At 35.7% G+C, this 60948-nt stretch overlaps 6 protein-coding genes and 1 non-coding gene across 12 annotated transcripts; 2 read left to right on the top strand and 5 right to left on the bottom strand.

Moving 5' to 3' along the window:
- Positions 1 to 716: 716 nt before the first annotated feature.
- LOC109002893 (mitotic checkpoint protein BUB3.3) lies at positions 717 to 7897 on the bottom strand. Of its 4 annotated transcripts, none has more exons than XM_018980814.2 (10): positions 7600 to 7897; positions 7387 to 7517; positions 6978 to 7060; positions 4260 to 4511; positions 3948 to 4020; positions 2964 to 3044; positions 2814 to 2895; positions 2365 to 2465; positions 1530 to 1634; positions 722 to 1153 (listed from the first exon to the last, which is right to left on the bottom strand). In XM_018980814.2, exons 1-9 carry the CDS (start codon positions 7702 to 7704, stop codon positions 1550 to 1552), a joined length of 993 nt encoding a protein of 330 aa, XP_018836359.1. In that variant the 5' UTR covers positions 7705 to 7897; the 3' UTR covers positions 722 to 1153; positions 1530 to 1549. The 4 variants fall into 4 exon arrangements, 2 of the variants coding, with proteins under 2 accessions (XP_018836359.1, XP_018836360.1); XM_018980815.2 differs by having other exon boundaries at positions 1541 to 1634; XR_004797993.1 differs by lacking the exon at positions 2365 to 2465 and having other exon boundaries at positions 717 to 1153; positions 1541 to 1634.
- A 120-nt stretch (positions 7898 to 8017) lies between these two features.
- TRNAW-CCA lies at positions 8018 to 8089 on the top strand. Its single transcript has one exon. It is a non-coding gene; the product is annotated as a tRNA-Trp (tRNA).
- A 959-nt stretch (positions 8090 to 9048) lies between these two features.
- On the bottom strand, positions 9049 to 11121 carry LOC109002892 (cell division topological specificity factor homolog, chloroplastic-like). Of its 2 annotated transcripts, XM_018980813.2 has the most exons (3): positions 10910 to 11121; positions 10472 to 10540; positions 9049 to 9903 (listed from the first exon to the last, which is right to left on the bottom strand). In XM_018980813.2, exon 3 carries the CDS (start codon positions 9865 to 9867, stop codon positions 9310 to 9312), a length of 558 nt encoding a protein of 185 aa, XP_018836358.2. In that variant the 5' UTR covers positions 9868 to 9903; positions 10472 to 10540; positions 10910 to 11121; the 3' UTR covers positions 9049 to 9309. The 2 variants fall into 2 exon arrangements, with proteins under 2 accessions (XP_018836358.2, XP_018836357.2); XM_018980812.2 differs by lacking the exon at positions 10472 to 10540.
- An 11078-nt stretch (positions 11122 to 22199) lies between these two features.
- On the top strand, positions 22200 to 26545 carry LOC109002888. Of its 2 annotated transcripts, XR_004797992.1 has the most exons (8): positions 22215 to 23047; positions 23425 to 23536; positions 24107 to 24266; positions 24565 to 24713; positions 25002 to 25153; positions 25569 to 25680; positions 25886 to 26000; positions 26291 to 26545. XR_004797992.1 is itself a non-coding variant. In XM_018980808.2 (7 exons), the coding sequence occupies exons 1-7, from the start codon at positions 22755 to 22757 to the stop codon at positions 26429 to 26431; spliced, it is 1122 nt and encodes a 373-aa protein (XP_018836353.1). In that variant the 5' UTR covers positions 22200 to 22754; the 3' UTR covers positions 26432 to 26545. The 2 variants fall into 2 exon arrangements, 1 of the variants encoding a protein (XP_018836353.1); XM_018980808.2 differs by lacking the exon at positions 25569 to 25680 and having other exon boundaries at positions 22200 to 23047.
- A 751-nt stretch (positions 26546 to 27296) lies between these two features.
- Positions 27297 to 30132, bottom strand: LOC109002889 (uncharacterized protein At5g01610-like). The gene is made up of 3 exons (XM_018980809.2): positions 29925 to 30132; positions 28881 to 28935; positions 27297 to 28047 (listed from the first exon to the last, which is right to left on the bottom strand). Exons 1-3 carry the CDS (start codon positions 30030 to 30032, stop codon positions 27668 to 27670), a joined length of 543 nt encoding a protein of 180 aa, XP_018836354.1. The 5' UTR covers positions 30033 to 30132; the 3' UTR covers positions 27297 to 27667.
- A 1669-nt stretch (positions 30133 to 31801) lies between these two features.
- Positions 31802 to 35802, bottom strand: LOC109002890 (chorismate mutase 3, chloroplastic). Its single transcript, XM_018980810.2, has 6 exons — positions 35485 to 35802; positions 34247 to 34469; positions 34069 to 34155; positions 33277 to 33420; positions 32297 to 32389; positions 31802 to 32170 (listed from the first exon to the last, which is right to left on the bottom strand). Exons 1-6 carry the CDS (start codon positions 35661 to 35663, stop codon positions 31934 to 31936), a joined length of 963 nt encoding a protein of 320 aa, XP_018836355.1. The 5' UTR covers positions 35664 to 35802; the 3' UTR covers positions 31802 to 31933.
- Positions 35803 to 40431: 4629 nt separating this feature from the next.
- On the bottom strand, positions 40432 to 43012 carry LOC109002887 (alpha-1,3-arabinosyltransferase XAT3). Its single transcript, XM_018980807.2, has 3 exons — positions 42799 to 43012; positions 42409 to 42664; positions 40432 to 41756 (listed from the first exon to the last, which is right to left on the bottom strand). The coding sequence occupies exons 2-3, from the start codon at positions 42551 to 42553 to the stop codon at positions 40510 to 40512; spliced, it is 1392 nt and encodes a 463-aa protein (XP_018836352.2). The 5' UTR covers positions 42554 to 42664; positions 42799 to 43012; the 3' UTR covers positions 40432 to 40509.
- Between the last annotated feature and the right edge of the window lie 17936 nt (positions 43013 to 60948).

The raw sequence follows: 60948 nt of genomic DNA, 5'->3' as shown, positions 1-60948 counted from the left end.
TAATTTTTTATGAGCTTTCAAATTAGAAGTTTTTTTTTTTTTTTTTTTTTTAAATTATTCAAAATATATTTACGAGAAATTTCTTATCAAGAAATTTTTTAAGAGTGCCACCCCACCGTTACAGAAAATCAGCCTCTCCGCTCTCAAACAGCAATTAAATTGGTGGCCACAAAAAGATTCTCTGTCAAACTGTCGCGACTCGCATTTTCCAGATCCAAACTAAACCAAAAAATGACAAATTATTCAACAAAAATCAAATCAAACGAAAACAACAGATAAATAAACCAACCAAAATTGAAGGAAAACGAAAAATTGAGTTGGTACCAGAGAACGTCGTGCAACCGTTGGTTTCTAGTACGCAGCTAGAGAAAATGTCGTCGTGTGGTCATGGATCTTTGGTTCGTAATCAAACAACGAAGCTGTCAGACTTATCGAAGACGAAGAAGACAAAGAAGAAAGAATTTGAAGAACAAGGCAAAGAAGAAGAAAAAACAAAAGGGGATAAACACAAGATAAGAGCACTGTAAATATAATTTTTCTTTATAAAATTAGCAATTTTAAACCATCTTGCTACAATAGTTGGATTTTGTTGGGCCCTTCATCCAATATACCTTTTAAGCCCAATTTGCAACTGGGTTGATCATAATTAACTCTTTTGTTTTAGTTTTTAATCAATATCTAAGCCACGGAGTTTATAATATTCAGTTTACTGGGATTGATAAAGTTCCCAAAAAAAGACCCTGCGTTATTGTAGAAATCTCAGGATCCTCTTTCTCGATCATACGATTTGATTATCACAAAGGTGTATGCTCTTGTACAGATGCTATCTAAGTAGTTGAGGCTATGAATTAGAGCTAAATGGGAAATCCAACAAATTGATATCTTCGACAGGAATGTTACACAACTAATTAAATATTCTAGTATTCTACAACATATGCAATTCCTACTTTTACAGCTACCTGCCTTTCTTTCTTCAGCTCTGGATTAGCATCTCGAAAACGATCCCACCAAGGTCAGTGGCAGGTGTAACATTTCTAAGCCCCCCAACATTGTTCACTTGGTCGTGCAAATTATGCTGATTGCCTCTCCAAGGGTTACAACTCCAGGGTCCAATACATATGAATTCAGTCTGACACAGACCAACGTGGCTCATCTGAAATACCAAGTAAATATAAGGGAGAATCCGATAATGTGAATCAACTTTAGCCAACGTAGCAAAGGGGTTCCAAGGCCTCTGTTTTTCCCCCTTTTTTTTTTTTTTTTTTTCCTTCATTTTTTTCTTTAGGTGGATAGGTTTTGAAAATTGAAAAACTGAAAACTCTCGTATGGTTTTTTTTAAAATGAAAAAACTATCAATCACTGCATCCTACATGAGTCTGAACAGATTCAGAACATCGGTTGCAGGATCATGATGCAGGGACCATGAGACGATTAGGTATGGTGACAAGCAAGTAATGGAGCATCTTTAACATACTAACATGCAAAGTAGTTATAAAGTCAATCAAATCTGTATGGATATTGGTCATCACCTGCATAATACCTTGTACAGTCAGTTCCTACTTGAACTTCCGGCAGACACTGATCTAATGTAGCTGTCATCAATTCCATGTATGAATATTTGAGGAAGCTCTTCTCTGTTACAACCAAAGTGCACATGAAAAGTATTAAGCCCTTAATGCTGCAACACAACCACAATGTTTGCATGTTGATATAAATGTTACTCTAAATACATTTGGCAATTAAATCACGTGGCCATACTATAGGCCGTTATAAAGAGTAAAGCTCCATGGATCAGGTGGGTGGACACCCAGGAGATGATCTGAAATAATAGTAGTGATGGAATTATGATAAATAAATAAATAAATAAAAACATACCAAACATAGAATATAAAGAAACACAATTTGAGAAAGTTTTTGATGTTCAAAGAAACTATATGACATCAGCAAAAGAGATGTATATTAAAAGAGGCAGAGAAAGATTATATGGCTAATGCCAATTACACACTTCGGAATGTGCAGCCTCGGCATGCAAGTAACAGAAATATTTGCACACTGAATCAGATATACCCCCACACGATATTTACCAAACCCTTTTCTGCATATTCAGTTTTTCCCCACAATTTTCACTCTTCACCCACTTCTTCACAGCTCGTCATTGAAGACTTGACTTTTAATCTGTAAATACTTCATGACTTGTCGAGAAAAGTAAGACACCAACACAATCATGCAGGTGTTTCAAGCAACAGATTTAATACCCACCTCATAAATGACAAAAAATAAAGTGTATGTTGCTATGTTCTCAGTTTTCAGAAAGATAAAATTGAACAACATTAAGCAGCATATGTTCACAGAAGAAAAACCAACATTTCTTTAGCTTCTTGGTATGTGTAGCTTGATGCAACAGCCAAAAGTTGTCCCTCATGGTTGTACGACAAGGATGCCACACTATTTTGGTACCTAGGCAACTAAAAGTAAAACAGGTTTAGAGTGATATAAAAATATTTATTGACTCAGGACAAACTATCAGGATCAAAGCAGGTATATCTATATTGAGAAGAAACCCACATCTTTCATGCATGCAAGTAGGAAGAGACGCAGAGTTCTCCCCTTCAAAAAAGAGAAAAGATATCCACTTGCTTATTTGCAACTTGAAGGCATGATGCCATAAAACTTGTACAAAGTTTATAATTGAAACTTATCATATAGAGTGGGTTTCCTGACATGATCCATCTCGCCGTCTCATTACCATGGATTCATTATGCATTGCCCATCAAAGTATATGGAAGAAAGTCCTATTTGAGTTGAAGTAATACCTCAAAGATTCTTCTCCTGCTTCGAACATCCCATGCAGTAACATAACCCTCATTATCACCTGTAACAAAAGCACCACAGATGCTACAAGGAAAATATAAAATTAGTATTTTACACACTAGATAGTAAGCTAGAGATAGGAATATACCTACAGTGGATTGAAAACAATGTCATTCACCGATGCAAGATGATATCTTCCATCCTTTGACTTTGGATGACAACGGAACATGTATCTGTAGGAAGATTTAATTCAGCATTTTGTCAGAAAAGTATGAGCCTATATATATGAACAAGGTCCAAAAGTTTTTTTATTCAAGAAAGAAAATAATTGATTTGATCAAGAGCTTTAAGACAAGTGCTGAGATCTTTTTTTTCTTTGACAAGTGAGATAAACTTTATTAATAGGTAAAGATGGTGTTACCCCAGAAACAGGAACTACACAAGAGAACCATCTAACTAGCAAAAGGAAAAGCACTAACTGTTGAGATCTGAAAGCAAACCCATGCCATAACAATCAAATCTTAAGCCCAGGGTATATAGAGCATAGATAGAGTTCTGGGGTTCAATAAGTTAATGAGATTATGGTCCATTATAATGCCAATAGTACATTAGAAATAACAACATGGAAATTGTAAGTTGTTTATCATACTGGGCCTTGAGTAAGTCAGACAGTAATAATATTTTGCATTCCTCTTTTTGCTGCAACTTTTAAGTACCCAAACTGAATACTAGGAAGTTCAGTTCAATTTCCTTCAGAATATGGCATTAAAGTCTGGTGCATTTGACCATTATTCTTGTCAAGTTTTGCATGTACAACTCAGATTGACATCCAATGATCAATTTACTCCCTCACATTTTGAGGAAGTGAGACCAATACTCATGATAAGATCTCACATTTTGAAGAAAGAGAATTTTATTTACTTCAGGCAGAGTTAGAATAAAAAATTGTATCCTAAAGGGAACTGCATTAACTTTCTGAATTTTAAAAGCAAGCTAAGCAAGTTCATCATCTGCTCTGAGGAATAAATAACAAATAAATAAAGTAAATATAAAGTCCTTTAATCAAGATATTAAAAATAAAAAAAGCACAGGATCCACAGAACTGAAGCGTTATAATCTAAAAGACTAAAACTGACCTAATGTCATTTGGATTGGATGGATGGCACATCTCCACTGCTACTCGTCCATCCACTGATCCAACTGCATATCCTGCAAGAAACAAATCCTACTTTAGACTACGTAAATCCATAAAACTTGGTATCCTTAGAACATGTAAATCCCTGAAATTTGATTATAAATAAGGATATAAGGTGGAAATATTCAATTAGTACAGATAATTAAGCAATCTTTAGTATTTTGGATACTGATATTGCTTACCACTGAAGCAGTCTCAGGCCACTGTAACAACTACATGGTTTACAACGCAAAGCTAATTTCTGTAACGATACCTTTAGAATAAGGACTTGAGCTGACACATCTAATTTGAATGCCCACGTGTGAATCTTCTGACTGAACCGGTTTGTCTAAATTACGCAAGTCATACATATATATGGATGCTCCAATGGCTACCATCAGATTAGACCCAGAGAGTGACATCGATTCCACCTCCGCACCAAGATTTCTCAGGTAGGCAACAGCCTCTGCCGTGCGAGTGTCCCAGAATACTATCTCCTTATCCAAACCAGCAGAGATTACTTGACCTATAACAAAGAAGGAATCACTTTTGTTCAGAAATTCCATGGGAGTGACAGATCTAATTGCTACAGCATTTTTCATGTCCCACAACCAAACCACCCATTACCCTACATCGTTGCCTTTATATTCCAAAAAATAGAATTAAGCATGGACTGAAAGCTACTACTTTACAGTAACAAGTAAAGTATTCTTAAGTTATTAATTAATGCTTTGGAAGGTTTCATCAGATAATATCCCAGTCAAGTCAACATGTACACCACGAACATTAAAATTCCCGCTTATCCCAAAAGTTTAAATTAATGAAAAAAGGTAAATTTTATTATTTAATTTATATCTTAACACTCCCCTCACATGTGGGCTAAACTCTCTCTCAATGAGTAAGCCCAATACGTGTAATATTTAATTAATATGATAGAGTGTAGAGTCAGGATTCGAACTCAAACCTCTGCTCTGATATTATGTAAAATTAACACTTGTCTCAAAGGTTTAAGATGTTGAGAAGAGGTAGATTTTATTATTTAATTTATATTTTCAACAATAACATTACAGCTGTTGTACTCAATAGGAAGAGCTTCATGATCATCAATTGCTGATCAGGAATGCTAACTTGATAAATAGTTCCCCCATTTATTCCCTCTATAGCAGCTAGGCACTTACTATAATTTGCTAATGGCGAAAGGTTACAGTGTCTACTCCATTGAGCAGAGGGTTATTATATTACAATAAAAGTTTGGGAAGCAGAGGTAGGCCATAACCATGAACTATGAGATAGGAAATCAGATTTGCTTGATAAGAAAAAGATATATTGTTAAAAGCCTAACCCTAACAACTTTGATCAGTTAAGCAAATGTGTATACACCATTCCAAATATTAAACAGTCATTGTCAACTTCTCTCTGCACTTATTTGAAAAGCTTCCACCATTTAGTTAATAAAGGCTACGAAGAAGTTGGAAAAAGGCACTTGAAAACAACCGCCATAGTATGTTAAATTTCCTGATCACCAGGGAATGAAAACATCTACAGTCTGCATTATATACATACATGTAAGCTACTAATGTATTACATAACAAAGAAAGATTATGTAAATGTTGTCTTTTACTGCAATATTAGTTATGCCTTAAGAATTTCAATCCAGATATAAAAAACTAATCCCATTAACCTAGCAGAAGAATTTGATTATGACTAAAATATATATATATATATATATATATATATATACATACATATTGGCATAGTCTGTGCATATCTGGTGAAAAGGAATAACGCTTAATAAAAGTAACCATCCTTTCCTCACCAGAACTGCACAGATTTACACCAAGATGGAATAATCACTAAACAATTGAGGCGTTAATATGCTGCCGAATGAATGAGAAAAGCAAAAAAGAGGGAAAAACAAGAACCTTTAACAGCAGTTTAGACAGGATTGCAACTTCTTTATTTGCAAGCTTTGGTAAATGCTAGTGCCAAAAATTTCAAGTTTGTAAATAGATGAGTTGCCTTTCAAGTTGGATTTTGATAAGCTTCTACCTCAAAACAGGTTTATTGCGGCAAATGTACCAGAATACATAACCAAAACATTGTAATTGCTGAGAGAAAAAAAAAATGTACATAGAAGAGTTGAAATCGATTTTCCCTTTGCTGATGGAAGAAGACAAAGCGAACTTCATCTTGAGTATAATAGCATCATAGCATAGTGCTAACTTGCAGCCCATAGGTGATAAAAGAACCCAAGAGAAATACGTTTTTTTCCTCAAAAAACACACATTAGAATGACTGTGGTCCAGCACCTCACATGCCTTTCAAATTATGGCCCACTGAACATCTTGTATACAGAAAAAGGAGGGAAGATGATAACCAAGAGCACCACCAGAAGAAGAAATTACCTTTTTATTGTAGATGATAAATGATGCAAGTACAAAGCCTTATACAGAAAAAAGAAAAGAAAAGCTGTGCGTCTTCACTAGAAGGATAACAAACATAATTCCATAAGAATATAGTTCCACCATGACTAGCTTACCACTTTTGGTCTCAGAGACTATCCAGTGATGGAGTTTCTACTCAGTGGTAGAAATTTACTTATCCTTGTGTGGTCGCTCGTATTTGTGATACTGATCTTCAAAATCAGAATTTTCTTCTTCTTTTTCCTTCTAATGCTTAGGTGTATCTATTGTATGCTCTCTATGCACTTGGATTTCACCACTTTTCCAGAGTGATTAAAATTCTATATTCTAATCAAAAGAACTAAGGCCATAGGTCATACATAACTACCACGAAATCATGTCAACAGATAGGTCTTCCAGATACCACTAAAGAAACTTTATTTACCAATGACTAAATAGCCTCCTCACAAAATGGTATGTTTTTCCAAGACTTCTGGCAACCTAAAACGGTAGCTGAAAAATAATGTAAGGTCATAATTCAATTCCAATTTAATTAAAACTTAATAACTGAGGTGCTAATAATTGCTTACTCGTTTCATCAGAATATCCAATGCTCGTTGCTATATCATTATGATTTCCAATTGTAGCGGTAGTTCCCAAATGCAAGTCATACCTAAGGTCGAAGTTTCCCATAATGAGTCAGCATAACATTCCTAATAATTATTACAAAAAAAAAAAAAATCCATCAAATGCTAAGGGATATTTTTTTTTTTTTTGAAAAAAAACGTAATATAAATAAACTGAAAAACATTCATAATGCCTATCTCTACAAAAGCGATCGTTAATCAATCCAATGCGTTACGGAATTGTATATAACATATACCCCGCAATAAACCATTAGAAAGAAGTTAATTAATTCGTATTTTGTTATACCGGAAAGGATACGACATAAATTCGAAACTAAGGAAAGCCTCAAATTGAGGGTAGAGTTCTATTAACCTTCTAACGAATCCATCAGAGCCAGCGCTGAAAGCAACAGATTCATTTTGGAAACAACAATCAAGAGGCGCGGCTTCGGACTGAGCTTCTAGTCTGAGCACAGACCCATCCACATCGTACAATCTCAGACTCTGCGTAAGAAATTCCCAGTTACTTCAGTCAACAGCATTACACACAAAACCTAAAAAAAGAACTAAAAATTAAAACACTCACGGAGTCCCAAGAAGAAATAAGGAGATTGTTAGAGTAGGGAGCGAAACGAATTCTGGAAATAGCGTCTCGAATAGGTTTTTCGAACTCCAAACAAGTTCCGTTCATTTCGGAACAACTCGGTGCATTTGCAGCAAGCGAGGCAAAGAGATATGGAATCGCAGCAATGGATCAGATCAGGAAGAGTAAAAATCTTGAGCTCTTCGTGGAAGCTACAAGCTAGACCGAAAAAAACCCTAACGCGCCCTAGAGAAGGATTGGAAGGAGCTGGGGAGGGGACTGACGCACGAGGGTGAAGTGAAGACCACGAAAAGTTCCCGCCCAGCGGGGAATACAAGAAAAATCGAATGGATGGGTCCGCGCACTGGATTTAGATAGCCGTATTAAATATCATCATTAATTGAAAGAACCGATTACAGGTGGATCCGTGGCGCAATGGTAGCGCGTCTGACTCCAGATCAGAAGGTTGCGTGTTCGATTCACGTCGGGTTCAATCTCCCATAATCTTTTTGTTTTTTTTTCCCACGTTTGGCAAATTTTATTATATTTTATTTAAAAGTTTAAAAAAATTATAATGAATTGTGATGAATTTTTTAAATCCAAATAAGACCTAAACTGTTTGATAAATGAATAATGATATCTACACAATATATTTTTATAATACATATTTTTAAATAGAAGTATACTCTTTTTATAAAGTGATTTTACTTTTATAAGATAAAAAAATATTTTATTTTAAAATATAGTTGTGAAAAGTAAAGTATTTATCACTTTTCTTGATAAATTCCTCTAAGCATTTGTTAAAGTTTTTGTATTTTAAAATCATAAAAATCAAAACAAATTTCACAAAAAGAACATATTTCTCTTCTCAAAATTGTTGTCAAAATAAATTTTCAATTTAATTTACGAACTTTCACAAATGGAAGTATAAAGCATATCTCCAATTTTTTTTAAAAGAAATTATAAAGTTTTTCACTTCCCTAAAACCGAACCAACGGGTAGCAAGTTCCACCCCTGAGAGTTGACCAAAAAATGGCCAAAAGGGTAAAAAAAAAAATCCAAGAAGTTGTCAAAGATACCAAGTACTCTCGAGGAATTTTATTGCCTTACGAAAACACCGGAGATTATCTCCATAGAACTCAATAGTATCTTCTAAGATATAAAATAAATAATAAAATTTATCTCTTTTTATCAGTTTAAATTTTTAAAACAAATAATAATTTTATATAGTATAAGAGCAGAAGTCCTGATTTTAAACCATGACTCTATACTCTATTTCATTTAATTAAATATTTCAAGTGTTAGACCACCCATTGAAAGAAAGTCTAACCCACACGTAAAGAAGAATGTTAAGATATAAAATAAATCTTTTTATCAGCTTAAACTTTTAAGACAAGTAATGATTTTACAATATCATAGTCGGAAAACACGCATAAAGATCTACCTTCATAGATCTCAACGGTTTTATAGTTGATCTAACGTAATTGTGACAAGCAAATACATGCATGCACACACCCCTGACAAAGAACCAACGCGAACTTACGATGAACAGAGAGATATCTGTACGCAATAGAGTCCTCAAGCCAAAACATCAAATTAACTACAAGTACAAATTGAAAAGCAGCAAAACTCAATCTCTTAAGGTACATCGGATATATTTACAAAAGTTAAAGTTGGCTCGCTGGCCGGTGGCTACGCATCCAAATAGGACCTTTAATCTGGAATGAAGAAATCAAATCTAACATCAACAGAACCTGAACTCTCTCCAGTATCCTTGTACTCGATATTTGTTATTGCTCCAGCCTCATCCAGATCTTGATACTCGGGTTTCACCCGCCGTACAGGCACGGTGACGGAATAAATGGTTCCAAGGTCTGAATCGGCAGAGACACTCAGATTAACTTTATCCTGCGATTCTATCTCCACGAAATCTGATAAAGCCCGCACAATATTGTTGACAATCTTCCTTTTTGCCTCATCACTCACTTCACATCGGTCAGAGAAGAGAATCATCTTCAAGCGCTGCTTGGCAATCCTAGCATTAGAGCTGTTTCTAGATGCTGGTGATGGGAACATTATCTTCCAAGCCAAGTTTAAACGTTCGAAAAAGCTCAGGTTAATGGCATCAAGGAGGAAGCTCTCAGATTCTTGACTGATGGATTTCAGAGACAGCTTATTATCTCCAGTGACACCAGAAATGTGCTTGGGACGACCACGCATATTGCAGTTATCAAGTGACATGCTAGGCCATTTGGGTATGACTTCAGCCATGCTTGATCCTCCATTCAGGAAACCAGAGAACTCTACCTATAATACAGCACAAAGTTTAATGACTTTATAAACCCTCTTGCAACAAGAATAATATTGTCAAATGCCTATGTTGCAACAAAGAATTTCTCGAATATCTTTCTGCAGACCCCCATTATTATTATTATTATTTTCCATTGGAACGACTACTGTTCAAGTAAAACCATGGTCACAACCCTTAGTGGATAAAGAGAAAAAAAAAACAATTTATTACTCCAAATTGTTCCCCCATTAAAACACTGAATAACGCAAACAAGCTGAACCTAATCATTCTGATAAACATCCTAGTCAAATGCAATGGCTTGTCACCAGGAAAATTAAAATATTTACCAAGTGGAAATATCTCCCTAGTTCTGTTATTCTGATAAAATACACCTCAATTAGCAAAATTTTGTGAGAACATTTGCTCAAATTTCATATTCGTTTTATCTACTGTTTCAGGTTGGTACACCCTTATAATGAAACTACATTGAGCAAACAAACATTCGCAGGAGAAATGCTCAATTTGAATTTGGCGAAGAACGCGTGACAAGAACAAAGACCCTGGCTTTACCATCAAATATCCTACCTTTCCTTTCAGATATCAGTACCACCCCAAGCTGCATAAATCATAAGCTTACGCGCGCATGCGAATTATCTATGAGACAAATAAAGGACAAACAAAACCCATTTCATCAATCGACATAAACCACGCCTAATTCATCAAACCACGGGAACCTTAAAGCTGAATAACAATCACGTATATGGAAGAATTGGGAAACTCTTAAATGATTTATTTTGTAGCTGAGCAATTCAAAAGGGAATGCGGAATCTCGCAATTACCACTCCAACCCTCGAGAAGTTACCATATTCCAGGTTACCCTTTGTTACTTCCACTTCCACGGCAATTAAGCACGGAAATCAGGAATTTGAAACAAATTGCATGAAACCCATATAGAGTCGACGAGAAGCAGCGATAAAAATGCAAGGAAATCAGCACAGAGGAACAAAGGGTGAGAGCTCAGACCTTTGAAGGACGCAAAAAGCTTCGAAGGGGGTACATAGGGCAGGAGCCCAGTGTTGCAGAGATCCTCAAGTCCCCAGAAAGCGCCATCCTTTTGAAGCTTCCGATTACTTTCCACTCTGTGTGCTAGGATTTTCTTGTGCCCGCGTTCGCTTCACTCGTAGTCTTTCGTTTTGCCCCCCAAAGGATTCAAAGTGCTTGCGGTCAGTCTAAAGCCTCGTTTATCTTCGCAACAACCCATTTCATTTTATTTAATTCTTATAATTTTTTAAAATTTTCACACAAAAATAAAATAAATAATTTAATTTTTTCAAATATCAAAATAAAAATAATATTAAAAAAATATTCTAACAATATTTTATTTAACTTTTAATTTTAATCTCAAATCATCTCATCTCATCTACCAAAACAAACAAAGTCTAAGATCTCATCTCATGAGATGAAATAAGATGAGTTGAGTTGAGATGAAAATTAAAAGTTAAATAAAATATTGTAAGAATATATATTTTTAATATTATTTTTATTTTAAGATTTGAAAAAAAGTTGAATTATTTATTTTATTTTATGTGGAAATTTAAAAAAATTAATGATTAGATGAGATGAATTAAAATAAATTGTGAAAACAAACGAGTCTTTAAAATTTGTAGCTATCATTATTATTTATTTTTTTATGTTTAAACCAGGCCCAATGTCTGTCACTAAATATACAAATTTTATAGAAGGTTTTATAAAAATGTGGGTCTCATCAATAAAAATAATTTTTTCATATTTTTTATGGTGAAATCTATTTTTTTTTTTATAAAGAACTTATGTGAGATTTATGCATTTGAAGTTGTATATATATATATATATATATATATATATATATATATCATGAAATGACATTATTTTTCTTATATTTTCAGTTTCATATATTTTGTTCCCATATTAATTGTTTATATTAAACTTATACTATTCGATTTAATGTACTACAATCGATATATTGTATCTAATTCTCTAAATAGTAGAATATTTTAATAAGAAAACTAATTATTATAATAATAACGTATAATAATCACAACCCTTCGCCATCTTTTAGCCAAGTAATAAAATTTTTTATTATTCTTTAAGATGACTTCTTGCGAAAGTACTTGGTGTTTTGGTCCTTAGCTTGGAGCCACAATGCCTTTGATCTTTTGTCTCCACAGTATCTCTCTCCAACCAGCACTGTAAAGTATTTCTAGCATTTTGATGCTTCTCTATTCTCAATCACATAGGATCAGGCATTTAGATTTGTTATAGCTGATCTCTTGATTGTTTAGTCTTTTGTGGACTAATCCAAATGTTCTTTTGTTTCATACTTCTACTTGTTGATTGCAAGTTGAAATTTTGTCTATCACCCCTTTATATATGCATTAACGGACCTCTATGCCAAGATTCTACAATTATTCTTTCACAATCTTCATGGTCTACTCACATAGCTTCGAACCTAAATAACTTTTGCCTCTACTATAGCATTGGTCACCATGTATCTGTAAAATATCTGAATGAGCTATTCTTCCATGTGCTACTCTTGCATTGAGGAAAAGATTGATCCACATATTATTGTAATCAGTCCAACCTTTCACTAATGTTATGATTATCCCCCCTTTATTACACGCTACACCAAGTGCGCTTATTGCCTTCATATCCCATATCATTCAATGCACAACCATCTATCATGTTTCTAAACTCCATCATTTGTCTTTCTGGCTTATCTCTCCCTCCATACTTCTCTTGTATGCATATAATTTCATTGAAATCCTAAAAGACCAGCCAAGCTTGATCACCCCCAACTTTTAATGCATTAATCAAACTTCATGGTTCATGTCTTTTTGTTGTATCTGGATGTCCATAAACTCTAGTAAGCAGCCAGTCCATACCCTTTCCATCCTCATAAATTCTAGCATCAATATGGTTTTTGGAAAAACTTTTAATATTGATCAAAATTTCCTTTTTTCCACATTAAAGCTATACCCCCACTTCTGCCTTCACTATCAACAGTCAAACAACCTTCAAACCCCAAACTGAATTTTAAAGTCTTCATCTTCCTAGTAGTAAGCTTTGTCTCTTGAAGAAACAAAATATCGGGACCTTCCTTATTGACCAGGTCACGAAGAGCATGAATCCCCAGTGGGTTCTCAAGCCCACAGAAATTCCAACTTATGAGTTTCATTACTCTCAAAGGGGCTATAAACCAGCATCCACCGATAGTGTTGGGTTGTGTTTTTGTCCTTCCATCTTCTCTCTTTTCTGTTTGGTATGCCTCTGTGGGGAGGTCTCTTCATTGTATACTTCATTCCTCTTTTGTATTTGAGTTGCTATCTTAATTGAATACTGAGTAATAGCAGTTCTCTTTAGTCGTTGTCATTTCTTGCCTGTAATGGGCTTTTTGGTCACAACTAATTGGGCTATTGGGCTATCCTCAGAGGCCTTATTCACATTATTCTCAAATGAAGGCCTAGTTTCCATCCCCTCATCTTGCACGAGACCCTTCAAATTATGGAAAGACTGTTTGAAACTTCACCAACCATTTTCTCCTTCCCGCTCTCTCCATCCATTAAGGGACCTGCTACAATTTGGGAGGCTTTTAGGAAGTTTGCATTGTCTCAGAAGGTAACTTCCTTTTTTTTATGTTAGATTTATCTCTTTAGCACTCAATCCGCCTCTAATTTTGCCATGTATATTCTTAGGATCCGATATAAAAAAATTATTTTTTTTTCATGCGTCTCGTATTTATTTTTTTTTTCAAAGAGATTACACAGTACTTACGCACTTCACCACTTTTAATATTATTTTTCATAAAAAATATTAATTATTAATAATTTTTTCCTCAATCAATGTCCAAAAAAAAAAAATCCTGAAAAATTAGGTGGACATAAATCGCAATCGCCGTATATATTCGGTAATGGTATCTCATATGAGAAGTGATATACATAATTCCTTTTCATAAATTTTTATGCAATCATGCTTTGAAATGAGAGTGTTTTCGTAAATTAATGATATTTTTGTAAATTTTTTTTATAAGGTTTTAAATTTAAAATATAATTATATAAAAGATTCTAATAATAACCATGTATCCATTTTCATCTCAGATTCTCAGTAAATTTGCTGGCGCCACCCTGTCTCATTTACATAAATGCCCTCCACTTCGAACTAATAACTATTCCCTTTTTCATCTAGAAGCCTAAAGCCGCTTTTCACGCTACAGATGCATGTCTATATGCCTGCCTGAGATTTATTCACTCAAACGCTTCCATCCCTCACCAGTATGCTCTACATGAGAGAGAGAGAGAGAGAGAGAGAGAGAGAGAGAGAATGGAGAAAGCTCTGAAAAAAAGTGGGTAGCTTAAAGGTTGTGATTGGGAGCTCATGGATTATGAAGAAAGAGAAGGAGGAGTTCTCTAATCTAACTGAAGACATCATTGTGAGTATGGACTTTGTATATTTTTTTGTGTTCTCTTTTGCTAGTCCGTAGGGTGGCGCCCTTTTGCTTTACTTTTTATTTGCTATCATTGTGGCATTGCCCCTTTCCAGTATGTGGTTTTGGAGGTAGTTCTAGTCTTTACATGTGTAATGTGGCTTTGATTGAACTGGACCCACTTGTTGGTTTTTGCTAATTGTGGATGCTTTTCTGGAATTAGCAGTAAAATGTGAGATCTGTTGATTTTTACAAGAAAGACAATGAATTTGGATTTGGATTAAGTGTACAAGAGAATTGTTGAGAGAAATTTGTTAATGTTGATGCGTGCTTGCTTAAATTGTGTGTTTGGATGGATGTTTGTGCTATGATGGGGACAAAATGTTCCTGTACGTAATGATGGTGAAATTTGGACATGATACAGCATTTGGGGTGAGCCTTTTAGATTTGAGGGAGGCAATTCGATTCAAAAAAGGGAAAGCTTTTTCCTAGAATGTATTTAGGTGTTCTTTTGTATACCTCCTATTTACACGGGCTATGACTATTTCATTCATATCAATAAAATTTATCTCTTACTTATAAAAGAAAAAAGGGAAAGTTTTTTTAGCTCTTTATAAATTGCTAATCATGCTAACTGACTTGAGCTCTTACCTAGTAATTTCAAAGCCATGTTGAATATATCAAGACACTATAGATCTAATAATTGATGGAATTTGTGTGGTGAGGACCGCATTTGCAAGTTTATTAACACTACAGACGAGGTGTTGTCGGAAAAGAGATACTTTGTCCAACAAAGTTTCCATTGCTTTGAAAACTCATTCAAGCACTGTCTCTTCTGGTTTATATAACATAGATACTAAGTGATTAGTGAAATACTTTTTGTACATTGCATTGCTTAGAGTGTTAACCTACTGACTGTATGAAACCATCAGTTATTTTTTCGTAAAGGACACAATTAATTATAAGCATGCCACTTATCAAAATATTTTCATGTTTATAATAGCTAACCATATAATCCTAAGAGTTTTTGCACATCTCTTTGACGAAGTATTCATGCTACTTTTAAAAGTATGCGTGCTTAGTTTGATGCTAATGCTTTCTCAATTTCCTGAAAGGTTGCTTCTCATTGCAGACTCTGTCAAACACAATGGAACACAAGGCAAAGTGGATTTTCAACAAACTAAAATGTGTGAAACTACATTTGAACTTTTTGTACTCCATTATGCCTGAATCCTTAGTTCTGCTCATGTGGAAATGCTTGACGTGCGACTTGATTTTCCTTCGTGTAAATTTCCCTTTAAGTGTTTTAGAGACTTTCATACCCTTACCACAATAGCTGTAATTTGTATACAGATGGCAATGCATGTCATGAACCTAACTTAATAATACAATTCGATAGGGATTGTGTGCCATCATCATCTTTTTGAGGTTTTTGGCTCGCAACTCTCTTTTTCTCTCCGTACACCTTGCGATTTTATTTTCTTTCTTTCCCGTTTGATTTTTCCTTCATATTGCTTTCGATGGTGCTTTCGGGTGTTTGATGGTGTATTCGAAGGATATTTTTATTGGAAAAATATGCTTATCAATATTGAATCAAAATTGTTCGAGGTGTCAAGAGATGGGAGGGTCGTGATCCTTACAGAGAAGGGATGGAAAGTGATAAAAAAGATGAACTTGGGATTGGGAACAATACGTTGGTTTTATAATGCAATGGAGGTGTGCTTGAAGGGGGAGGGTAAGGGTTTTTACACTGCACATAGGGATGGGGATGGGGGCTATATTGCTCAAAGTTGTACCAACTCGAGGGGAGAATATATGGTGTTGGTGGAGTATAGTGGAGGGGGACATCGGAACTTCATCTTCATACCAGGGGACAGGGACATAGTGGGTTGGAGAAAACTTATGGTGGCGCTGAAGGAAGCTGGAAGTGGTGGTGTTTCAGGGCGACTATTACCACCAGCTATGACAGTGCAAAACTCAAATTTCCGATCGTACAGTGATGTTCTTCAAGGTAGCAGAAAGGTGGAAAGGCCTCGAGACGTGAACTGTGCAGAGAAAGTAGGTCTGTTGAAGCAATGTCTTGTCACTTCTTTGGGCAATGATCTGTTGTGGGATGAAGATGGCAGAGTTTCTGTTGTGCTGAAAGAAGAAAGCATGTTGAAGGCTCTATGTGAAATGGAGGTGTAGTTGGGTGAATTAACAAATAGAGTGGGATGGTTAAAACAATGTATTGAATTAAAAGGTATGATGGGATGGGGCCTAGGCCAGGGATGGGAAGTTGAAGACCAACGGGCCAGGGACTGGGCCAGGGAGCCCATAGGTAAGGGGAAGGGAAGGATAACAGGCCGTGAAATTGGGCCTCAGCCCATTAAGACCCAAAAGAGATCTGGCCATTTTTGGAGGAAGACGAGTCACTGCTTCCAAGAGGAGGAAGCTGGCCCATCGGGGGGTGGGGCTGAGCCGCCGTTTCCGGCGTTGCCTCAAACAACCTCGCCGAAGGTGGTAGTCCCTACGGCAGAGGTGGTGGCGCGAGCAGCAATCGTAATAATGGCTGATGCCATTATTGTTGCAAATGGCTCGGAACTCGCACAGAAAGGTGTGACAGAGGCTGGCGACTCTTTTACAACGTCCTTGGGGGTTGAAGTTATTGCGATTGAGGAGAATACCTTCATTGGTTCAACCCTCACGAGTGGGTTGCAGAGGGATCAACTACCGGGGATGCACAGACCCTTCAGAGTATCGTAACAGTGTCTGATGTCGTCGTTATTGATGCAAATGGCTCGGATCTTGCACAAAAAGGTGCGAGGAGGCTGGCAGTGCTTTTAAGATGTCCTTGGGGCATGAAGGTCCTGCGATTGAGGAGAAATACCTTCACTGGTTCAATTCTCAAGGGTGGGTTGCTACAGGGACGAACTACGGGGGATGCACAAACACTTCCGAGGATCGACAATGATCCCTTAGGTACGTCTCAAGTGGTGGCTGGAGAAATCTTTGTTGGGTAGAAATCGACTTCAGCTGCTGGTGAAGTAGTGGGCCCAAACAGTGATAGAAAAGCAAGTTCAGAAGGAGATGATATGCAGTTGGTCATATGTGTAGGGGAATGCATAGATAGAAGAGATGCTGAACCATTACGAGTGCTTCCTCCTAGCCCCAATTCTGAGTTCATTCCAGATTGGGTATTTAAGAAAGTGGAGGAGTTGCAAGTTTGTGCTAGGGTGTCTTGTACAGGTTTTGAAGAGCAATTTTGGGCTCTTGTTATAGCCATTGAAGAGAGTAGAATGAAGTCGGCTACAAAGAGAGATAGGAACTTAAAAGACTACAATGCTCTATAAATTATGAAGGGAATGAGGGAAGTAGCAGTAGGGATAGAACGAAAGGGAGGGGTATGACCATTGTCCATGATACCTAAGATTCTATCATGGAACGTGCGGGGGCTTAATGATCACAACAAGCACCTTCACATAAAATATTTGTTGCGAATGTGGAAGATGGATGTGGTGTCTTCAAGAAACAAAACTAAGGTTCATTGATTGAAGACTTATTTATAGCTTATGGGGATGTCCTTATGTGGGCTGGTCATACTTGGCTTCGGAAGGAGCGTCTGGTGGGGTGCTTTTGATGTGGGATTAAAAGAATTGTGGAAGAGGTGGAGGAGTGTGTTGGGACTTTTTCGGTGGCTTGTTTATTAAAAAATGTAGTAGATGGGTGGGAATGGGCATATGCTGGCATTTATGGGCCAAATCGAGATAGAGAAAGGAGAAGGCTGAGGGAGGAGTTGGCAGGTGTATATTATCTTTGGGATGTGCCGTTGTGTATGGGTGAAGATTTCAATATCATTCATTTTCCAAGTGAACAATCAGGGAATATCTGCCACTCAATAGCAATGGAGGAGTTTTCTGAGTTCATGTTTGATTTGAATTTTATGGATCTTCCCCTTGCTGGGGGCGAGTTCACATAGTCTAACAGTAGGGGGTGGTCGAGACTGGATAGGTTTCTTATTTCTCCTTCATGGGAAACCTATTATTCAGAGTTGTATCAAAAGAGGCTAGCCCGATGTTGCTCGGATCATTTTCCTATTATGTTAGAATGTGGATGCATTAATAGGGGTCACCGGTATTTCAAGTTCGAAAATATGTGATTAGCAGTGGATGGTTTTGCTGAGAAAGTTCATTCCTGGTGGCCTTTTTATTAGTTCTCAGGTACTCCTAGTTTCATCCTTGCTGGGAAACTTAAGGCATTAAAGCAAGACTTAAGGAGGTGGAACTTGGAAGTATTTGACAATATTGACAACCAGAAAACTATCCTATTAGAGGAGCTTCAGGACTTCAACAGGTGTTGATGGGAAATGCCTCTGAAGAGGCACTATTGAGGAAGAGTGTGGTGGTGACTGAATTAGAGAGGGTCTTGTTGATGGAGGAAACATTGTGGCGCCAAAAATTCAGGGCTCTTTAACTAAAAGAAAGGGATAAATGTACGAAGTTTTTTTATAGAGTGGCTAATTCTCATAGGCGCAACAACACTATTGAGACTCTTAAGGCAGGTAATCAAGTTCTCTCTTCGGATTTAGATAACCATATTGTGAATTACTATGACAATTTGCTCACGGAGCCGACTTGTTGGAGGCCAAAGCTTGATGGTTTGCCTTTTGAGTCCATTGATATGCAGAGTGCGAGCTGGTTGGAAAGACTTTTTGTAGAAGATGAGGTGCATGAGGTCATTAGAAGCATGGCCAAAGACGAAGCATTTGGACTGGATGGGTTTTCGATGGGGTTTTTCCAACATTGTTGGGAGATTGTGAAATGTGATGTTATGCGGGACTTTTTAGAATTCCATGCTTTTCAAAAATTTGAAAAATGCTTCAATGCGACGTTCATAGCCCTTGTTTCGAAGAAACATGGAGTGTTGAAAGTTGATGATTTTCGTCCCATTGGCCTAGTGAGTGGGGTTTATAAATTATCTCTAAGGTTCTGGCTAATTGATTAAGTGTGGTAATGGAGCAAATCATTTCGAAGTCTCAAAATGCCTTCGTGCGGGGGAGCTAGATACTTGATTCAATTCTTATTCCTAATGAGTGTTTGGATCAGAGGTTAAAGGAGGGTAAATCAGGCATACTTTGTAAGCTTAATATGGATAAAGCCTATGATCATGTAAATTGAGTCCTTTACTTACTTGGGAGATGTGGTTTTCGTAACAAGTGGATTTTATGGATTCGATATTGCATAACTATTGTGCGTTTCTCAATGCTTGTAAATGGTAATCCGGTGGGTTTCTTTTGTAGCTCCTGCTGATTGAGGCAAGGGGATCATTTGTCTCCATTTCTTTTCGTAATTGTTATGGAGGCACTAGGTCGGATGGTGAAGGCAATTGTTGATGGAGGCTATATAGCGGGTTTTTAGGCAGACAATGGTACTTTTGGTTCTGTCATGATCTCACATATCTTATTTGCAGATGATACCCTTCTCTTTTGTGAAGCGGAGGTGGGTCAAATCCAAGCCATACGGGCACTCTTGTTGGTGCCCCATATCAGTACACTAGCAGAAACGTTGGGGTGTGAAGTGGGTTCTTTGCCTATGAAATATTTGGGCCTTCATTTGGGAGCGACTTTCAAAGCTAGAGGTATATGGGAAGGGGTTATTGAGATAGTGGAGAAACGGTTGGCAGGGTGGAAATGGCTGTATTTATCGAAGGGAGGGCGACTCACTTTGATCACTAGCACTTTATCTAACCTCCCAACCTATTTCCTATCTCTATTCCCGTTGTCGGCAGGGGTGGCGCATCGAATCGATAAATTATTCCGGGCATTCTTGTGTGGTGGTCTGGGGGAAGAAACCAAATTCCATCTTGTTAGTTGGAATAAAGTTTGCTCCCTAGTTTTGAGTGGTGGTTTGGGTGTGCGCAATTTGAGGACTTTTAATAAAATGCTTTTGGGGAAGTGGCTATGGAGATATCAAGAAGATGGGGAGTTTTTGTAGAAAGAAGTTGTAGACTCCAGACATGGAGGTGCTTGGGGGGGGATGGTGCACTAATGAAGTGAGGGGGTGATATGGTGTGGGTTTGTGGAGATATATAAGGGGGGGATGGCAGTGCTTTGAAAACAATATTAAATATGTGGTCGGACAGGGCACTCGCATCAAGTTTTGGCAGGATGTCTGGTGTGGAGAGCGTTCTTTGGAGAGGGCCTTCCCAGCTCTTTATAACATTGCAGCTAATAGGGAGGCTTTGATAGCGGATCTGTATGTGTTTGCCCAAGACTCTTATCAGTGGAATATTTTATTCAATAATTATGATTGAGAGTTGTCTACTGTTTCAGAATTTTTTAGCTTGATATACTCTTCAGAAAGATTAACGGCACATGACGATAGGTTACAATGGAGGTGCAAGGACATCAAGAAGTTCTCAGTCAAGTCATACTTTAAAATTCTGACATCACAAGATAATGTACTTTTCTCGTGGAAAAGTGTTTGGAGGTCACGTGCACCTTCCAAAGTGGCCTTTGTTGTGTGGATTGTTGCACTTGGAAAAATTCTAACCACAAATAATTTAAGAAAGATGAGCCTCATTGTGATGGATTGGTGTTATGTGTGCAAAAAACATGGAGAATCAGTGGACCATCTACTATTGCATTGTGAGGTGACGAGAGAGTTGTGTAATGGGATATTTAGTAGGGTGGATGTAGCGTGGGTTATGCCGACAAATGTGGTTGACTTGCTTGCTTGTTGGAAGGGTCTACAAGGTTGTTCGCAGGTAGCAACAGCTTGGAAGATGATCCCGTTGTGCATTATGTGATTTATTTAGATGGAAATGAATGCACGATGCTTTGAAGATAGGGAGCGAACAATGGAGGAGTTTCATAATTTTTTTCTGCACACTTTACTCTTATGGTTCTCAACCATTGTTCTTAATGGAAATAGTGTACATAAGTTCTTAGCTTTAATTTAGTTTCTTAAGAATGTATTTAGGTATTTTCTATTATATACTCTATGTGTACATAGACCATGCCTATTTTCATTCATATTATTGAAAATAACTTTTTACTAATAAAAAAAAAATCATCATCTTTTCGAAGCCGTATGTAATGTTAGTGAGCTCATTCTCTAGCCTGGTGATTGTAATTGCTTTCCTTGAAGAAGCTGATATATTTAGGTCATCAGCCTACAAAGTAGTTATTTGTAGACCTTTCTTTTATACAAGTTTCCACTTGCATCCGCATTTAATTTACCTCTGCTTCTCTCACATTTGAAACTATTTTTTTCATTGCTTTTGTCTTTTATAAACCTTCATGCTTTCATTTAATTTTATATTAAAAATATAAAATTTAAATGATATAAAAAAATAAATAATCTGATATATGATATATTATAAAAATCAGTATGTAAAATAAAAATAAATAAATTTTAATAATCTGAAGCTGAACACCTATTTACATGCCTCGTCCAAATTAGCACCTTTGGAGCACACGTGAAACCTTACTCGGAGAAACCCTTTCTATCACATGCATACTATACCCGCAAAACTCTCCTTATCAACATAAAATAGTCGATAGCTCTAATAACTGATTTTGTGAACAAATGAGTTGAATATAGCGTTACAAAACACAGTACAACAAAAGCTTACAGAACGATCGTACAATTCATAATTAAATCAATTCTTTTTTCATCTACAGGGCTAAATTAAAAGCAGTAGTCATATTAATTAAAATAAAAATATTTTTATAAAATAACTTGATTTTTATAAAAAAAATTTAGAAAATTATTCCTGATTTATTATATTATTATAAAATATATTGTAAAAAATATTATGTATAAATTATTTTTTAAATAAAATAGTTAACTCCTAACGAAACTAAAATATATATATATTTATATATGAAAGATTGCATTCGTAACAAGAGCAGCAACCAGGTTTCCAATATCTGGAGGCTTACCTATAGGCACCTGCCGCCTGATGCAGTTATTTGTCCAAATTGCAGAAATTCGAGACGCAGACAGATAGAGAGAGGCAAAGGAGAGGGATCCTTACTTCAGAAGGCGCCGTTGAACAGTGGCCACACCGCAGGAGGCGTGACGCGGAGGAGAGCAGACGCTCGACCTTGGCTCGGCGCTCGGGGTGCTTCTGGAGAGAGAGGGAGAGAAAGAGAAAGAGATAGAGATCGTCAGCGAGAGTGACCCGTCTTGGACCGTCGCCGTTGACGATTGGGCGTGGAGGGGGAGAGCGAGAGGGTTAGGAGCGAAGAAGTGAAAATATTGTCTCGGCTTTCTCAGTGATTTTGAATCTCAGAACTAGAAGTGAAGAAAATAAATAAACAAAAAGCCGGAAGTTTCAGGGCGTGCGTGCAGCACAGCAACAGGTCTCCACGAAGCTGGTGAAACGCAAAGATCTGTGACAATCCACAGAAAACGCTTTCAGTGAATGGGGAGGTGGAGAGCCGCTTTCCTTCTCCTCGATCACATAGCCTCTGCTTCCAAATCGCTTATACCTAACCCCCCTCTTCCTCCCAGACCTCTCCGTCTCTCACTTCACTCAAATCCCGCTTCTTACTTCTTCAGTTTAAGACCGTTCTCTGCAATCCCATCTCGCGTCTCGGTGGATATCAACGAATTTGATCCTGGGTCCCCGAGTTTCGATCACAACGATGAATTCTTTGATAAGGAAGACGAGGAAATTGGAAAGATTCCCGTCAAAGCCTTCTTTCTCTGCACCAGGTTTGCCACTGGGAGTCCTTTCCATGAATTACGAACGGTGTTTGTTTGTTTTTCTTTTTTGTGGTTAATCCACGCAGTCTCTCTCCATTTTGTTTCTTTGCAGCTATGATTGTTTCTGTTTGGATGGGTTTTACAAAATAGCATTTGGGGTTGTGTGTTTTGTTTTTGTTTAGAATTAGTTTCTGATGGAATTGGGATATTCTGCTATAATTGCACTGGCGGTAAAGAATGCGGGAGAACCTTTATTAGATTTTTCGGGTTTAAATTTCATAATTGTTGATTACTATTGCTCCCTCCCTTTCTTACCTCTTTTCTTTCTCCGTCATTTTGTTTTTGTTCTGCATGGTCTGGTTTTCTAAGATTCATGGTTTTGGCAGTATCAATTTGAAGAGCATGCAAGCCGAGAATTTAAGCAACGTAGTTCCTCCTACCTCTCGCTCCTCAAATTATATTGCCCTCAGATATTCTGATTTCTCTACAGAAAATACTGTAAGATTATTAAGAGACAGTTTTATCCTTTTACTTGGTTCAAGTTCTTACTATGTTCGTAGAAACTAGAATTCGCCTAAGTCCTGTTCTTCTCCCACAATTTTATACCATTTAATTTTTTTGGTCAGTCAGATGGTAAAATGAATTAATTTCTGACCATTTCACTAGCTAACCACTTCCCAATATTTATAAAAGCATAGAGTTAATGTTCATCAATTGATTTTTGGTCTAGGAGGCGGTGTCTTGAATTAGTTTTTCAAGAGATAGGGTGCAATTGGGTAGGTATTAGGTCCACTTTTCCCCCAAATACAGGAAAAGGGCCAAGGGCGGCATGGAGTGGGGGTTTGAGTCACATCCAAAAGTGGTTGATTAATGTTTCCTATTGGTCGGCAATTGCAGCAAATTTGAGTCATGTGGTGGTTCCCAGCAAGGATTTTGCAACTGGACTTATACAAGTGGTCTTACCTGGAGTTTAATAAGAGAATCTTTCAAAGCTTTAATCATAATCGTTATGAATAGAAACATGATTGGTTTAAAATTGCTTTTGATTACACGAGACTTTGGATGTAGGTCTTTGGAGTCAAGAGGAATCTGGGCTGCTGCCGTTACATGGTTGTCTTCCAGTATGGATCTGCGGTTCTGTTTAATATTGAGGATCATGAAGCTGAAACTTACTTGGACATAGTTCGAAGACATGCTTCTGGATTGCTTTCCGAGATGAGGAAAGATGGTAAAATTCTTTAAGAATAGGATTAAGTTTTTTTAACAGCATGAATCTTTTATCCAAATGAGTGCTATATTTATCTTCATCTATTTTTGTTCCCAATAGCTGCTCTCCACTGTCATTAAGTATGAAATAGTTCTGTAGCTATGTGATTCTGTTGGTTGCTTTCCTGTAGTTTGTTTAGTCCATTTGCTTCATCGCCGTGTTGGTCATTGGACATTTCCTCCATAGCTTTATAAATACATTTCTACTTACATGCGAACAATTGTGTACTTACCTATAGCTCTCTGTATCTTCATTCTAGATTATGCTGTAAAAGAGAAGCCATCATTGGTTGAGGATATGCGGGGAGGTCCAGACTACATTGTTCTCAAAACATTGGACACTGATGGTGTCCGCATTATAGGAAGTGTGCTTGGTCAAAGTATAGCTTTGGATTATTTTGTTTCACAGGTAATTTCTTGGTAGGATTTCCAAGTTTGTATTTATTCTGTAAGTTGTTTAGTGGAGTAGAAAGCACTTGGTTTCTTGCTTTTAAACCACTTTTGGTGCATTCCAGATTCTATAGGCTTGAACTGTTTGAATATAAGCATTTAAGATGTCTATTGATTTTCATTGTGCCATGGAACCATGGCTTATGTTGCTTGAAACAGCATAATATTTTGCAAGGAGTTTTGATCGAAACCAAGTTAAACTTCAATGACCTTAACCACTCTCTCTCTCTCTCTTTTGCACGCACAGATTGATGGTATGGTTCAAGAATTTGCAGACATAAATCGTGGAATGGAGAAAACCGGAACTTTTACGATGGATAAAAAGAAGCTCCTTCAGCTTGTTGGGAAGGCTAATTCAAATCTAGCTGATGTAATTCTAAAAGTTGGTCTTTTTGAGAGGTAATGCCATTGTTTTTTGTAGTCTCATTCGATGCGTCAGAATGTGGCTGGTTATGTGTTTAAGTAGATAATGAATACCAAAAGTTCATTCTGCATACTGGATGATCTCACTTTTACCATTCTAGGCATTAATAGCTAATGCCTCTACTTGGCTCCATCACTCCTACAGATTAAGCTCACTATGATGTTGGTTGAGTTTACATTTAGCAAGCAGAAATTACAGTCCAACAAAACCCCATGCTTGGGTCAAGTTGTGAACATAAATGAATCCAAGTTATTTCAAAATTGAAATTAGGTTAATTAAAGACTGGAGCCTGCCCTACCTCATCTCATTATGCTAAACATGCTTGTTTAAAGTTAGTTCGGCTCATGAAGCTTGAATAAAGCTGTTTCTTCTCATTCATGTTGCCTCCAGGCTTCGATTGGGCTCATTAAGCTTGAACAAAGCTGTTTCTGTTCATGACTGTTCTTGACTCTGGAGTCATTACAACTTCTTCCTTGGCTTCCAAAGCTAGGCACCAAATAAAGTGAGAACTCTGTAAATCTACTATGATTTGGCTTTACAAAGATCAGATAACCTGAAAATCGGTTCTTTAAAGTTGGTTACTTTTGAACATGTTTGAGTACTTGCATAATTTCCCCGATATTTTTTACAGCCTTTTGAGTACATGAATTTGGTTCAAGTTTGCTTCTTGCAGCTCTTCATATTTGTTTGGTTCTTTTATTATTCAGATCAGAAATTGCTTGGAGGGATGCCAAGTATGCTCAAATACATGAATATCTTCGTGAGGAGTATGAGGTGACTCAACGCTTTGGAAATTTGGATTTCAAATTAAAATTCGTGGAGGTATGCCTGCCCTTATGTCCGTATGGATATATATGTTTCATTTGGGCCACTTAGAAATTGGGTTTGTTACTTAAATAGGAAAAAAAAAAATATTGCACAGCCAAGGCAAAAAATAAAGAAGATAATATCTGATTTGATTTGTATCCACATTCCATCAGGCGGAAGTAATATAATTCTGTCATATGTTTGGATGGCTTTTCCTTGTACTTTCATGACTATAGTTATAAATTGTGCATATAATGAATGTTACTATAATTGATAAAACCCCCCTCTCAACTCTCCATTTGCAGCATAACGTTCATTTCCTCCAAGAAGTCCTCCAAAACAGGAAGTCTGATCTCTTGGAATGGTGCATCATTGGCCTGTTGACGATTGAGAATGTCATATCAATATACGAGATTGTTCGTGATTCAAATGCGATTCCTCTATAATTTTGCAAGCTGATTAGGAAACATGAAACGGATGATAATTTTGTACCAGTATTTAATCTGTTTATTGAGCAACTCAATTCATTATCATATGTATGCAATAAATTTTCTTGCATATACTATAAATTTTCCGATATGCTTATAATAATATTATCAATAGAGAAAAATAGAAAGTGAAATTATGAAACTATTCAGCAGCAACAAGGGAACCGATGGTGGTTGATATCTTGAATTTTGGTTTCGATAAAGAAAGCCGAGTCATTTTAAATTATGGCAGGGGTCTTCTTGTGTCACTTCAAATCATAATTAATTGACTTGAGGGAAGAAGATCTCGTCCAATGGCCATGACAAATGGCACTGGAAAAGATTCATTTTGGAGCAGATTCTGATGATTGTAATTGGAGTAATGTTTCATATAATTTTGAAGTGTTCAACTCCAATGTAGTCATTTTGAAAAAAAAAAAAAAAAGTATTTTCATACAGATTTCATGGGTGCTATACTTTTTTTGAAAAGACTACAAAATTTGCACACTTTAAAACTATACAAATAATTTTTCTCAGGAGTTACAAATTTAGGATTGACCAATGAATGTCTGAATAATTTTTTGGTTTGATCTATTGCTTATTACATACAATACTACAGTAGTAATCGTTTAATAATCCTTTCATCCAAGCAATGTTGCTACAAGAAACATTGTTGTTTCTACTTTTAACTGTAGATTGAGCAAGCCAGGGAATACGATTTCCGCATGAGACTGTTCGGCTCTATAATACATTGAAGCAAGAACATTTTGGGATTTGGTCTTTATCAAGCAAAGGATTCCGAGTATTTTGTTCTAAGCCATAGAAAAAAGTCGATAAGGAATGCTTAAAAGTTAAATTTCCAAAAGCACAAGATCATGCAGTTTCATTGCACCATTGATACCCACAGCAGTTATCTGCACCAGTTTGATAATATCATCATCCTACAACTCTTAGCATGGTCAGCAATTGCTGGCCATTCACCCTATCTTGAGTGTTATCGTAAAAGTTCAAATGGCAATGGCAATCATCAAACTCTGCATAACATGCGTATCTTAAACCCAGAGCAGATGAGATCTGATGTGCTGAAAACCATAATAGTGCATCCAATCTAATACAAAGAGAAACAAGGTTACTGATATCTACTTTATATGAATACCAGCAATGATTTAGGTCTTCGAATGCCCATGACCATGATATTCATTCTTCAGTCCAAATTCAAAATTCTTTTACTCTGACGGCATCACGGGGCATCTGATAAACATCTATAGGCCTCGACTTCTTCACACCAGCTGTAAACCAAACCTTATCAGACTTGTAGCCCTCTACCGCCAGGTTTGTTACTTTAACCCACACTAGAACCTTTGTCTTCATTCCCTCTATGCCCATAAGCTTTCCCCTCCCCAAAATTGCTTTAACTCGAGTAGCGTACCTTATCACAGAGGAGTCTTTAAAGCTGACCTCACATACAGAAGGCAAGTACACAATCAGTTTGGCCTTGGACTCATCAAATTCATAGCAGGTTATGTTCTGGGGAAAGAGGCCCCGTGGTAAGTTGTACTCTTGAAGGAGATCTGGTAAGCTTTTCACTGGCTTTCCTGTTGGTAGGCATTTTTTAGTCAGTTAGAACTCTTACTGATTTATTGATGTAGATTAACCTATAAAAAAGAGAAATAAGGAAAGAAATATTTAAGACAATGTTGCGGCAGAACATTGTTTCCTACTGTGATATTCTTAAATCTACAAATTCTTTACACAGGCTGAAATGAAATGAAAATATATCTATTTCTAACAAAAAAAAACCATCTCATTGAATCCTTCCAAAACCAGTTTCATTAATCAAATGTAGAATAGAAATGTGAGGATTAATATCAAAAGTCAACACAGATAAAGACTCCAAAAGCTGGCATTCTTGTGCCAGGGTTTATAAAATGAAAGCATGAAGGTTTATAAAAGAAACAAACAATGAAAAAAATACTATCAAATGTGAGAGAAGCAGAGGTAAATTAAATGCGGATGCAAGTGGAAACTTGTATAAAAGAAAGGTCTGCAAATAAGTACTTTTTTTTTTTTTTGTAAGTGGGTTTACAAATAACTACTTTGTAGGTTGATGGCCTAAATCTATCGGCGTCTTCAAGGAAAACAATTACAATCACCAGGCTAGAGAATGAGCTCACTAACATTACATACGGCTTCAAAAAGATGATGATGGCACACAATCCCTATCGTATTGTATTATTAAGCTAGGTTCATGACATGCACTGCCATCTGTATACAAATTCCAATTGTTGTGGTAGGGGTATGAAAGTCTTTAAAACGCTGAAAGGCAAATTTACATGAAGGAAAATCAAGTTGCATGTCAAGCATTTCCACAGCGGAACTAAGGATTCAGGCATAATGGAGTATAAAAAGTTCAAATGTAGTTTCACACCTTTTAGTTTGTTGAAAATCCACTTTGCCTTGTCTTCCACAGTGTTTGACAGAGTCTACAATGAGAAGCAACCTTTTAGAAAATTGAGAAAGCATTAGCATCAAACTAAGCACGCATACTTTCAAAGTAGCATGGATATTTCGTCAAAGAGATGTGCAAAACTCTTAGGATTATATGGTTAGCTATTATAAACATGAAAACATTAACATGCTTATAATTAACAGCGTCTTTTACGAAAAAACAACTGTTGGTTTCATCCAGTCAGTAGGTTAACACTCTTAAGTAACGCAATGTACAAAAAAATATTTCACTGATCACTTAGTATCTATGTTATATGAACCAGAAGAGACAGTGCTTCACTGGGTTTTCAAAGCAATGGAAACTTTGTTGAAAAAGTATCTCTTTTCCGACAACACCTCATCTGTAGAGTTAGTAAACTTGCAAATGCAGTCTTCACCACACAAATTCCATCAATTATTTGGATCTATAGTGTCTTGATATATTCAGAACGGTTTTGAAGTTACTAGGTATGAGCTCAAGTCAGTTAGCACGATTAGCAATTTATAAAGAGCTAAAAAAGCTTAGCCTTTTTTGAACCGAATTGCCTCCCTCCAATCTAAAGGCTCACCCCAAATGCTGTATCATGCCCAAATTTCACCATCATTACGCACAGGAACATTTTATCCCCCAAACATACATCCGAACACACAATTTAAGCAACCACGCAGCAACATTAACAAATTTCTCTCAACAATTCTCTTTTACACTGAACCGAAATCCAAATTCATTGTCTTTCTTGTAAAAATCAACAGATCTCACATTTTACTGCTAATTCCAGAAAAGCATCCACAATTAGCAGAAACCAACAAGTGGGTCCAGTTCAATCAAAGCCACATTACACATGGAAAGACCAGAACTACCTCCAAAACCACATACTGGAAAGGGGCAATGCCACAATGATAGCAAATAAAAAGTAAGCAAAAGGGTGCCACCCTACGGACTAGCAGAAGGGAACACAGAAAAATATACAAAGTCCATACTCACAGTGATGTCTTCAGTTAGACATGAGAACTCCTCCTTCGCTTTCTTCGTAATCCATGAGCTCCCAACCACAACCTTTAAGCTACCCACTTTTGTCAGAGCTTTCTCCATTCTGTCTCTCTACCTCTCTCTCTCTCGTGTAGAGTATACCGGTGAGGGACGGAAGCGTCTGAGTGAACAAATCTCAAGCAGGCATATAGACATGCATCCGTAGTGTGAAAAGCGGCTTCTAGATGAAAAAGGGAATAGTTCGAAGTGGAGGGCGTTTACGTAAATGAGCCGGGGTGGCGCCAGCTAATTTACTGAGAATCTGAGATGAAAATGGATACACAGTTATTTTCTGAATCTTTTATATAATTGTATTTTAAATTAAAAAATTTATAAAACAATTTACAAAAATTTCATTATTTTACGAAACACTCTCACTTTAAAGTATGATTTCATAAAAATTTATGAAAAAGAATTATGTCTATCACTACTCATATGAGATACCATTACCCAATTTGCGATTGCGATTTATGTCCACCTAATTTTTTAGCCTTTATTTTTGGATTTTGGGGAAAATTTTATTAATTATTAAAATTTATTTATAAAAAATAATAGTTACAGTCATGCAGTAGCATCACGCAATCTCTTTAAAAAAAATGAATAAATATGATATTAATATGAAAAAAAAAATTTTGATAATGAATCTTATTTTTTATTATTATTATTTTTTTTATAGTAGATTTTACTTTTTTTTCTTTTAACTTATTACCTTCGAATGATAGGTGTTATGTTTTCCTAATTATTTACATAATTATTAATTATTAATGAGATGACATGATGCAATATTATTATGCAGAGTGATTTTTCCACTTGAATCAACAGCCAAAAAGAAAAGGCAGCCTAAATATTTGTAAGCATCTACTACACGGTAATTTCCACTTTTTATCCTTTTTGTGTGCTAAAGCTGATTCACTACATATTTCAGCTATTATAATCGTGATGATTGATTGAACTCCAAATATTCCATTGCACATGGTGGGGGTCATATTCGCGTAGTTGCCAGCTAAAAAGCATGCTCCTTCTGGTTTCCCTTTGTCTTTTTCTTGGAAACAGATTCAAAGAGAGAAGAAAAACAACCGACCTTTTAAAGAACAAACTTCTTTAGTTCCCTATATGCAATTTCCAATCAGAGTATTGTTGGATTTATGGAGCCCGACTTATTGTTGTGGTGGCCCGACTTGATGATCCGACCTGATAAATGATTCGTTATGGTTTGCACTATTTTTGATTCAAGAAACGCCAAGACAAAGAGTTTGCTCGACTTCTAGCTCGAGCGAAAATTAAACAAAGAATTAGTTCGAGTCTTGCTCGACCGTGGGCTCGAGCGAAAGCCAAACAGAGAATTCGCTAGATTCATGCTTGACACGCCAATTGAGCGAATGTCACAGAAAAATAAAAATTAGAGTTTCTGAAGTGTAACCTTGCAAATATGATTATTTTGTACAATATAGCTGTTTTGAATAGTGAAAAATCACAACAAAAGTATACCTTGTGATTCCTCATCATAATAAAATCTTTTGTAGCTCCGTGGACGGAGACACATCGCCAAACCACGTAAAATTGTATCGAGTGATTAATAGTTTGATTATTTCTCATTTACTTTTACTTTATTGTCATTGTCTTCAAAACAAGTATAGCTCCTGTCAATGCAGCAATCCTTCATGTATGGGAAGGATGTCAAACATTTACCTCACTCTATCCAACAGTAGGACCTTAATCTGGATAAAAGAAGGCAGTTTTCAATTTTCTCTCTTGATCATCGAAGCAGAAATTTTTCGAGAAGAATAATAAAAAAAAAGCATTTTTTATTGAGTTTCACAATCAGGAAATGGTTTCAGAAATGTGGAGTAGCGACTCTCAAAACTGTTTAATGTAGATATTTGAATTATTATCTATCTTAAAATCCAAAAAACCCTGTAAAGAAAGTCAAAGTAAGAAACAACGAGTACACTTTGATCTCTTGTTTAATCCAATCTTCGCAGCAAATATTCAACCTGAACTTGCTTTGTTAGGGGCATTATCCAATCCCCAAACAGATCGGCAACTAAACTTGGCTTGATTTTGTAAGCTGGATCAGCCACATCTTCCTCTTGCTTGATCTTTACATCTTGCCCAAATATTTTAGCCTTCATCTCTACTCTCTTCTTGACTGCTTCTTCCACAGTTTCATATGTCAACAATTCAATTAATTGAGACCTGTCCTGCAAGACCCACATTTCCTCACCAAATGAAGCGGCGTAATAATTTAAGAAAATCAATCATATTGGCAAAACATTAACTAACCAAAAAGATAAGGGAGTCAGAGTTCAACTATGCCAGCAACTTACTTGTACCCTAATGGCAGCCTCGTACAGAGCAGGGGACTCGATAAATTTTGCCTCTGCAACAAATTTACCATAGTGGATTCTCTTGGAGAGTGCCTGCAATAAGTGTCCCATCAAACTAAGTCAAAGTTTATTCAACCAAATATGGAATGTAACCAATAAATTCAAGTCTCGAATATGCTATTAAATCAGAATTGAGACTTAACCCAGAAAAGCATAGTAGCCGTAACATGAATACTTGCCAGTTAAAAAGAGGAAAAAAATGGATGAATGGTACTCGATGAGACTTATTATTCTTTCTAATGGTAGTGCTACTTTATTGCTGAAAAAATATATCCAAGCAAATACATTTTATTCAAAACATGAATCAAATTACCCATCAATTTGAGAAGGATCAAAATAAGAGACCTTACCAAGCATAAGATAAATTTAACAGCAGACTGCCAACTCCTCGAGTCTCGAAATTTAGTTAGACCCAAGTAAAATGCCTACAGGTCATGAATTAAGGGGTTGCAGAAGATCCCTCCTTAAGAAAAAATTGGATGGCATGTTCCACTATTATACACGTTTGGCAATTTTTGTGGGCATTGTGAAAACAATCAGAGAAGACCAAATAGCTGAAGTCCATCTCACAAATTAAGAGTAAAGAGAAGGAAGCAATTTGCTGACACTGGGCATTTCTAGATTAGTCATAGACAGTTTTGCTTAATTCTCACACCAAGTAGAGAATTAGATTAAAAAAAAGGTCAAAGTGTTGAAGAGAATTTTGAACTCTTGAAAGACAATAAATAGAGCCAAAACACAATGCTCGGTTACTTCTATCAAAGAGACCACGTTGAAAAACTGGACGTTGATCGGGTTGCTTTTAAGGCATTGCCAAAGCAAAATGAATAGACAAGTTCATATATAACTCTCGTATCTCTTGGCCTTGCTATTAAAAAAATACTCTAGGTTGATAACATAGCAAGATTTTGATGCTATACCTGCAGGCAAAGTGAGTCACAAACAGCAGCTGATCCATAATTGCCATCATCTCCTGCTTTTACTAATCTTGGAAGAAGATCTCTAAAATACACATTCCACACCTTATTGTTTATATTGATCGACTCAGCACAGGGGTGCAAAACCTAGTTCCAAATCAAGGAAAAAAGACCTCTCATCAACAATAAATAAAAATGTTATCTAAAGAGATCACAAGGAGGATTCCATCCCTCCGCGGACAAAAAAAAAAGAAACAGCGATAACAACAAAGAACTGATGTTATAAGGTTTAATTATCTTCATAATGTTAAGCTAAAATTCCCAAAATGGCTAGATCTCTGCACCAAAACAAAGTTTGACATTATTTACTACGTCAGGCCAAAACAGATGCTGAAAAATCTTGCCTCAACATACACGAAAACTTTGGTTATGGGTCCCTGATGTTAACAAACGTCAAATTCATAAATTATATTTACATTGTATTTCTATAAGAGTTTGATTAAACTTTTGGAAAAAGAAATTAAAAAGCAAATGAATTCTAGAAACTCAGTGTATCAAATAAATGAATAAAAAAAAGATCCCGAATACCTAACTATATATAACAGTTGAAGATTTTAACTTGCCATATAGAAAGATTCAATTGCCAATTTTCCTCATTTGAATCACACAAAAGAAATAAGCCCAAGCATTGAGTGTATTTAATACTAGGGAGTGGCCCATATTTTTTTCTGTTATCAAAATGGAAAGATCTATGAAACTCTTGTATGAAACATCAATAGGAATAGTATTCGATACCTGGGGGTACTGCAAAGGTGGAAGTATTGGCTCAGGTAGGTCTGTGGGGAAGAAAGGATGCTCGTTCGGGCTTTGATATCTGCCCACCTAGTTTTCAAAGAGAAGCAAATTAGAAAACTTGTGGCATCATAACTCTAGTTGTTCCTTTAGTATTTTTCTCCCTGGGAGATGAGATAACCTGAGCCTGGAGTTTTTCACTTTCCCTGACCATGTACTCAACCAATGATCCACGGAATCCATTCATGGAGAATGCATCATGGTTATATGTATCTGCATTATAACAATATTGAGCCCTCTCCAAAAGGCTAAATATTATGCTGTCCTCTTGTCGAATCAAAGAGTGCCTTATGCCGTCTAGAGTCAAGGTCTCACTCTCATCCACCCTCTTCTTTCTTGCATGTCTGTCTCAAAAGAAGAACCATGTGATAAGTTGCTTAATCAACACCGAAAATAACTCATTTCTATAGTTGGAGGATTTTATTTTGTGTGATATTCTAATAAGTTAGCTTACAGAATTCATCCACACTATTCATTGTTTTTCCAATGCTGTGCCCCACATCAAAGAATTCCCAGATCAATACATCTCACAGCAAAAATAAACAAAAGGACGTGGCAATGACTTCGATTGCCTGGTCATAAACATAGCCTAACGTATCACGCTTTGAGGTTAGACATTCAAATCAACTTGGCATAAGGCTAACTAATTTAATTTCAACTCTAAACAAATACTAAAACAAATGAAGTAAGGTTGTATTAGCATGGAAAAATATCGCATGATATATGATCCAAACATACGTATAAATGTGCATGTGCGTTACTCTTTGCAGAGTTTCATCCAGGGGATAGAAAAAAAGAAAAAAGAAAAGAGGAAATGGAGCATGCCCTTCTTTCTTTCAACCCCAAATTCCCATCAAGAAAAAGTTGGGGCAATTCAAAGTGCCATTTAAGCTTTAATTATTGAGAGGATTCGGGATCATTGTGAGAAGTCAAAAGAGTGGCCGCAGATACGCATCTGAGCCATTTACCGTGAATGTAAAGGTCACCATTTGAATGGAATATTATGCACAATTATACATGGATTTTCTGACTCACATACGGTGCAGGTGTTCGACTACAAAAAACTAGCTATTGCTGGGCAAATCACTACGCCCTTTTTCGTCGACTGTGACCTGATAATGTCCTCACACATCATAAGTTAAAAAATCAATCTTTCGTATGAAGTGGTCATCCCTCTATAAAATGCCCAGCAACCCTTATCCGGACTTCAATGTTACCCATTTAACTAGAAGATTTTTAGTTGTGATAACAATGTAGAATTAGTTTTACAAGATTGTGCTGCTAATGCTCAAATGTTTGATGTGAACATACAAGAAATTGAAGAAATACAACGATACAAACACATTTTCCTTTCTGTACCTGATGGGAGACGAGGAGGATGAAGAAAACCAAGAAACTTGAGGAGGGCGAAGCCCCTTTCTACCGATGTTAAGGGTGTAACATCGGGTGTTCTGGGAGGCGATAAGCAAAGTGGGTCTTGAAGATTTGAGGCTGGCTGGAACGCCTGGGATAGCAGCTTCTAGTAGCTTGGCCTCCATTGCTGGCGGTAGAGAGAGAGTGAGATCGAGAGAGTAAACAAGAGTAAAGTCGTATGGTAGTCGAAAGAAGAAGACAAAGGACCGATCATGAGACACAGAATTTAGGGGGGCGTCTATATCGTTGTCCTAGCTTCTCCATAGTTTCAGCGGGTAAAAAATTAGGCTTTAAACTCTCACATTTGATTCAATGACTATATTGTGGACCCTTACAAGTTTGATGTTTTTAACTTTTTTTTTTAAATAAATAATCATTTAAGAAAATAAAATGTAATATGATATTAGTAATATCTCATTTTCTATTGTGTTCCCCTAAGAAATTAAATGTATTTTCTTCCAATTTTTTTTAGAGAAATTGTTCAGCTCAAATGAACTGAGAATAAACCCAAAGGGTAAAGAAAATGGGACAATGATACCTTCCAACCGGTTAACAACCTGTTTACAATTAAAATAATAAAATTATTTTGTAAAATTATAAAATATATTTTACATCACTTTTTTATTATTTTTTTAACTTTTTTTATTGCCTAAATTGTAAACTGATTGTCAACAGCAGGAAAGCTATCATTATTCAAGGAAATGTATGGCATTGGTTAGAAGGTGGACTTTTAGGAATTAAGGTGGAATCAAGATTTCATATAATCCTTTACTCGGACTGGATGCTTGCTGCCAATTCGAGCATGAAAAATTTTATTTATCATCTTCACATAATATATTATATATTATATATGATTTTTAATTTTTAATTTTAATTTTTTTTTCTTATTAAATGTGTAGTATATTAATGATAAGTAGAAAAACTTAATTAGTTTAGAAATAAAAAAATAAAAATAAGTATGGTGTGTAGTGTGTAGTGTGTAAAGAATAATAAGTTGCAAAACTCTTTGGGCAGGGGTGCAGGTGACCCGGGTAGCTACTTGAGATTGTATGGTTCACAAACTCTTCTACACCCTTCTTCGAAGAGAAATGATATTTACTGTTATAAGATGTATAAGTCTCATGTACTTTTTTAAAAAAAAATTAATAAATCTGAAATTCACATAAAAAAAATTATTATTTTTCTATCTATGATCTATATTTTTTTTTATTTTTTTAGTAGTACTATTTGATGACTTTTACACCACACATTATTTATATGATATAATTTAATTTATAAAATTTAAATTTAAAAATTTAACATTTAAATCAAATTATACCAAGTAAATTATACGTGGTCACTATGCTATACTTTCCAGCATGGCAATTTTAGAAATCTATATCGTGAATACATGACTTTCTAGGATTTTTGTTCAGTGTCAGCTTTAGCCACAAGTGTTCTCAACTTCATTCATTCCAACCTAGTTGTTTAGTGATTCTCGGGCAAACTCCAACCTTGAAGGTATCCATTACAAATATTGTAGTAAAATACGTGTATTTTCTTAGTGAAGTAAATTTATTGCAATCTGAAAATTTATTGTGCTATTATTTTGCAGTCTTAAAATTCTTGGAAATTTTTCTGATGGATTGATCTTGAAATGCCTAATTATGCAAACTTGTTGATTAAGCATATTCAAGAAAATAATGAGTAGTTAGCCTCTACAGCCAACCATATCGATATACTAGTTGAGCAGAAGTTGATAAATCACAAAGCTGAAATAGAAATCAAGGCCATAAATAGAAGTTACAGCTTACAAAGAATAGGATAGACGTTTTGTTGTTGTGGGTATTTTTTTCTTGCATTAGTTGCACACCTTTTATTTTTTTCTTGCATTAGTTGCACACCTTTTACTTTGAGTTGTAATGTTAGTAGTTGTTGACAAAATATTTTCCTGTCAAGTATGTAAGACATAATTGTAGCTGTGCAAGTTGTACAAGAATTCGTAATGCTTAAATAGAAATGAGATTTTGTACTATGAAAATTGTACTATGCTTACTGAATTTATTTCCTTGTTTTCATGAATAAAAAAAAGCAGTATTTAAATACCAAAATAAGTTGTACACTGCAGCTGAATATATTTCCTTGGTTTTCTATACAATATCAAATTTTGGAATGCCATTACCAAAATTTACATTCGAATCTCAAAATTACAGTCCAACCACCTAATTACATTAAAATCCTAAGATTACAGAGTACTCATGGTTGGGTAAGTATACTATCTTGACTCCCTACTCTAACATGTATGTCTTTCACCTATGGATCACAAAAAAAAACTGTTAGTGGAATGTAAAAGGCTTGGACATCACAATATATAAAACGTTTCTAGTTGCACAATTTTACGATATCTCATGTATCTTGTTTCTTTTTTAACTTTTTCTTTTCTTTTTCAGTATTGTCTCCATTGTAGAGACTCGCCGTTTGGATGGAGGCCTACCCTTACTTTTAATACCTCCAGGACTATGAACTCCATGATTTTGTTGTTTTGTTTCACATGGACCATCTTGACACACAACATATTCACTCATTGTACTGTTTTGACTCCACTCTTCCTCCTTAAACTTGCGCATATGATTCTTTCACTTTATGTAGGTCTCATGATCATTTGAAGCAACTAAAGCTATTTCACAATGATCGTTACACAAATCATTAAACCTTTGTGCAACTTGATTATTGTTGAGGTCATCATAACTATTCTGTATCATCATGTACTTTCTTTTCAAATCATTTCTCCAATGATCAAGAACATACTTGGAGGGCAATCGCACGACTTTCTTCCACATGGTGAGGACATTGATGAGTACACGTCTACATAAAATTCCTTTGAACTTGGATAGTCTACAGGTGCACATCACTTCACATTCATTGTCATTGAAATATACACAGTATTTCACATTTTTTTACAAAATCATCATAAATGCTCAAGTGGTCAACAACACGTCGATATTGCGCCTTCATTTTTTTTTTAGGGAAGACAAACAATTCATAGTCCCCCGAAACTCTATTTGTACCTCTTTGAACTTGACATTCATGTATAATTCTTGAAATTGTTTCTCAATTGCATGAACCTTAATGCAAGAGATCTTTCGTTGGAATGAACCAAAATCAGTTATTTTCTCATTCTCGACCATCTTGGCCAAAGTATTATCACAGTTCCCAATAAACTTCTTCAGTGGTGTGGTTGCATTTACATAGTAATGAAAAAATGCGTTCATATTCTCGCTACGCTGAGTTGTGGATATTCCGGCCCAAAACGTACCTCTCACATATGTAGGTACCCATTGATACCGTTCTTCATACAACTTACTCAACCAATCACTGTTTGTTAAATCATTGCTCTGAATGATGTTGTGCCACCTTTCTTCAAATTATTGACAACTCAAAGAGTCATATATACAATTTAATAGAGGACATTTAAAGTTATCATATTGTGAATAAGATCTAAGCTTGTGAGGTAATTTGAATAAAATGTGTCATAAACACAATCTATGCTTGGCCCTTAGAAAAACTATTGCTATTGCCGCTTTCATTGCCCTGTCTTGATCGGTTATGATCGCATTAGGAGCCCATCTTGACATACACCTTAACTCAAACTATTTCACTACTATTCACAAATATACTGAGATATTATATGTATCCAAACGAACCATAAATCTCCAACAACGACCAAATGATGTCTAGCCATAAGCATCTAATACTGTATTAGTCTGATCTGTTGAAACATAAAATTGCCCAATAGGTCAGAAAATGAGAAAGAGTCATTCCCGAGTCATGGAGGTGGCGCAGGCCTTGATGAGGCGGTCTGAAGCCCACGATGACGGTTTGGGACGTCAGTACGGTGCCCACACATACATCCCAACAATTTTAGGAAAAGAATATAAAAAATATAAATAGAGAGAGAGACACGCATATTTACGTAGTTCAACACAGGACCTATATTCATGGGTCATTTGGAGGGCAAATTCACTATAATGAGATTTACAGTCTCTCATAATCTCTCGTATCTCACTGTAAATAGGGGGTCGAAATCCCTTTAGCCTAGAGAAGTGGGTTCCAAGATTAGTTTATGACTTTTATGAATAAGACATACTCTCAGAGTTTTTTTTCTCTATTTTAGTTATTGCTGATTAATTAACCGTTAGAATAATTCTTATTCTATCTTGCGTCAGTATATATAGTTATCCTTGATTAAACTAATATTATGTTGGGACATTAGATGTACTAGTTGACTGAACTAATTTAGCGCGTGTTTAATTAAATGAATGTTTAGATATTGAATTGAGATAAGATGATATGAAAGTTGAATAAAATATTGTTAGAATATTATTTTTGTTTTGTGATTTGAAAAAGTTAAAATTTTATTATATTTTGTATGAGAATTTTAAAAAAATTATAATAATTAAATGAGAGGAGAAAGTTATAAAGAGGCTCTCAATTCAAGCAAGGCATAAATTGGATCGGTTTAACATGGATACTATAAAACAAGAGGAAGATTGCTTTTAAGTATCGTGTGTGACAATGAAGTTAATTAATTAAGCGTTGGACGCCATTGCCAAGCTGGCATGATCACTATCATCAGTACCTATCACTGAATTCAAGTAGCAATAGTGCTATATATATATATATATATGTATATATGTATATAAAAGCTTGCTACCCTCTTCAGAATATATGAAGGTTGAGATCGATGCATGGGATACATGCACAGTTGCACTATGCTGATTTTTTGTTGAGTTTTTTGGTCCAGTAAGTTAAATTCGCCGAATCTTTGAACAAATGCGTTGCTTGATCTTCACTCAGAATCAGAGTCTCTCCTTATAAATATTCTACAAAAAAGTTAAAAAATGAATCAACAATTACAAAAAGAAAGAAAAAAGTAGTTTACGTCCTTGATTTTGATCAGGATTAATACCAGTACCCACAATATATATATTATTATCCCTCCTTGTCCATGAATACTTTTGCTTTCACGTACACTTCCTTCAAGTACTCCCTAAACCTAACCAAATCTAACCTAACGTTCTGTTCCTTCAAATATATGCTCATTATCTCAGGGGACCAATTCCTTCCTCGGAAAGCAACAGGGTCTTTTATTATCGGTTCATCCTTGCCGTATTTCTCCATCAAACTACTCTCCTCGGCTTTTATCCTATACTCCATGTACTCTAACCCCATGGCCCTAGCAGATATCTCGAAGCACACACGCGATACCCATTCCGCCCCAAGCGGCACCACTTGCACAAGCACCGAGCCAGGCCGCAGAAACAACGAATGAGTGAGCGCTGCACCATGTATTCCCACCATTGCATGACTCGAGTTTACCAACGCATAAGCCTCTCTCAGAGGTGTTCCAGCCGTTGGCTCGAAAACAACGACACTAAAACCAACCTTTTCTGCTTCGAGTTTCACTTCGTTTTGGTTCAAGAGCAGACGGCCTACGCCCCGGCCACTGCGACCAAGCAAAACAAGAAGTGGCCGAGACTTTTTACGGGTAGACACAGAGAGATGGTTTTGGACCTTGCGGTTTTGGCCATAGGCTTTGTGAAGGAAGGCACGGAAATGGGTGAAGGTCTTTGAGTTTGGGATCAGTTTAGGGGCGATAGTCATGAAGCCATGCGAGATCATGCCCACACTGGCAGAAGGAAAACAATGGGTGGATGTATCATTATCCAGGTTTACGATAGGGTACTTGCTGAAAGCACGCAACAGTTCAGAGTACTTGCTGACCCACCAATCACGAGCCTTGGATATCACGAGTACGATGTCTTGGTCGGGGAAGATCGTGTTGATGGTGATGTAGAGTGGGATGAAGCCGTCGTTGAACTCATGGAAGAAGTTCCCGGTGTACCCACCGGCGCTGAATACCAGGGCGGGGGCCTTGTGTTGCACTTGACATTTTGTGATTGGTGGGCCTGAAACAAGGGTGACCTCTTTGATCCGGGACATTGTGGAATTCTCCCACTTTCGGGCGTAGGGTCGGACTTTTTCTACCAAGGGCTTTTGTGGGGTTGAGTTGATGGGGTCCATTTGAAAGAATGTGGAGATGGTGGGGTCCAGAACTGTTGGGCCCTTGATTGAACAGATGTCATAGAAATTGTGGGTTCGGTTGCAGCTGATATCTTTTGCTGTAACGTGTTTTTCCTCGTGATGGCTAATTGATTTGGGTACCGAGCGGTTTGTATCTGCAACCGTGTTAAAAAAGAACGTGAATAATATTACACGATCCAATATATAAGGAAAGAATGTAATTTGGAATGTGTTAAAAAAGAATATTCTCATGTATATAATTTCCTTGATCATTTAAAAGAAATCCAAACAGGTTTATAAGGACAGGTTTAGGGGTGAGATGAGAATTTTATGTTTTGTTTTGAAATTTAAAATATTATGTTTTAATATTATTATTGTTTTGAAATTTGAAAAATGTGTATTAGAATTTGAAAAAGTTGAATTATTTATTATATTTTATATAAAAATTTAAAAAATGTGTAATGATGAGATGATAATTTTATATTTTATTTTGGTTACCAAACCAGCACTAAATATCTTTCAAGATTCCTTCCTCCAAACATTCTATATATTACTTCCTGAGAGTTATTGAAATACAACAATTCTTCAGCAACATGGGAAAAAGATCCCTCAAATTAATCTTGTCCGAACTTCGTGAGGATTTCAAGTGGATTGATTATATATATATATATATATATATATATATATATAATCGATAGATATACTAATAAAATTAGGTGACACGAAGATTGAGTCAGACATGCAAGTCTAGTCTTGATTTCACTCGAAAAAGGAAGAGAATAATAGTCAAGGGTTTTGAATGCATACCAGCGCCTTGACTCTTGGTGCTCATTGAATGGGTCATGACATAATTTGTTCTTGATATCGTATATACATTAAACACCACGAAAATTAGCGCTGCGACTGCCAGCCATGTGATCATGATCAGTACCCTTGAATCTCCCTTCTTCATATATATCACACTTAGCGTGATCGATCGAAGAATATATATGAAGATTGATATCAAATACGAGCGAGATCGAATAATCAAAATACCCCCACCTAATTGAGTATCTTCAAATATCTGAATTTCAAGCAAAACAAATATATATTTTTTTCAGAGAACAGAGACGTTGAAGATATCAATCGAAATTGATCGGAAGCATCTAATATACGATCGAGAGATGCGAACTATAGAGGCCAGAGGGAAGTACATACCGGACAAAGGAAAGTTGTTCGGAATATGAAGACTCGCAAAGAACTCCACCTACGCAATTAATTTGTGATGTTTTTGCTCAATCAGAAGCACTGTATTCTCTGAAACTTCTGGTATATTATATATGGACGCAGATAAGATCATCGGGAGAAAGAGATCATCGGAGAGAGCTATATATTGAGAGGGTACGACCGAGAAGCCGAGGGACCGGAGCTTAGAGACGTGGGAGCTGGTATTTGCTTAAGGCCGGCTCGCAGACGTTGCATGAAGCTCACACGTCCTTAAGCTGTGATTTAAATTGGGACAGCTAAACTAATGAAATCACGTACGTCGGAATTAAAGGCATCTACGTATGTAAACGTTTCACCCACCAAATCAAAGTTATATAATATATATATATATATGGTACTATTTATATCTATATATAAATATATATATATTTATGAAAAGTCAAAAATGACGTGTGTGATGTAATGTCAAATCATATTTTTATTTTTATAGGAAGATGATTGACATATCTGAAAGCAGCCCTTCAGATATTTAGCTCGTTCCCATGTTTGAATAATCTAGAAAAAATAATAAAAGACTGCTTGTATCGCGGTGCCTAAGCTGTGTGAACATGGGCACGTACGTGATGATGGTGGATTGGCTAATTTGAATATAAACAAGTAGGATTTCCAAAATTATACCCCTTAATTTTGGAATAATGATTCTCTTCTATATTATTTATTACTGTTTTATTATCTAATTATTTTTTCTTTTTACCTTCTTGCATAATTGGATAAAAAATAAATTTTATTAACTAACGTAATTATATAATTTAATTAAAAATAAATTTAATTTTATAAAAAGTGACATTCTTTTACTTTTTAAATTAATTATAAAAGAAGGTCATATTTTAATATTTTTAATTTAGATTTAAATAGTAAAATAAAAAAATTAATAATAAAAAAGGTGTAAAGACATCGTTATTCCAAAATTAAGGGGTATAACTTTAGAAAATGTTCCCGCCTTTTATGGAAGGCCAGTACGTGGCACGAGTACGTAGTACTTTATATCCTAAAAGATCTACTTCTTATTGTTTTTTTTTTAATCCCAATAATTCTTTGGATTTTCTATTTTCACGTTATAATATCAATTTCAAATCCGAATCTCTATGACTTATTTACATTAAATATTTGTCACTTTTTTTGTCGAAACAAGCTTGGTAATGACTTTAGGTTTTCAGAACATGAGTTGTTCAGTAATAGACGGAAATGTAACACAAATATTATTATTCATTTTAGATTTTCCCATTCAGATCAATCATATTTATTATCCTAACATATTTTAAATAAATATCTATTTAAGAGATTAACATATATACAAAGTCACCAATTAAAATGTTATAATTATGAATCTTACCAAATTTAAAATGAACATATTTATCATAATTTATTATCCACAACATCATTCAACATAGTTGGGGTTTTGTAAGAAAATAATTAATATGTGATGATCATAAGTCATCACTTTGAGTAATGTTACATACAGTCGTATGGTGTGCAAGCATCGTACAGTCGTTTTGAAAAAGAGTATGGTCTATTATTAAAAATTTAACTTTTTTTCATATCAGTCACGTATTTATTTATTTTTTTAAAGTGATTATACGACGTTTGTGCATTCATGACTGCAACTATCATTTATCATTAATTATATAGCCAGTATTTTTTTTTCTAATCATATAGCTAGTATTTAATTGTACTCTACAACTTTTTTTTTTTTTTGTTTGGTCGGAAGATATTGCACCATATGAGTTCCTCTATTCAGAAGTTTTATATCACACTCCTGCTCACGTAGATTTTTATTTTTAATTTTTTTAAAATATGTGTTTGGTATATGACTGTTGAGTATAAGTAATTTTCTACCATAATATATATAATAAAAATGGATGTTATATATGGTAAGCTACGTATGAATATTATTATCTTATGGCTGTCCCATAATCAGCCTACTTTATTCTATCTCGGCCCAATTAAGATCTTAATTTCTATTCTTAATAACATATATACTATGATACTATATATCTGATCATCTAGCTTGCACGTGAGCATGGAGGATGGAGAATTACTAAAATAAATATATATCATCGAAAGTATCCTTACTATAATCTGTTCAAGTAAACAATTAAATATATGAATGCATTATAACTATAATCAGATCAATAAATATAGATAATGAAACTCGAAATCAATCACAGGTCTTGAGGCATAATATATACTTTCTCCTGGACGCAATAATAATTGTATTTGATTGCAAAACTTAGCTAAAATGAAAAGGACAAGCATTATTCAGATGTATGGACAAAATGAGCTTCATTAAAATAGACAAAGACAACTATAACATAATATAAGAATAGCTAAGCTAGTACCAGTGATTTCCAACTAAAATTTTGCACTTGAATATGGCAGAAAACATAAAAGACATTCTCTTTCCTTTAAATTTCAGGGTTTGGAACTTCAATGATAGGTGGGTAACTTCATTTACCCAGCATTTTCACTAATTTTGAATGGGTGACAGTTTGGAACTTTAAAGATAGTCGAAGAAGACAAACACAAACAATGCACCAGTGAAGGGGCCATGAATAAACCAAACTATGGGAAAAAAATCCATAAGCTACAGATAAAAAAAAAAAGGTTCACTCAGAAACAAGCTGGATGCTTACATGCCCAGAAAAGACATAAATTTAGACACACTCTTAATCAGTACCTACCGAAATGTATAATTTTGGCAATCAGCAACTCATGCGAGGATGAAGGGGGAGAAATCTAGATTAAGGGAACCACAGATACCTGTGATGCATGAAAGAGAGTCTCCATCGTGTCGATAGACGATCTCGATCGTCGATATTGGACTTCCCAAACAGTCACTCGGAAACGGACGTGGAGGCACAGACTTTGGTTCACTTTGAGTCTGGAATTAGGGGCTTGGATTCTGCGAAAGGAGGACCAAGAAACATACGAGGCTACAACGATATGGAATCTGGAGCTCCTAAATCTCCGTGTGCAAACTAGGGGGACGATGCAGGAATCGAGATTTGGGGGAGAACCAGTGCTGGTAGGCAAAAATGGGGACGATGGTGAAATCATGATTTAGAGGGGAAATCGATCGAGATTTGGGAGAAAATCTGACTTTTGTGGTAATATTGGCGTCGTGTACACTAAAATGAGAGTTGCAGCGAAATTGTGCATTGCAATAAGGTTTTGACATTTTACGGTGGTTTAATTCGCCACAATTATCATTAAAATCGCTGTAAAAGTTAAAATACTATTTGTAGCGAAACTTTAGCGCCGCTATTGTGTTTAAAATCGCTGTAAAAGGCAAAAATAAAAACACACGGGTTGGAAGCCGCGTCGACCAATAAATTGCCGTGAAAAATGACTTATTTCGACGATATCAATTGCTGCAGATCAAAAATCGCCGCAATAAAGTCATTTTCTTGTAGTGTTAGATCACAAACCATACATTGAATGTTAATACATTTTACACGTCATCATGTTAGATGTTCATGGATTTAGTAATTTAGGCTTAAAATACTTTGGAAAGTTACACTAGGTTTAAAATAGTTTGAAAAGTACTGAAGTTAATAAATATTATAGAATTCTGGTCATGTGTGTGTGTGTGTGTATATATATATATATATATATATGTTAAATGTCCAACTTTTTCTATATATGAGTCCATGACTTGAATAGAGACTCTCTGTTACTTAATCGAAATTAGAGAGAAAGGCCTGTCATATGAATCTAATTTAATGATCTAATACTGTATGCATAGAATTTTCAGATCGACAACATAGACCTCACATAAGTATATAATGTTATATCTATCCTTTCATGCATTAGACCATCCAAATGCTTCAAGAAAAATATAAAGATGATCTCAGATTATATAACTTTGTCATCTTTCTCTATATTTGATCTATTACGATTAATAAGATAAAGATATAACACTTTCAAGCTATTTTACCGTCTATCAAACAATCACGCGGATGCACGACTATGATGTAATGTCACACGACCATCGAAGGAGGAGACACGAAGTGAAAGAGGTTGTGGGAAAGTGAAGTATTTGGAAGAAGTATGAAGGTTGGGTAGTCGGCCGTGGGGCAGGAAGAAATAAAAGGGGGCCTTGTGCATATGCATGTGTTGTGCATGGGCTAGGTTTAAGTTTTAATAGTTGGGTAATTGTAAATGGGCCTGCAAGCCCAATTAGTTGTGGTGTCTTTGATTGAATGTTAAGTGACAATTGGTAACCTTATAATAGTTTCATTTCTATTATGGAGGTAGTGTTATATTCTTATAAGCCCTCATACGGGTTGGTTATTAGAGATATTATGAATATTTTTTTCTCTCTCTAGAATTCTCTCTCTATCTATCCTCTGGAGGAACCTACCCTCGATGCTCAAGCAACCCTAATCTACCTGTATTTTCATCAATTATTTCCAAAAATACAAAAAGAGTGTTACCAGTGGTATCTAGAAAATCGATCCCAAGTGACTATAATTTACAAGCAATTTTGAATGGCTGAAGACACTTGCTTAAAGCAATTACATGAGAGTCTTACTTCCCTCAAACAGTCCATTGATTCTCAACTAAAAAATTTAGAAACTGAGATGTTGGCTCTCAAGAGGCAATCCAATTTTGTAATGTAGCAACTAACCATGTTGGTAGAGTTGCAGCGGAAGAACAATGGTGAATCATCTTCTAATGGCCCTAATCAGCAACTGATACACATTGAGCAAGGTGGTGAACCTCCTCCACGGCAGGTGGGGCTTGACTTTCCATACTTTAATGGTAATGATCCCAGTGGTTGGATCTACAAAACAAACTATTTTTTCATATTACAACACCTTACCACAACACAAACTGAGGTTAGCCTCCTTTTACATGGAAGGTCAAGCTCTAGTTTAGTTTCAAGATCTTGAGGAGTCGGGAGTTCTAAGGGACTGGGAGAGCTTCACTAAGGCTCTATTGGTGAGGTTTGGGCCATCAGCCTATGATGACCCTATGGAGGCCTTAACCAGGCTGAAATAGACGGGGTCTATAAAGAAATACAAATCCAAATTCGAGTCTCTTTCTAATAGGCTAAAAGGGTTGTCTGAGGGGTATAAGCTAAGTTGTTTTCTTAGTGGACTAAGGGATGAGATAAGATTACTTGTGAGGATGTTCCATCCAAATAATTTGTTGATTGCATACAGTCTTGCTAAGATTCAAGAAGTGAATGTGAGCCGTAGTAAGAAATTTCACAACAGCCGAGACATGGGTATTTTGAGAACACCACCTGCAACCACAAATAGTAATGTCAGAATGGGTCCTAAAACCATTGTACCTGTGCAAAAATTAAACCCCAACAAATGCAAGAGAGCGTGAAAAAAGCCTCTGTTATTACTGCGAGTCCAAGTAGAATTCTGGGCATAAGTGTCAACAGCCCAAATTGTTTTTAATCGAGGAAGTTTTTGGTGAGCCAAAAGGACTACCCAAACATCAAACCTGTTTTAGTAAGACCATATCGATACTCATATTTCCAGAAAAATAAAATTGAGAAGATTGTTAAAGAATTGCCAAATTTCAAATTCAGGAGGTGGTAAGACCTACTAGCCTATACTCATCTCTCGTGTTGCTTATGAGGAAGGTGGATGGAACGTGGAGGATGTGTGTGGATTACCAGGCTTTAAGCAATGTAACGGTGAAGGACAAGTTCCCTATTCCCGTTGTGGAGGAGCTGTTGGATGAATTTAGTGGGTCTAAGTTTCTGTCTAAGCTTAACCTATGCTCAGGCTACCACCAAATAAGGATAAAGGCAGAGGATATTCAAAATACGGCCTTTAGGACACATGAAGGACACTACGAGTTCCTGGTGATGCCTTTTGAGTTGACAAACGCACCTTCTACTTTTTAAAGTTTAATGAATGAAATCTTTAAACCCTATTTGAGAAAAATTTTGCTTGTATTTTTTTATGATATTTTGGTATACAGCAGTTCACTGTAGGAGCATATAGAGCAGTGACTCTAGAGGTTTTGAAAGGATACAACTTATTGACAAAAATGTCCAAGTGACAATTTGTCACTTTGGAAGTAGCTTACTTGGGACATGTTATATCGGTTGATGGGGTGAAAGCAGACCCAGATAAACACAAGGCAGTAGAGGATTGGCCTTTTCCCACGTCACTCAAGTCTCTAAGGGGGTTCATTGGCCTTACAGGCTACTATAGGAAATTCATCAAAGGCTATGGCAGCCTTGCAGCTCATTTGACTTAATTATTGAATAAAGACCAGTTTGTTTGGAGTGTAGAGTAAATATAAGCATTTCAAGAGTTGAAAGGGCAGTAACACGACCCTCAATACTAATTCTTCCAGATTTTTTCATTCATTTCATAATAGAGTGTAATGCCTCGGGGAGTGCCATTGGGGCTATTCTCATGCAGAAAAACAAACCAATAGCCTTTTACAGCAAGGCTTTTAAAGGAAATGTGTTAGCCTTATCGACTTATGAGAATGAGCTATATGCTCTAGTGATGGCCGTGCAAAAGTGGAGGCCTTACCTATTGGGCCGGCTTTTTGTGGTGAGGACAAATCACTAAAGCCTCAAATATTTGCTAGAGCAAAAAGTGGATACACCCATGCAACAAAAATGTGTGTCTAAGCTAATAGGTTACAACCTTTTGGTGGAGTATAAGAGGGGAAGGGACAATGCAGTGGCTGATGCATTATCTAGAAAGGTTGATGTGAAGAATGGTAGGGAATAAGTGACATTAGCTGCTATTTCACTGTTAACCTTGGATTGGTTGGAGGAATTGGTTGGACGAAATCAAACATGGGTATTGTGGGGATCCTAAAGTGCAGAATTTATTGTTGAATGCTAAAAAATGAGAGTTACCATATTTGTATTCAGTGAGGAATGGGCTACTATTCTATAAAAACAGGCTGGTGATTGCTGAAGATAGGGAGTTCAGGCAAAGATTGTTGCACCTATTGCATGCTAGCTCTCTAGGAGGTTATTAGAGGTATGAAAAGACACTGCACAAGGTTAGGAGGGACTTCCATTGGCACGGAATGAAATCAGATGTGAAACGGCTTATTAGATATTGTGACATTTGCCAAAGCGTCAAGGCTGACCAATTTAAGCCTAGTTGGTTGTTACAGCCTCTCCCTATCCCTTCACAATCTTGGTTACAAATTACTATGGATTTTATTGACAGGCTACCCTTGTCACAGAATTAGAATTGTGTGTGGGTTGTGGCGGACAAACTCACAAAATATGCCCATTTTACTCCTGGCTTACCCCTTTACTGCAAAAACAGTGGCCATTTTATTCACCCAGAACATCTTAGAATTACATGGCATGTCCCAATTGATTGTCTCGGATAAAGACAACACATTTACTAGTTTGTTTTGGCAAGAGTTGTTTAAGCTGCAAGGGGTGGAATTAGCCTTTAGCATTGCCTATCATCCTCAAACGGATGGGCAGTAAGAAGTAGTTAATAAAACCTTAGAAAATTATCTAAAGTGCTTTATAGGGGATCGTCCAAAAGATTGGACACATTAGGTGCCTCTAGTAGAATTCTGGTATAACACTAATCAGCATGCCTCTACTCGGGTAACTCATTTCGAGGCTCTGTATGGATACTCCCCTCCTAAACTAATGAACTACACTCCAGGTTTAGCCAAGACAGAAACAGTGGAGTCCAGCCTAAAGTCTAGAGAACAAATGTTGCAGCTACTGAAAATAACTTACAAAAAGCACAAGATCGCATGAAAAAATATGCTGATTTGAAAAGAAAATATTAGGTCTTTAAGGTGGGCGAATGGGTATACCTATGGCTGCAGCCGTACTAGCAGACCTCGGTGGCTCGCCATCGCAGCCTCAAGCTTTCTACCTGGTTTTACGGGTCATTCCAGATCATCTACCGTGTCGAAGAAGTAGCATACAAGCTACAGTTGCCCTCCAGTTCCTCCATCCACCCTGTTTTCCAAGTATCTCAGTTGAAGAGGAAGTTAGGTCAACAGATCGTGGTCATCCTGACCCTCCCACCAGTGGATCACAGAGGAATTATCAGGCTGGAGCTTGAGAAGGTGCTAGACCGAAGGGTGCGAAAGGTGAAGAACCTCCCTCAAGCTGAAATATTGGTTCAATGGCACGACATGGGTGAGGATGATGCTACATGGGAGCCATACGAAAAGATCAAGCAATCCTTCCCTCACCTTGTGGGCAAGGTGATCTAAAGAAGGGGACTGACTCTGTCACACGACCATCAGAAGGATCTTCAACAATTATTAAGTGCATTTAAGGATGTCTTTGATGAACCTAAAGGTCTGCCATCCCTTAGAACCCATGACCACATAATTGTGTTAAAGGAAATGACGTCTCCAATCTCTACACGACCATATGGATATCCCTATTATCAAAAAATTAAAAATTAAAAATTAAAAATAGTGAGGGGCTTATTGAATTTAGGGGTTATTAGACCCAACTTTATCTCTTTTCCAGCCCCGGTGTTGTTGGTAAGAAAAGCGGATGGGAGTTGGCGCATTTGTGTTGACTATAGGGCCCTCAATAAGGAAACAATTAAGGATAAATTTCTCATTTCTGTAATTAATGAGTTACAAGGGGCTGAGATGTTTTATGAGCTAGACTTACGCTTTGGATATCACAAAATTCGGATTGTACCTAAAGATGTTGTCAAAACAGCTTTCTGTACCCATGAAAGGCATTACAAGTTCCTAATAATGCCCTTCGGCTTAACAAATGCCCCTTCCACCTTCAAAGGACATATGAATGAAGTATTTAGTCTATTTTTAAGAAATTTGTAATTATTTTTTTTTTATGATATTTTTTTTTACAGCCGTGGGTGGGAAGAATACTTATCTCACCTCCAGCAGGTTTTGCAAGTACTACAAAACCACAAGTTGTATGCTAAAATGACTAAGTGCAGATTTTGTGTCAGAGAGGTAGACTACTTAGGCCATGTAATATCTACTGAAGGAGTCCAGGCTGATAAAGCCAAACTCAAGTTCATGCTAGACTGGCTAATACCCTCCAACATAAAGGTCTTGAGAGGTTTCCTACGCCTTACGGGGTACTACAACAAATTCATACACAATTATGGATTAATCGTAGCTCCCTTGACTACATTGTTAAAAAAGAATTTTTTTCAATGGAGTGAGACAACAACAGAGGCTTTTCAAGCACTTAAGGCCTTGTTTATTTACACATATAAGATGAAAGTTGAATAAAATTTTGTTAGAATATAATTTTTTAATATAATTTTTATTTCAGGATTTGAAAAAGTTAAATTGTTTATTGTATTTTGTGTGGGAGTTTGGAAAAGTTGTAATGATTAAATGATATGAGATATTTTGTGAAAACAAACGAGGTTGGTAGCCACCAGCCCTCCAGTTCTTAAACTACTTGATTTTTCTCTTTCTTTCACTATCAAATGTGATGAAAGTGACACGGATGTAGGTGCAGTCTTAATGCAGCAAGGCTAGCCAATATCCTATCTACGTAAGGCTTTAAAATGGAAGAAACTTCTACTTTCTACTTGTGAAAAAGAGCTCTTGGCTCTCGTGATAGTTGTCCAATGATGGAGGCCTTATTTGTTAAGGCAAAACTTCATTATGAAGACTAACCAGCAGGCACTTAAGTTCTTACTAGAACAAAAATAGGCATAGAAGCTCAACAAAAATGAATAGCTAAATTAATGGGGTACAACTTTTTCTTAGCCTATAAGAAATGCAAGGAAAACAAGGTGGCAAACGTCTTGTCTAGAAAGGAAGAAGTGTCTAAAGGGGCCCTTTCGATGATCACCTTCCCTTTACCAGATTGGATTAATGCACAACTACACTACTTCTACTGAGGCTCAGCAGCTGTTGTCTATCAAAATGCTCAAGAAGTGCCTAAGGGATACACTTTCTTCAACAACCTGATCCTACAGAAAATGAGACTTGTGATAGTGGCAGATTCACCCTTTAAAGAGAAGGTGTTACAGTACATCCATGATGATCCTCAAGCAGGACATGCAGGGTGTTTGAAAATGTACCAGAGAGCTAAGAAAGACTTTTTTTGGGTGGGCATGAAACGAGACATCAAGAAGTTGGTAAAAGAGTGTGATATGTGCCAAGTGAACAAAACTGAAACACTATTGCCAACGGGTTTATTACAACCCTTACTTGTTCCTTCATAAGCTTGGATGGATATATCTCTACATTTTGTCAAGAGACTACCCCTTTCCCATGGGCTAATAGTTATTCTCATGGTAGTGGATCGTTATACGAAGTATGTACATTTTTTTACACTTTCCCACCCCTATACAGCACAGAAGGTAGCCTAAATGTTCATGGATGAAGTTTTTAAACTCCATGGTTTACCTAAAACTATCATTTCGGGCAGAGACCCAACATTTATCAGTACATTTTGGCAATCCCTATTCTCTTTTGCAAGGATCCAGTTTAAATCTTAGCTTGGCCTACCACCCTCAATCGGATGGTCAGATTGAAGTCCTAAATCGATGCTTAGAAGGGTATTTGTGTTGCTATGCTGGTAGTAAGCAAAAAGAATGGAGTCAATGGCTCACCATGGCCAAATGGTGCTAGAATAGCTCCTTCCACACAGTAACCAAAATTTTCCCTTCTCAGGCTTTATACGGATATCCACCCCCGCGGTTGCTGGACTATGTAACGAGGGCACCTCTCCTAATGCAGTTGTTGACCAATTCCTAAAAACCAGGGAGCAGATCAAGGGATTATTGAAGGGGGACCTCCAAGCAGCTCAAAAGAGGATGCAAACTTGCGCAAATAAAAGGAGAACAAAGCGCCACTTTGTTGTCGGGGACTGGGTGAATTTACGGTTGCAACCATATCGACAGAACTCGATGGCCCTCTATCGTAATCTAAAAATGTCGCCACATTTTAATGGACCTTTCCAGGTCCTTCAAAAGCTTGGATCTGTTACTTACAAACTTGATTTACCCCCATTGGTGAGGATTCATCCGATGTTTCACGTCTCTTGCCTCAAGAGAAAGCTCGGGAGCCAAGTCCAACCAATCCCTACGCTCTAGTCAGTGTACAAAAATCGGGAGATACAACTTGAACCAGAGCTTATTGTGGATAGACGCCTCACTCACCGGGAAAATCGACCAATAACTAAAGTGCTAGTAAAGTGGTCAAGGACAACCTCTAACGACAACACTTGGGAAACACTTTGGAAGATGAAGGAACTTTACCTACACCTTGTGAGCAAGGTTCTTTAAAGAAAGAGGATTTTTATGATCTTATCTGAGATAGTGTCGTTTGATGAAGGGCAGTGGGGAGTTAAGTTGCAATGCAGCGTTTGGAAGTATGTAGAGGAATAAATGGGATGCAAGAGTGGCTTGAAACACGGTCGTTTTGAAGAGAATTCTCAAAGCATCAATTTGTTATACCAGACTTCATCAACGTTGTTCTGATACCTGACAATATTCCATTTTAGCTTTATTTTTGTTATTTTGATTGGAGGGAATTGTTTTGTTCCCAAAATATAAATACTGGAAAGTAGAAGAAAAAGTTATGAAAATTATCTTGTAGAACCATGAACCAGTAGAGGTCAGATTACCTCGAATTAATCATCAATCTTATGATAATATCTTTTTCATTTCATCTTTTTTATCTTGTGTCACTTTGAATCTAAGTATAATTTTGATTATCAGTAGAAGAATTCTTACAATGCCATATGGACCAGGGATATTTTATCCCTTCCACGTATATTAATATGTATAATGTATTCGTCCTATTCAATTCGTGTTAAACATCTTCTATTTTTTCACATATTCTTCAATGTATTTGTAGAGAGAGAGAGAGAGAAAGCTTACTGATTACAGTCGCCTTCGAGGATGATGATGCATCCAGGGAGTATATGAGTGGTTGAGAAGGAAAACTAAGCTTGAAATGAATAAGTTTATTTGAATTTGGACTTTAATCCTGCGCGACAGCATCAATGTTTGAATTTTGAAATGAATGAGTTGTTCGCGCATCATTACCGCATTCGTGAGTGTGAAACTAGGAACAACCCAACATCCGGTTTCTAGGAAAGGGTAGTGCAAGTGTGCCGCCCGCCCAGCTTTGACCGTTGGGCGTGCCCACTAGTACAAATTTTAATTTTAATTTTTTTCTTTTTTTGTCTTTACATTTTTTAAACATATTTATATATTTTAAAAAAATACACCAATACACTAATAGTCACTTTTTTAATCAGTAAATAAAATAAATAAATTAAATAAATGAGGCGACATAATAGTATTATTCTTCTAGAAAAACTCATTTATCCATAACATAAATGACTTTGGAACACTGAGGAGGAGGTCCATCAGGAAGGCCCGGCCCGACCTCAGCCCAAGAAAGTGCAGGCCTCTTAACTGGGCTCAATGGTCGGTGAACAAAAAGGCTTGACCATTATTTCCAAACCTGAGCTGAGCCACAAAAGCGTAAAAATACGAATCTTGTTCTGAGCTGTGAGCACGAGCTTAAATAAATGAACCTCAAAACGATGCACATGATTGATTTGAATATTTTACCAAACTTTGGTTTGGGCCCGCCCATGTCCACCAAGCTAACGTCAACATAGATAGCCACCGGACTTCAACGTCATTCACTATCCCCCCTTTTCTTAGGTACTGTAACATTAGTCCTTCCTCCCTCCATACAAACCTGAGATGACTTGACTATTCAGAGGGGAATAAAATCCCTGTACCCACCATGTTTCATCTTTTCAGATTTTTTTCTTTTTTTTTTTAAATATTACATTATATGACTAAAGTAACATTGTTTAAATGACCAACATGACAACTCAACCCTCGGACCCCTTGATAACGCTATGAAGAGTATCAAATCGTGGGCCCTATGTAAGCCCATGATCTCATCACATGAACTCATCTTTTTTTCTTTTCTTTTCTTTTTTTTTTCTTTTCCTTTTTACTTTTATTGAAACTTTAATTTAAATTTTCCTTACCTTTCAAGAGGGTTTTTTTTTTTTTAAAAAAAAAAAAATGGCAATAGAGTAAGTGATAATAAATATATATATATGTTTAGAAGCAAATGTTACGCCTGTGATTTCAATCATCCGGCATTTATCTTAAAAAAACTAGGAATTCATTTACATGATATTGATCTCTTTGTTCATTTACATAACAAGATACACATATTGAATAATTCATTATTTGCCTAACACAAATCATTATATTGGAAAAGTAGAGCTACAATCATAAAAAGATTTCATAAAAATAAATCTATAAACTGAAACGATTTTATATGATACATTATATTTACTTTACAATAAAAGTAATTTTACATTCTAACTTACTAACGTACCACAACAAATCAGAATCAGTTTGTAAGTACTTTACTTTTATAAAATTTATTTGTAACTAAAATATTTCTCAATATTTATACTCATAAATTATTACCATCTTTTTAATTTACACCATAAACTATTAAAGCTGCCAATTTGTAAATGAGTATGGTGAACAAGCAATCTATTTGACAATCAGTTTATAAAAAATATATATATATTTCTTTCTTTTAAAAAATAAAAATAAATCGGTCAAATATGGTACTAAGTATATTTTTATTTACAGGTTTAATCTATCAATTTTTAATCGATTTTAAGAGTTAGGACTTATCGATTAAAAATAGAACATATGATCAAATCTTAATCGAGTGTTCAGATTTTATAATAAGTGCAAATTGTAATTTTTAGTTATATAAATCATGCTCTCCAACTTGTGTACGTGAGATAAGAAAAAAAACAAAATCATAGAAATTAGAGAATATCCTAGCCAATAATCGTGAAAAATGGAATGAGAATTATTATTTGAAAGTCTTTACGGTACAACTATTTATATGACATAATTTAATTTGTAAGATTTTAAATTTTAAAATTTATTTTTTAAATTAAATTATGTCATAAGAATGGTGTGCATTGGCCTTAAAATAAAACTATTCAGAACTCGATATAATATAAAAAAAGTAATAATATATATACAACATATTTCACAACACATATTATAAAATAAGAGTATTTCTATAAAATTAAGTTACAAAAATAACATAATTTATAAAAATATTTCTCATGTTAAAATATTGTAATGTAAAGTATTGTGAAAAATAAAACGCGAAAAAATATTATTTTTAAGAGAGGTTTGGATAATAAGTTGATTTGAGATAAGATAATATGAGAGTTAAAAATTGAATAAAATATTATTAAAATATAATTTTTTTTTATTATATTTTATTTAAAAATTTAAAAAAATTATAATAATTAAATAAAATAAGATAAATAAATAAATTATTCCCGTAAAAGTTATACCGAAATGAAAGGAAGGTGTGGATGGTGTTACCGATGTCGGAGTTACGCCGGGAAAGCATTTGTCATATGTGGGTATGGTGTTACCACCTTAAAAGGACAACAATGGTAAATCCCGGGTTTGGAGTGACTTTCTCGAAAAAGCCGGGGGAAAGCAGATGAGATGCTGTGTCTCTCTCCATCTTTGGAAGCCGTGTGAGCTTAGATAGATAGATAGAAAGGAAAGAGACAGACAGACAGACTGACTGACAGACACATCCACGATTGGGATGAGGTTTTGTGAAGACGCAAACGGACACAGGACAAATTCAGATTTTGCGTGGGGACCACATATAAAAGGGCAGTTTCGTCAGTCATAAGGGCTTTTTCGTTATTTCTTGGATTCCCAGGGTCATGCTTTCCGTTGAGGCAGGATGTTTAGAGGTCCAAGATTCGTGGGCACAGATCGACATAGGGATTTGAGAGTGAAGAGTCTTTGGGGAGAGAGAGAGAGAGAGAGAATTTACGCCGCAACGGCTCAGGAAGGAAGAGAGTAGGATACGTGAAACGATATTTGTACGTACGGACAATTTGTAAAGAATCTCGGTTACATCCCCACAAAGGCCTTGCTGATTTACAAACCGCGCCTCCCAGAATCCTTCATATACCGATTCTATCCCCCCTGTCCTTTTTTTCTGTTCTGTATTATTACTCGTGGAAAATTGTTTGGCACTCGCTACAAAACAAATTATTTTGTTTTTGTTTAGAATGAATAAATAAAAATCTAATATGAAATAAAAATACCTCTCGCTTTAAAAAAAAAAAAAATCTATAGTTCAAATTTAAAAAAAATTCAAACGTTAGATTCGTCAACGATCAATTTAGACAATTTTTTTCCTCAATTTATCCTTTAGATATATTTTTAAAGATTTAAATATATTATTATTTACCGTAAAGAGAAAGACATGCACAATAAATCTCACAATATTTATTAAATACTTAAAAATCTCAAATTCAAATAAAAAAAGAATAATGCTACTTTGCCTACTCATTTTATCTCTTTATTTTGACTGTTCATGTATTTATTTATTTATTTTTTACTTATTAATTAAAGAAGTGATTATTAGTGTATTATTTTTTTAAAAAAATTTTAAAGATATGAAAATAAAAAATAAAAAGCATCGGTTTTGCCTAGACGACACGCCCAACAGTCATTGCTAGACGGCAGCCTAGCATTAACCATAAAAAAATGCATAAAATCTCTATAATCATACAAATACGATATTACTCACGCTTACTTCTTATTAACTTGCATATAACTCCCTCTTATGCTTAAGAAAATACAAAGTTAACTAGTTAAGTTGGAGGAAGAATTGTTTAAATGTTAGAAATAAAAAAGGAGTGGCCAAATTGATGTTAGGAAGCCATGAAATTTGGGAAGTTTACAAGAGGATATTTTATTGTAGTTCATCATTGTGGTCTTAAATTCTGCCTTGGCACAAGTTGAACCATTATTTGACGGCCCACTCACATGCTGGCATAATGAATACTCAAATCATCTTGAATGACCGATTTAGGCTTAATTTGGTTATTGATATTTTCAAAATAATTCACTATTATTTATTATTTTATTATTATTTTTTATCTACTTTTTATTACTATCCACTACTATTTAATATTTTATTTTTATTTTTATTTTTTATTATTATTCACAAAATACATAAAAATATATCACTACACAAACGCTGTAACTTCATTTTTTTCTCTCACACACACATATAGCATGTGTCCCTTTTTTTTTAACTTTATATTTGAATTTCAAAATATTCTCATTTCTTTATTATAATTTGAGACTTAGGATTTTAAAAGTTAAAATTTAGTCGGAATCTAACTTTTAATATTAGAGTAATGCTAGATATCATTTTAGGGTATATAAATCCCAGACATTCTCTTTTAAAAAATAGGATTCACTATTTAAAAAATAATTTTTTATGTGAATTTCAAATTTATCTTTTTTTTTTAAAGAGAGTGCGTAAAATTTGCAAACCATAACACTGTAAACATAATTTCTCTTAATATTTAATCTATATAGATGATTTAGATTTTAAAGATTAAGATATAAATCCCCCGCTCCGAATGCATCCGCATCTAGTCAATGTAGTCCCCATCAAATTAACGATGATGTAAAAGTTTATTATGGTATTAAATGTTGAGCTAACATTGTTGGGGATGGGATTCCCTATCTAAACATTAAAGCTTGAGTTTGCCTCTAGCACTGCCGAGGTAATTAGAAACTAAGGATTCGTTTGTTTTTTAAGATGAAAATTAAAAGTTGAATAAAATCTTATTATAATATATTTTTTAATATTATTTTTATTTTAAAATTAGAAAAAATTAAATTATTTATTTTATTTTATATACAAATTTAAAATAATTATAATAATTAAATTATAAAAATTATAAAAATTATAAAAACTAGGCTAAAAGCATTTTCCAAGGTTGTTGATCAATACTATAATTTCTCGATTAAACCAATGGTCTGGTCATGTGAAGAATAACTCCAACAACAAATGGCGTAAACATCAAAGCTAATATATGATTGCCCTTTCTTTTTTTATTTTTTTAAGTAATTTCTTGGTGAAATAATAGGATCGTCATGACTCATCTGGTGCAAAATAGGCCATGGCCATATTGATTGTTATTTGAAAGGTTTTTTTTTCTTGACAAAGCACCAAATTTGTGACATGCTTTTTACACGGTGACAGCTATAATCTTGCAATTATTGAGAAAGTGATGCTAGTGTGCTGCCCAATTTTAACTATTAGGTGGTTGTGCTCATTAGTACAAATTTTATATATTTTTTTTCTTTTCATATTTTTTAAATATTTAAAAAAAATAAAAAAATATACCAATACATTAAAAGTTAATTATTGAACTATTACATAAAAAATAAAAATAAATATATAAGTAGTCAAAATGAAGGAACAAAACTAAGCCATATACTAGCATTTTCCTTAGAGATAAGACCTAGTTTGTATGGGATGCTACGTTGGACCAAATCTATCCACTTTGTTTAATTTGCCGTGCCGAGTATTACAGACTAGAAACTCCATGATTCTAGCAACTTCATGATTCTATCAATTCCATGATTCTAGCAATCTCATACTAGCAACTCCATGATTCTATCAATTCCATGATTCTAGCAATCACATGATTCTAGCAATCTCACCATTACAGAATATATATCTACTTGTATAACTGATTTATAAAGCTGATTTTTATTTTCTTTCCATGTAAAGTCATATACTACAAATGTCTATATATTCTTACAAAAGATCAATGAGAAAGATAAGAAACTTTTTACCAATTCTTCTCTCAACATGGTATCAACCCAAATAAGATCCTAAAACATACCTCTATTTTCTTGCCGATGACATCCTCCACAGATTCTCCCAACCCTTCTTCCCCATTCCTTCTCGCCAACGCCTCCCCTTCGAGCCTAGTACTAGGTTTGTCTCCGGAAAGCTACCAGCAACTGATGAGTTTGCTTCGCCCTTCTCCTTCGACAGCCAACTTCATGGGTAACTCTTCCACAATCCCTCCCTTTTTCAATCCTCAGAAGGATTGAATTATCGACAGTGGCGCTAGTGATCACATGAGCCACTGTTGATCCCTTTTCTTGGACCTCTGAGAGCCATCCATGGCTTGGCAGGTCAGATTGCCCACAGGAGAGACCACCCCAGTTGAAGGAGTTGGCTCCATCCCTCTATCTGAAACCTTAACTTTGTCAAATGTCT

This window comes from Juglans regia, chromosome 13 (assembly GCF_001411555.2).
Source record: "Juglans regia cultivar Chandler chromosome 13, Walnut 2.0, whole genome shotgun sequence".
Taxonomy (NCBI): domain Eukaryota; kingdom Viridiplantae; phylum Streptophyta; class Magnoliopsida; order Fagales; family Juglandaceae; genus Juglans; species Juglans regia.
The sequence above is the reverse complement of the archived record's forward strand: the minus strand, read 5'-3'. Positions and strand labels throughout refer to the sequence as shown.

Bases quoted from the DNA above. Each gene is read 5' to 3' on its own strand.
- LOC109002893 (XM_018980814.2), bottom strand. From the start codon at position 7,704: ATGAACGGAACTTGTTTGGAGTTCGAAAAACCTATTCGAGACGCTATT. The intron at 3,045-3,947 runs GTCAGTTTTAGT...ATCTTCCTACAG, and splicing joins TCCAATCCAAATGACATTAG to ATACATGTTCCGTTGTCATC. The intron at 1,635-2,364 runs GTTGGTTTTTCT...TGGTTGTAACAG, and splicing joins TACCAAGAAGCTAAAGAAAT to AGAAGAGCTTCCTCAAATAT.
- LOC109002892 (XM_018980812.2), bottom strand. From the start codon at position 10,996: ATGGCGCTTTCTGGGGACTTGAGGATCTCTGCAACACTGGGCTCCTGC. The intron at 9,904-10,909 runs GTCTGAGCTCTC...GCTGTATTATAG, and splicing joins GCTTTTTGCGTCCTTCAAAG to GTAGAGTTCTCTGGTTTCCT.
- LOC109002888 (XM_018980808.2), top strand. From the start codon at position 22,755: ATGGGGAGGTGGAGAGCCGCTTTCCTTCTCCTCGATCACATAGCCTCT. The intron at 24,714-25,001 runs GTAATTTCTTGG...TTGCACGCACAG, and splicing joins TGGATTATTTTGTTTCACAG to ATTGATGGTATGGTTCAAGA. The intron at 26,001-26,290 runs GTATGCCTGCCC...CTCCATTTGCAG, and splicing joins TCAAATTAAAATTCGTGGAG to CATAACGTTCATTTCCTCCA.
- LOC109002889 (XM_018980809.2), bottom strand. From the start codon at position 30,032: ATGGAGAAAGCTCTGACAAAAGTGGGTAGCTTAAAGGTTGTGGTTGGG. The intron at 28,936-29,924 runs GTGAGTATGGAC...TTCTCATTGTAG, and splicing joins GTCTAACTGAAGACATCACT to ACTCTGTCAAACACTGTGGA. The intron at 28,048-28,880 runs GTGTGAAACTAC...GCCTACCAACAG, and splicing joins GATTTTCAACAAACTAAAAG to GAAAGCCAGTGAAAAGCTTA.
- LOC109002890 (XM_018980810.2), bottom strand. From the start codon at position 35,663: ATGGAGGCCAAGCTACTAGAAGCTGCTATCCCAGGCGTTCCAGCCAGC. The intron at 32,390-33,276 runs GTATAGCATCAA...CACTTATTGCAG, and splicing joins GTGACTCACTTTGCCTGCAG to GCACTCTCCAAGAGAATCCA. The intron at 32,171-32,296 runs GTAAGTTGCTGG...TGGGTCTTGCAG, and splicing joins AGGCTGCCATTAGGGTACAA to GACAGGTCTCAATTAATTGA.
- LOC109002887 (XM_018980807.2), bottom strand. From the start codon at position 42,553: ATGAAGAAGGGAGATTCAAGGGTACTGATCATGATCACATGGCTGGCA. The intron at 41,757-42,408 runs GTATGCATTCAA...ACACGGTTGCAG, and splicing joins CACCAAGAGTCAAGGCGCTG to ATACAAACCGCTCGGTACCC.